The following is a 71525-nucleotide window of genomic DNA, read 5'->3' on the forward strand; positions in this document are numbered from 1 at the left end:
AACTGGTTCAGAGAGAATCCAAAGACCAGACACTGATGGACCCGGATTTAAAGGGACAAGGACAGGGCTTCCCTGGTGGCGCAGTGGTTGAGAGTCTGCCTGCCAATGCAGGGGACACGGGTTCGAGCCCTGGTCTGGGAAGATCCCACATGCCACGGAGCAACTAGGCCCGTGAGCCACAACTACTGAGCCTGCGCGTCTGGAGCTTGTGCTCCGCAGCAAGAGAGGCCGTGATAGTGAGAGGCCCGCGCACCGCGATGAAGAGTGGCCCCCGCTTGCCACAACTAGAGAAAGCCCTCGCACAGAAACGAAGACCGAACACAGCCAAAAATAAATAAATTTAAAAAAAAACTTATCAAAATTGGTGAATTAAAAAAAAAAAAAAAAGAGACAAGGACACTGTGCGAGGAGGTACTGGTTAGCGTCCACGGGTGGCGCAGGGCTTGCCCGTCTATAAGGAGTATTGTGTGCTCATCAGTCACCCACGCCCCACAGAGCTGGAAAACAGCCCAAACCCCACGACAGACAGTAACCTTGACCGTGTTCTCTAGACAACGTACAGTTTAATGTTGAAGTGGGAACGTTCTCCACACCTGCGGGGTTGTCCTCACAGCGCTGCCTGAGTGTCCGTCCCTGTAGAAGGTACGACACCACCGAATCCCACAGGGCAGTTAGGGATGACCAGCCAGGTGCACACGGCATCAAGATGGATCTTTAAGACATAGCGGTGGGCAAAACATACAAGCCGCAGAAGGAGCTGTAGATCCCATAGACATGCGTGTGCATTAAAATGCATGCACACAAAACAACACATCAGGCAAGAACACACACAAACAGCACAGATGTACTAAGCACAGGAGCCCCGCTGCCTCTGTCAGGGGCGAGACGGGGGACGTAAACACATCAGCAAACGAACGAGGAGGGGCTGCTGTTGCCCAATTATGACGACGCGCCAGGAACTGAGAGCCTGGTCATCTCAATCCTTGGTGTCAGATGTCCCTCCATGCCATCTACACAACAAAAACACATAAGGAAGGAGGAAAACAGGCCAAGGTTTTCTCTTCAGCAAAACCACCATTAACATAAGTGAACATGATACTTTCAAGTGCGTACAAATAGAAGGATAGCTACACTTTTATAAAATGGAATCTTGCTATAGGTGCTACCTCAAAGTATATTTAATTTCATTTAATGTTAGGTTTAACATAATAGAAGTAAAACTAGTGCATTTTCTAAACTTGAAATATTTCTGCACCACAACAGTCTGTACCTTTGATTTTAAAAATCCCTTGAAATGAAAAAAAAAACAAAACCACGAAAACTGGTTTTGCATTTTGAAAGATCACATCATGTACACACACATGTACACATGTGTGCACACACACCCACACGTGTACACCCCATATGTGTACATATACCCCACTACACATGTGTACACAGGCATACACACACATAACACATATGTGCACTCCACACATACACACACACATACCCCCATAGGCACACCTTTTCAGTTCCTTTTGCTGGAAGCTCCACTTCAAGAGCACCAATTATCCTTATGTTGGATTGTCTTGTCTATTCTTAATGTGAATTAGGTTTACAAAGTTCTTAATAAAAACCTATTTAACTTACTTCATTTACTGGGTCATCTAAACCAGGCTGGGTGACCCCCTGCACCTGGAGCTTCTGAGTCAATATGGTCTGCCTGAGAATCTGCATTTATAACAGAGTTGCTGGCACCGTTGGTCCAGGGACCACACTCTGAGAACACTGCTTTTCGTCCACCGCTTGATTTCAGCCTTGTCTGTTTTGCTCCTTGCTCTCTGTAATTCATTTATGGGTTCTTTATTGATACTGTTTGGTTTTCAAGTTGTTTTCTGAGGTCTGGAACCTTATTTTCATTTCTTAGCCTTTTGTATATTTTTGATGCTTATCTTATGAGTCCGTGTTCTTATCAAACTATTCTCTCAGCCAGAGCATGGAAGGAGGCTTCGTTCTGTTCCCTAGCTATGTGTTTCCTAAGTTGGGTGTGTAGTCATCTTTGCAGGCTATGACCCTGTCCTGTGCACTGAGTCACTTATTTTCCCATGGTTGTCTGCACACAGCCTGGTCACCCCACCCCTTTCCATCTTGATCAAGCCTGAGCGACTGTGTCCAAGTGTCCCACTGCATCTTTAACCCTTGTCCCTCCAAGCCTGGCAATGATTTGTTTTCCCATCGGAGGCACAGATGTTTGTGTTCTGGACGGCTTGGGACGCTTGAGGGGTTGGTGGCGGAAGGAAGGTCTCCACGACCTGGGAGGGGTGTTGTTAGAAGCCCGGCCTTGCTTCCTCCTGAAATCCCGTGAAATGTCCTGGACTCACAGTGGGAGGGCAGCGCGGCCAGTCCCAGGTCCCAGGCCACTCCCATGGCCGGTGTGCCTGGAGCCTCCCCTTCCCCCAGGGAGGGTCAGCCCACAGCCTCCCCCATTTCTGCTATGCCACAACCTCCTAGAGTCCGTACGCACAGACGATCCAGGGTCCCCAGCCCCCGGTCACCAGCCGGCGTGGCTCCCAGGCAGGACGGCGGGCCCGGGCGCCAACTGGTCTGCGCCTCGGCTCTGCTGTGAACCGCCCCCCTCCTTCCTCAGCGCCCTGTGTCTGAAGTTTACGGCCTTGCTTGTTTTTTGCTGGGATTCTTTTTCTAATTTGTCGTAATTGTTTCCTTTCTATTCGTTCAGGGCCTGGGGGCAGGAGCCTCTGCCTCATCTGCTATCTTTGACCTTTTTTTTGAACGTTCACAAGCAGGGACAAGTCTTAGCCCCATAAGAGCATATCTGACTTGGGGATGCTGGGAATGTCCCCGAGAAGGGAAAACTTAGTGCTTTAGGGCCACGACTGGAGCGCAATTCAGGTCAAAAGAGCAAAAAGTAATATCAAGACCGAGAAGGGAGACGTCCCCCAGGCAGGTTCCGCATCTGACGATGTCCTCCCAGGCGGGACTCGGGCTCCTTAGAAAGCGAGGCGCTTCCCAGACGCCCCGCGGCTGTCGAAGCCTGAGGTGGGCGGGCTGTGCGACCAGGGTGCCAGGCCGGGCCTCAGACACCGCGGGTGCCCGCCGCCCCTGCACGGCCGCCCCGCTCCTACCCCGCCCTCCTCTTGCGCTCCTGCCCCCTCGGGACCTCACCACCCACTCCCTGCAGCCGCGCTGACTTTCCAGACGCAGGACCGGTCGCTCCCCGCTCCTGGGTACTGACTCCAGAGCTCCCCTGCTCGCCCGCCCTCCCCACCTCGGCCCACTTCCGGGACCCTGGCCCATCTGTACACGGCCCCCCACCCCTCGCTGCTCCGGCCTCTCAAGAGTGATTGTCAGGGCTCTGTGTGCGACCTTCCACTCGGGCCCCTTCCCCCCCTGCCCTGTCACATCCTCATCCCCCGCAGGCGGCCAGGGGGCCTTCCCACCTCCCTCAGTGCTGACCCCTCCTGCAGAGTGCCTGGCACCCACTGGAGCTTTATAAAGGTGGGTGAGCGAGTGGGGGCAGGTGAGCGTGGGAGCCTGGAGCTCCCGCCTCCTCACGTCAGGGCCGGACCTCAGCACGCAAGTGCTCGGGGCAAAGCGCTGAGGTCAGCCCTAGCCGGCCACCGCCGCCGGGGGACCTCAGACTCAGGTGCCCTGCTCCTGCGTCCCTGTGCATTGCGGGTCCTCCCCCGGCATCCTGAGGGTCTGCGGCCACCCAGACTGGTCCTCCCGAGGACACAGAGCACGGATCCAGACCCAGGCTGCTGATACAGGCTGGACAACCCCTGCCTGGCACTGCGGTCCTCCTACTAGGAGCCCCAGGCCAGACCTGAAAGGACCCATGGACGCTGAGGCCTTTCCCATCACTCGACGTAGCGGGAGAGCACCCCACGGGGTGGCGGGGTGGGCCTCTGCCCCCCGCTGGGGACCCCTGAGTGCAGTCCCAGAGGGTGGAGACTCCGAAGCCCCAGGCTGTCAGACTTGCTGTCGGCGAGCCCACGGGGATGGGTTTTCTCTCCTGTGTTAATTCAGCCCTGGCCTAGACAAGCCAGGGAGGTGGGGCTCCCGCCACGCTGGTTTGGGAGGTTTGGGAGTGTTTTTCTTCACGGGAAGTAGCAGCCTGGATCAAAAAAATGATTTGCAATTCAATAGAAGCTGGGGTCTTCCTGGGAAACAAGATCAAACTCCGGGAGCGTGGCTCCAAGGCCCCCTGGCAGCGCTCGCGATGGTGTCCCTGGTCTGGGCTGAGCCCCATCCCGGCCTCCCACCCGCCAGCCTGCTCCCCAGGCCCACGGGCCGCACTGAGCTTGGAGGGAAATGGTCTGCCGGCTGCTACTGACTCCAGGAGCCGACAGTAAAACGAGGCCGGGGTCTCTGGCGCACCCACCCCCAGCCCTCCACCCACCCAGAGCCTTGTCAGAGCACAGGCGTGGCCGTGAGACCCCGGGAACCTGCCGACAGCTGAAGCCCGCGGAGCCCTCGAGGCGCCTTCCCCTTGGAGATCAGGAGGGTGGCCAGGCCCTGCCCTGCCCTTGAAGACGCTGACTCGGGAATCTGACTGGTGCAGGAATCAGAAGCACAGACCCCCTCTCCCACGCCCATCCGAAGCTGCAGGCACTGGGCTTGGGCCTGCACGGAACCAGAGACACCCCAAAGCGGGCCCACGGCCCTCACCGGGGTCAGGGGTAGCACCCATGACACCCCGCTTCTTCATCCTGATGTCCGGGGGCCCCTCGCGCTCCGCCGTGTCCTTACAACAGGCAGACATTTGAAGGCTACTGTCCCATATTTCACAGGGAACCCGTTCTCACGACTCCCGCACCTGCTGCAGGAAGGTGTGCTGTCAGCGTCCAGCTGGCCACATGCCGGCCGAGGCTTCTGTACCTGTCCACTCCAGCCCGGCTCCCACGGCAGGTAGTTGATCTTGGGAGCCTGGCTCGCCGACAGCAAGTCTGACAGCCTGGGGCTTCGGAGTCTCCACCCTCTGGGACTGCACTCAGGGGTCCCCAGCGGGGAAACTCGGGATTTAACAGGACCCTGGCCTCTGCTCCCAGCTGTCCCCGCCTGGTCCCCACCCACCAGGCTCTCCGTCCACCTCCGGACGCAGCTCTTGCCGGGGGTCACAGCCCCGGCCATCTTCCCGGCCCAGATCCTCCCAGGACCTCGGCCCAGCCACCTCCCAAGGCCACACTGTCCCCCGTCCTCAGCTCCCGAGTCCGCGCTGGGGTGCCCCGGGGGCCGGCCTGGACCTCCTCGGCCGACATGCTCGCACCGCTGGTCACCGAGCCTCACGGCGTCCGGCGCTTCTCCGCACGAGGGACCCCCCATCTGGAGCCGCGGTTGGTGTCTGTTTCTTCTCTGCCCTCCGTCCAGGGCCGCAAACGGTGCCTGGGACCCAGGAGGCTCCACACACCCGCGTATTAAAGAACCCACCACCACGCAAACCATGCCGAGGAAAAGGCCTTTGTAAAAATGAAAAGCCGGGATTTTATTACAGTCACTAGCATAGCCTCGTGATTAAAAAAAAGTTAATTCCATGAAACTACATGGTACCAACCTGAGTACTTTCCAAATTACAAGCAGCAGCTGGGTCTAAGCATGGAGCTTCAGAACCTCAGCTAGGAAGCAGCACTTGTGAAACGCACGTCATTATTCTTATTACAATTTTTCGTTAGGAATTTCAAGACTATAAGTCAACAGTATAGATGTGGAATTTATTTACGTGTTTGAAGATGAAGTCTGACCACGTTTCACTGCTTCCTGCGGGGGGAATCCTAACAGCAACTTGAGCCAAACTGCGAGCCCGGTGACCACGCTGCGTGGGAAGCGTCACCTCTTCCTGCAGCCCCCAGGGTCCCAACACCCCAGCTTCATCCTGGCCAAGCCCCCAGCACCTCCCCGAGGAAACCTCTGGTTCAAGTCCTGGATGTGGACTTCAAAGCACACTTTCCTCGGCAAAATTCAAAAAAGTATCCGGTGGTCCCTGCAGCGGGGTGGCACCGGAGCCGCTGCCCTTGCGTTTTCCCCATGTTCCTGAAGGAAGCCTCAGGTTCCCGGCCTTCATCTCCAGCCAGATGAAAGCCCCGAATCCCTCGGGGGCACGCTTCCACTCACCCAGTCCTGCCCAGCCAGGGGCTGCTGCCCACACAGGCTTCTCTTCAAAAGCCCAACGTGACAGTAATTGCAGCTTTCCCTCCACCCCCGCTCTGCCCATCCCCGAATCTCACTCATCTGCACCCAGTGTGAGCACGGACCGTGCCTTCTTACAAAAGAGCAGCTGAAGGCTTGCTGCTTTGTTTTGACACGTACACCGCTAAGAACGACCAAGCCAGAAATGGGTAACTGGTAAGGAAACAGGACACAGAAAGGCCCCAAGCCAAGTTGGTGACTGATGGGCTTTTTGGCGGCGGGGCGGGGAGGCTTTTGACAAACAAAAGGGGTTTTGGCAGGCAAGGCAGGCGCGCCTTTCATTCCTGTTGTAGCACAGACCCCGCCCCCGAGATTAGGTGACAACGACGTAAGCAGAGAGAGTCCTCGGCACACCTGCCCTCTCGGGAGCCTCGTCACCTGCCCTCGCCGGGCCACACGCCTTGTCGGCACGAGGCCACGAGCCCCGGCGGCCGGCTGCTGAAAGGCCACGGCCAGCGGGGGGACAGTGAGGCCGGGGCGACCCGCCGGCTGGGGCGGACGGAAGGAACCGTCTGTCGTTTCCCTCTGGGCAGCCGACGTTCTCACCCTTCTGCTTACAAAACCTGATAGAACAAAAAAGGTACCTTAGGGAAAGAATGAGCATTTTTTCGTCAATACAGAGTCTCCCGCCTGGAAACACACACCTGCCAGACACACAACCGCGTCGTTCCGACGACACGTTTACTTCCTGATCCTCGAGCAGGAAATACTCAGAACGCAGTCTGACCGCCACCCTGGGTTTTCTCAGGGCTGCGCGCATTCTCGTGAGGCGAAGACACGGCAGCGCTGGGGGAAGAGGCGGCGTCGGCCGGGCCCCTCGGGGCTTCAGGGTGCAGAGACTTGGGCGCCATCCACTTGCTCTTCTGCCCAACCTCACGGGAAAGGAAACACCGAACGTGACACCATTCGCCTTCTCAGCCCCACCAACCACAAAGCCACACCCCGTCGGGGCTGCAGGCTGCCCCCTAAGCCTGTCTGCCACCAAAGCCCTCTGGCCACACGCACGGCGACCCCGGCGGGAGGGACGCTGCAGGGCGGCGGCGAGAGAAGGGACGCGCTGGCCCGTTACAGCCAAGACGCCAGAGCAGCCAAGACAATTGAACGTGGTCCCCTCTTCCGTCCTGCCCTCTCTAAGGGCCTGTGAGGCGCCTGGGCCGCGAGACTGCAGGACTGGCCCCACGCCTGGCGCGCTTTCAGTCAGCGGTGAAAGCGCTTCGTGTTTTAGTGAAATGCAAAATGTCGCCCACTTAAATCCGGACTCCAACTCGGAAACTGCTGGGAAGCTTTACGTTCAGTTCTTAAAATCCAAAGAGAGAGAGAGGGAGAGACGGGCGAGGGGAGGGAGGGAGGGAAAGGAAGGATGGCGCAGGGCCAGGGGGGGCTCTAACACAGCCGCACCCGAGGGCACCTTCCACGGTGAGGGCGCCGTCTCGCCTGCGCCGTCCGGGACGGAAGCCACTGGCCACGTGGCTTCCGAGCACCTGCGCTGTGGCCAGTGCAACTGAGGAAGTGAATTTTAATTCATTTACATTTAAATGGACACGTGCGGCTCGGAGTGACCATGCTGAACACAGTGGGGTTCCACGGTAGAAAACCCAATTTAACAGGATTCACAACCTACAGCTTAACTCCGGAACTAAAACGCGGACCTCAACAATTGGCCTTCAGGAAATCTTACTTTTGTTTCCTAAGTTTCAACTGAGGTGAATAAACAAGTGTGATTTTCTCTCACGTGACTCGTTTTTGATCGACAGCTTGATTTTTAGGTAATAAAGAGAGTATATTGTTTTGCTTTTGTTTTATCCCATTGACATTCTGTGCTTGAATCTCCCCTCAGAGGAAGGGGTCACAAGACCAGCTGATGATGGTCATCACAGGAGACTTCCAAAATCTCTTTCACAACAAATACTCTGCTCTATAAATCTAGGGTAATTGCTTCCTCTTTTTGGTATTTCCTCTTTGCTTTTTTCCTTTTTCTCTAATGTAGTAGTTACATTCTAAAACAAAAAGAAGAAATGCTTCAGAAAAACTCTTCAATCCTAATATATGTCTTGATCAAACCAAACCACATCAAAGCAAACTGTTGGCTAACGGTAAGCGTGTGTGCATACACACGTATGTGACACGTATGCGTGTGTGTGGGCAGATGTATAATGGAGAGAAGTGCCATAGAAACGGTTTTATTTCTTGAAGTCTGAACACACAATGTACAAAACCTGCCTGACACAGAGCACGACTGTGATGAAATGAGATTCTCCAAGTGATACCTGCTCTTTCACAGCAGACTGTTTCTCCCCAGTGATCATTATCCCAGAATAAAGCTGGAGGGCCCCCCCTTAAATGGGGGTGCCTCCTTCCACCCCCGTAACTACACTGCAGGGCAGACTGCTGTTTGCTGGGCCGTCTCTTCCACTGCGCAACTTCAGGATCATTCGCTCCCACCCCCGATTTTAAGCTACGTGGCATCCAGGGGGGTCAGGCGGCCTGGGTGCAGCTTCATCCTCGCGAGGCAGCTTCCACGGAGGCGGCCGTCACTTCAGCCAGATCCACTTGTCCCCCACGTCCTTGTTGTACCCGGGGCTGTACCTGCGGCCCGGCAGCTGCGGGAGGGAAAGCCGTGGTCACCAGCAGTTTACAGCGTACGTCCGTCCCCCCAGCTCACCTAACGGCTTCCTCCGCTCCATCCCTCACCTCCCCGCGCCGGCGGGGCCTGCTTCTCGTGGTCCTGCTCTAAGGGTGAGGGGTCCTGCGGAATGAAGCACAACACGACCCTGCCCTCGGGAGCTTCCATGCTGCTGGGGGTGCTACAAATGCCAGTGGCCAACCCAAGTGTCCACGCTGCTGTCGGGAGGGTGGCCATGGAGCCGTGGGCAGAAGTGGCACTGACCTAGGGGAGATGTCTCAGCCCCTCTCTCTGCCCCACCTGCCCGTCTCCTGCCAGCACCTCCTGCCATGGACCCCACCACAAATCGGGGGCAGGGGCCCCAGGGGCGCAGGGCAGACACAGGGTGGACCTGGAGGGGCACAGAGGCTCCCTCACACGGCCAGGAGGGCTCCCAGGGGAAGGGAGCCTGCGGCGAGGGTGAGGGGCCCACAGGCTGGGATGGAGCGTCACGGGGCCGGCCTCCACCGTGGAGCGTGGAAGCCTGGCTCTGAAGGCCAGGCTAGGAGGAGTCTTGCGTAGGCCGGGCGGGGAACAGGCAAGCACGATGAGATTCATCCAGTTACACAGTGGGCACAAAACACGGAGTTTTCTTTTTCCTACTTTCCAGTTAACGTGGTCCAACAGTAGATACGTACACACTACATACTACACACAAAAATCTTCCACACTTTGCCCTTAAGAACAAGTACTAAGCAGTTTAAAAAAGAAATCAGCCTTTCCTTGATTCTCATCGGCAGAGGGCCTTCATTACCAGCCACGCCGAGGTGGAGGCAGAGGCTGCAGTGCAAGGAGGGGGGTCACAGTCACCCCCGAGGCCAGACACGGCCCCGCCTGGACACTCCCCGCGGCCACACTACCCATCCCGGCGCTGAGCCTGCGTCCCCTCTGGCCGGCGCACAGGCCTGCAGTGGGCGTGCGCAGCTGCAGGGCGCTGAGAGAAGCGGGGACCTGTACGTGGGGAGGACAGAAGTGCAGGCTGACCGCAGCTTCCTGCCCTGGGAGCCTCTGGGCACAAGGTCTCGTCCAGGTGCCAGGAACATCCTGGGTACACAACAGGGGAAAAAAGAAAACACCCGGCTCCCCCAGGAGTCATCCTCTTGGGCGGAGACTGGGAAGGGAGCCAGTGGCGCACGACAGTCCAGGGTGCCCGCCAAGGGGGAGCCGGTGGGGAGCGCACACGGAGCAGCAGAGTCCGGGGGTGGGGAGGGTGGGGACGCCTGGTGTGGCCACTGCAGGAGCAGGAGACAGGAGTGGCAGGAGGACCCCGGGAGTGAGATCGGCACCCCTGCTCTCCACCTCCGACAGGCTCTCCGGCAGAAGGTGGTCGTTGGGCCAGAAGAGCTGCAGGTGCCGCCCTGCGCTAGGGTCTCAGTGACCTCCACGGGCCTTAAGGGCTCAGGAGAGCCTGGTAACACAGCGGAGCAGGAGCAGGGCAGAGGCGGGTGGCTCCCCCGGGAGGCGAGCACCCAGGTCGGCTCCGAAGCAGAGTGGGAGCCGCGCGTGGGCCGCTGCGGGGAGACCACCAGCGGGCAGCAGGGACCTGGGCCGGTGGCCGAGAGGGCAGGGCTGTGCTGGAGACCCGGGTGCACAACCACCGCCCAGCAGCTCGAGGGAGGGGCCGCCATCGCAGCGAGGACGGCGCCGGGGAGAACCGAGGAGAGGAGACGCCCGGAGCCTGTGAGCAGGGGGCGCTGTGTGCGGAGACGGGGTGTGAGCAGAGCCTCTGTGCCCAGGGGGCACTGAGATCGCAAAGTCCCCCCACAGACTCCCACGCCCTCACCCCCAGACCCTGTGCCTGTGCAGACATGAGTAAGCCGGGACCTCGAGGCGGGGAGACCGCCCTGGACTGACAGGTGGGCCCAGGGTCATCATGAGGGTCCTGGGAGAGGGTCAGATCAGGAGATGCGGCGGCAGAAGCAGAGGTCAGCCTGACCGGGGACGGGAGCCAAGGCACGAGGGGCCTCCAGAAGCTGGAAAGGAAAGAAGCAGAGGCTCCCCAGAGCCCCAGTGGGAGCACAGCGCCACGCCTGGGTTTGTGCTCTGACCCCCAGACTGGAAAATGACACGGGCACCTTCTCACCCACTCAGCCTGTGGCCGTTCGTTACAGCTGCTACAGAAAACTCATGCAGCATGTTCTGCGTTTTATGACGGAGACACTGGGAGTGTCTGTACAACGAGAGAGAGGCCGCGCTGAGGCCGTGGGAGAGCGGCCACCCTCTGAGAACGAGAACCAGGATCGGGGCAGAGTGGCCACAAAGCAGGAGCCGCGGGTGCATCTCCCCGTGTGGTCTCTCCCTGTCCACAAAGACGTTCCCAGCCAACTGCTATGAATACACAACTGCTGTAGCAAGAAAAGAGCAATCTTAATTTTTATCACTCCGTAATTTTTATCACACCAGAAAGTGATTTCTTTTCATCGGAAAGGTTTTCAAGCTTCACCGACACCAGCAAACCGGCACCGGGCCAGCCCCCAGCACCTGCTGAGGAAGGGCCGGGGAGGCCACAGTTTGGCTCTGCTGTCTTCTTTGCAAACCAAATTTTAAACCATAGAGCAGAGAATAAAAACCCGCAGAATGTGGAACCGCTGAGTGCAGCGAGCGTCTATCAACTGCATCACAAAATCTGCTCTCTGGACCTCTTGGGGCAGCACCTAACTGGCCTTTGATACCCAGACAAGGGTCCCCAGACCCTCAGGGTTCCCTTTCAGTGCAGTTAAGCCAACAGAGAACCCCAGGAGGGTTCCCATTTGGGATTTTTCACAATGAGAATGCAAAAAAAAGCTTCTTCCTTTTCATCTCTTCATATCTGCATCTGCTCCTTTAAGTCAACCTTCCAACCTCCCAACCCCAATCCACCACATTCATCACTTGAGAAAACACGCTCTGTGGCCCTGTGGGGACGGAGTGGCCCAGGACCTCCTGGCGGAAGCACCTCTCAGAAGCCGACGCGGGCACCTTGTCCGACCGTCAGCACAAGAGCGTGACTCCTGGACGCGGGCCCGCAGTCAGTTTTGTCCTGGGTCAGGCCAGGGAGCCGCAGGCACGGTAGGTCTGAGCTCAGCATGGTGCGGCTGAAACAAAGTGATGCTGCTGAGTTTGACTGTGAGGACATTTTAAACCCTGGGTGAGTTCTGATTTTAGAAAAAGGCGCCCATCTCTACGCACTACAGGCATGGGTGCCGTGAAGTGGCTCAAGAGGTCCGAGCTCACAGAGGCCGCTCCTCCCAGGCACTGCTGTCACACGCAGCTCAGAGATGCCGGCACAGGCTTAAACTGCCAGCTGCTTGGACAAAAGCCAGTTGAGAAGAGAAATATATAGGCACTCATCCTCCTGGAGGAAACTGTGAATTCCTTCTACATTTGATACACTGTGTCCTGGCTGCTTTGAGACATGAACAAAAGTCCCTTCTTCTCTAACCTTATAAACTACACAGAATGTATAAACCAGTTGGGAAGTGGGATGGTAGCAGGTGGAAAGTGCTGGAGGAGTGGCGGGGATGGAGAAGTCCTCCCTGACCGACCCGGTCAGCGGGGAAGAGGACACGGTCAGGAGGAAGGGGGAGCAAGGGTGACAAGATGGGGTGGAACCCGTCCCGCTGGAGCCGCCGTGCGTGGAAAGCTGCTCCCTGACGCCCGCGACTTCAGTCACCTTGGCCTCCAGCGGCGCCTCAGCTGGCCTCCGGTTCCACCACTAGGGACGGCCCAGGTGAGAGGCCAACCCATGCCAGGTAACGTCTGCAGCTTCCCGCCACGAGGGAGTAATAGGGCCTGGACTCAACCCCTGGCCACACGCCTCTGGAAACTGGACAAACTGAGTGTGCTGGTGGCACTGGGCAGACATGGGCTGAGTGCTAGGGGGAAGGACCTGGGCAGAAAAGAGCCCCGTCAGTCCAGCGCGTTCGGTCTCTGGCTGAGCAGCGGGCAGGGTGCGTGGGGCGGTGTGCCCGAGGCGGGTGGAGAGCACCCCAGGCACAGGACGTCCCGGGGTGTCGCCGGGTGAGCAGTCCAAGAGCTGCCCTGGGGCTGCGTCAGCCAGAGCAGAGGGGCCGCTCACTGCACACACGGGCACTGAGACCCCCGGGACACACCAGGGGCCGGGCTAACCCTTCCCGAGAAGACAGGCCGCTCTAGACCCACCAAAACGGCTAAACATCCAGCCCCCAAAGCTTAAACTGACTTGCAAGGATCTTAACTGCCTGCCAGAAAGGATCCTAACACTCTTCAAAAGAATGAAACAAAACCTAGCGCTCATAAACATAAAAATTCATGATTTATGGCAACCAATGGAAATTTTCTAGACACCTGAAAGAGAAAAATGTAACTTGTAACCAGGGGGAAAAAAAACAAGCAGACTAAGGAAATGACAAAGATGATGGATTAGGAAACAAGGACATTAAAACAGCTATAAAAATATTCAACGTAATCAAGAAATTAAATGGAAAAGGAAAATAATGAAAGAACTGGAAAATATAAAAAGAACTTCTAGAGTTTAAAAAAACCCAGGATTCCCGAAATAAAAATTCCACTGGGTAGGTGTGGCAGCCACGCAAACGTGCTGCTCAGATGTCCTGCTGCGAGGAGGCCCAAGTGGCCGAGGGCCCAGGTGCTGGCCCTCTGGGCCCACTACCCTGTTCACGCCGAGGCCACACTTCCCACGTAAGGGGCTCAGCCCACGACCAAGAGCAGCAGAGGTTCCATGGCAGCCTATCCGTGGGCCGTGGGCCTCTTTCAGCAGGAGCCTTTGGCTCTAGGACGCCCCGTTGGCCTGGCCAGACCCTTCCTGGACTGTTCCTCCCCAGTCTCCTCCCCTGCCCTCCCCTGTCACAGGGCCAGACCCCTTCCACCTCGGGTCTTGTCCCTGCATCCTTCACAGGGGCTTCCCTCCAAAACCTCAGCAGTGCTTAACCCCATCTTGGCTTCTGTTTCTCGGGGGACCCAAACTAACACAATGAATTAATAGCGTATTACATGTAACCGCAGAAGAAAACAGCAGTGAACTTGAAGACGGAGCAACAGAAACTATCCCAAACAAAACACAGAGAGAAAAAGGCCAAAGACAAATGGACAGACTCTTAGTGACCTGTGGGACAGGATCAAGTCATCCAGCATGTGTGTCCTCAGAGTCCTCGATGGGGGAGGAAAACAATCTGAAGAAATAACGACCAAACATTTTGCAAATGATAGGCAAACTAGAAACCCTCACATCCAAGAAACTCAATAAACCCCAAGCAGGACAAACAGAGAGAAAACCACAGAAGCACATAATAATTAAATTACTGAAAACCAGTGATAAAGAGAGTAAAGGAAAGTCTTAAAAGCAGCCAGAGAAAAAAGTTCTATTAGGTACAAGGGCCAAAGATAAGAATAACTTCAGATTTCTCATCAGAAACTGTGCAAGCCAGGTATCTATGGAGTATCTTCAGTGTTGGCAGAAAACAACTGTCAACCCAGAATTCTATGATGAATGAAAAATCTATCAAAATGAAATGGAAATAAATATATTTCTAAACAACAGCTAATAGAAGTCATCACTAGCAGGCCTGTGCTATGACGTCAGCTATTAAAGGGGGCTACTCAGCCAGATGAAACCTGGACCTACACGAAGGAACGGAGCACAGCAGGAACGACAGCTGCAGGAGGAAGGGCAGGAAGGAGGAAAGACTGAAGAAAAAGCTCTAATGAACTGTTTAAACCCATAGTAGTAACAGTATATCCTGAGGCTCCTAACGTGTGGAAGTGAAACACACAAGCGTAACAGCACAGAGGACAGAAGGGGGGAGAGAAGCCCACTGCGAGGGGCTCACATCACGTGTGACGTGGCCCGATGATGGCTTTCTGGGGGACCGTGACAAGGTAAAGGTGTGCACTGCACACCTCACAGCAGTCACTAACGATGAGATAAAGAGGTGCAGCTGATAGGTCGACGGAGGGAATAAAACGGAACCACGGAAAACAACCGACTAACCCACAGAAGCCAGGGACAGAGGGAGTAAGACGCTGCCGCAGGGCTGAAATGTGAGCGAGGCAGGCGCAGCAGGTCCCTCAGCTGGAGCGCCTCGCCCTGACCCGGCAGACAGCACACACGTCACGGGCGCGCCCCCTTCGATGGATGACCGCCTCTGTGCCGCTACTTCGCTTTCTGCCCAGACAATGTCTCACTCTCCCAGCCCCAGCTGCTACCCCACGCAGTTATCTACCAGTTAGAGAATCACTCCCAGGAAAGAAGTCCCGTAAGAAGACTGCCGCTTTATGAAAACTCACAATTCGGTAGGAAAGAACATTCAGTGAGTCTGATGACTCGACGCCCTTGGAAACACCGTTCGGGAGAAAGCCGACCAGACCTACCCTGCTCAGCCCCCATCAGACAAATCGAGGGTCCTCACGGGCCCACAAGCGACCCCCCTGGACCTGCGGCTGAGCCGCTACCCCCGGCACTCGCTGCCCGAGCTGGCTGCCCTTCCTGGAGTGCCCTCCTGAGCACCTACCTCTTCCTCCTGAACGTCTGCCCTAAACGAGGCCCGCTCCTCCACGACACCTCTGCTCAAGCTGAGGGAGCCAGCACCACTCCTGGGAACTCCCGAGTCCACCGTCCCATCCTCTGGGCACCCACCTTGGTGACGCCCGCCGCCATCAAGATGGACCTGGATCCTAGAGGGCGGCCTGCCTACCAGTCCCATTCCCAGCACCGCCTTGGGATCGGACACGTGAGGTCAGCAGGCAGGCACTGTCTCCGAGGTAGAAGATGTTAAGTGATGCGCTCGAGGTCAGCGGGAGAGAAGGGGCAGGCTGACACCCGAGCCCAGATGCTCTGACCCTCGAATCCAGGAACGTCTTGCCCACCACCCCCTGCAGATATCCGCTGCGTTAAATGGCACGTCTCCGTGCGCCGTTAACGTGTGAAGTCCCTGCACCGTGCGGAGCTTTCCCCTCCTGTCCGCCGGTACACACTGAGCTCCGCCGCTGTGAGACTGCAGGACGCATGTCAGGGTCCAGTCCACAACCACCCTGCCCGGGGAAGGCCGGCTGCCCCGCTTTTCCTGCCCTTTTACGTGTGCCTCAAAGAACTACCCGGGGAGCGGGGGGCACTGTCATTTCTTAGCATCACCTCAGGGACAGTCAATGATGCTCGGGGTTTCCTGGTTGAAAGAGTTTTCCTGGAGGATTAAATATATGTAGTAATTCTAGCATCAAATCCTGTGTTGTATTACTGTAAAAAGGTGAATTTTTTTAAAAAGGATGGAATAACGCCTTGCCTCTTCTGGATCTGCTTCACTCCGCTGGAGCAATAAATGGTAATATTAGGTACTATTGACTCTGCTCCCTCTAGACGCACCAAGGAGCTGAAAACTACTAAATAATTGTGGGGTGGCGCGGGGATTCCAATTTCCCACCCCTGTTACTCATTATTACACACAAATGCTGATGAGCCCTGCTAAGAATTTCTCATTAATTTTAAAGAAGAGCACCAGAGAAATTATTTATTAAAGTCACTTCTTTGATATACAATTTCCCCAATTTTCCATTACCATTAAACATAAATCAAGTATAAAAAAATGAAATCAACTTCCAAAAAATCTTATTTTATCAAAGTCCATTTTCAAAAACAATCTTTTTATTTTAAAAATAAGTGCCTCCTATTTTTAGCACACGAACACCACAGCCTATTACAAATACATCCACACTGAGGTCCTGTCTTCACGCCACAAGCGTCATAACATCATATACTTTAAATGTCTTAATCCCATTTAACTCATATTAACTGTGAAAAAGAAAAGCTCCTAACTCAAGCGCTCGTTCAAATACCTGAAAGCAGGATGTATCCTAAAAATTCTAAAACCAAAGTAATGACTGGACACACGCAAAGTCCAGGCACCCCTGGTGGGTCAGGGTGCGTGTGAAACGCTACCCTATCATTTCGCACCAGCAGGTCCCTGTGAAAACCTGCAACTGCACACAAATCGGTGCACCTGGTAAAAAGTCTACCTTTATATACTAACTTTCTTCTCCAAGGGACATACATTATTTTCTGTACGCAGAAATATAAATAATGGGACATGGAGATGAACACTGAACTTCAACCATGAGCTTTCCATGGAGCACGCAGTGAGGGCAGAGGGGTGCATGCCTCTTCCAGCCACAACTAATGAAGGACAGACTGAAGACATTTAGCACCTACTTTCACGTTAAACGACTTCTAAACTGAGAATTTGTATGTTAACATAAAAGACAGACACCAAATTAAGTTCTAACTAAGGGTTGAACATCGAGAGGAAACATGAAACGACCAAGTCTGTACCTTTCTTCTTCGGCAGGTTTAGATACATTGATCCGAAGGCTTTTCTGTTTATTGCAAGTTTGTCTTTATTAAGGTGAACTTCGTAAAGGCAAGAACATACAGTGTTAACATATTAAAGTTATTAAACATCTCTATTTTAAAAAATGGTAAAGAAGAACTTGATACGGAAAATGAAAATAGTAACCTGAGATAGTAAAGAAATAAAAATAGCAGGAGAGAAAACCGAAGATCCTGTTGTCCTAGCAACTAACTGTCTTGGACAAGATCGGATTCATGGAAGGAACACAGTATCTTAATAGCATCTGGCCTCCTTAAATTGGAAAGAGATGGAGTCGGTAAAGTGGAGACTGAGTCACAGTTTGTCTACCCCGAGGGAGGGCTGCACAGTAATAAAAAGTGACCTGGCACAGTGCCTGAAAAATGACTTAAAAAAATTAGCAGGCGCTCATGCACACATTCGGTATTTATATGAATCTGTCTATAGGGTCACTTCCAAATACAAAATCGGAGGGGCTGTGTGATTGGAAAATGCATTGACAAATGCTTCTCAGGTTCCAGGTACTCAGGCCCCTCTGAGATCCCCGGGCAGTCCCTGGAGACCAGATGGGAGGCTGAAGGCCAGCAGGACCCCAGCCAGTCCAGCCACAGGACTGAGCCAAACGCCCAGGCCACCGGATCAACCAAACAAAACCAAACCGACGTTAAAAGTCCTTCTGTTCCTATGAAAACCCGAGATCCTTTCTCTCCTGAAAAGGTCGCTCCACACTAGTGGAGGCCCCAGGGCCACAACACAGCTGAAGGGGCAGCGCTGACACGTGAGCTATGCCGCGAGCCCGGTCTGCACGGGAGGCCCCGCACCCCGCCCGGGAGCTGGGCGTGAAGGGCTGCCTGCCATGGACAGACGCCGTGGCCTCACCTGCCCTCCCGGAGCCGCGGAGCCTTGCCTACAAGCGGCGACGAGAAGCGTTGTGCCGTCCTGTGGGCACAGCGCGGGGCCCGCCCACACGGGCACAGTGGGGAGACGCCTTCCCGACCCGCCCTCCAGCCTGCTTCCGCCCGCACAGCGCCTCCTACCAGCGTCGCCCTGAGCTGGCCCCGAGCCTCACCCCCTTGCCTCGCCTCTCAGGTTCTCCCCACAGGGCTGCTTGCGGCCAGTGATTCCGAACAAAGCCCGCAGCTCACCCCAGGGGGCCCCCCAAAGCCCTCTCCCTGCAGCGAGATTCTGCATCCCCGAGCGCCCGGAGCCCCCGGGACCGGCCTCGGTTCTCAGTCCTCAGCGCTCCCCCTTCCCTTCACGAACACGCGCCCCGGAGCCACCACACCAGCCGCTCCGCCCGCGGCAGCCCCGTCCCGGCGGCCTCAGCCTTCACGACGCTGCTCCTCTCGGAGGAGACCCAGGCCCCCAGGCCCCCGGCGACTCGGCTCATCCCTCGTCCTGTAATCCCAACGCCCGGGCCACCGCCGTGAAGCCCTCTCCCCCGTCGGCCCCCAGCAGGAACCGCGTCGCATCCTGTGTCCACGTGTCTGTCGCTCCCGCTGGTCGGTGACTCTCCAGAGCTCTGTGTCCTTAGAGCAGCGTCTGGCACTGAGAGTGCAACAAATGGGCACCGGACGAATACACAGGACAGGGGAGCGCCCAGGGCCTCTTCCTGGCTCTGCGGTGTGACAAGTGTGGCCACCATGGAAACATATCACGCTGCACGCTGCAGAGCCAGAAACCAGGCGCCCAACTCCGGGGCTGTAAGAGCTGAGAGGCCCCATGAAGAAGTTCCGGAGAAACAGGCCCCTTCCCAGGATATGGGCCACCTGTCGGGGCATAAGTGATGCAGACCGCGTGCCCAAATGTCAGCGTGGCCCTAAAAACTACACAAGGGCAAGCCAAAGAAAAAATTACAAAAGCCCAAGAAGCAAAATGAGTTGTCTGGACCCTGTGACCTGGACACTTCCCAGCTCAGGCCCCGGTGCCCCTGAGTCTGTCCAGCCTCTAAAGGAAAGATATCCATAAACCAGTATGCCTGACGGTCTGCAACGAAAGGCCACTGTTGCCACAAGCAACTCCCCCTCTTAGGAATCCCCTGCGCCCCCATATCGCCCCCACTGCCACCAGCATCCAGTTCAGAGCACACCCAGGTGTGGTCTACACTGCTCCCCACTCTCTTCCTAGGACCATACATGTGAGTCTGAAAGTCGTAAGACCAACACCCACGTCCATCGCAGGGACCTCAGGTGCCCGCTCTCCTGTCCCGCAGTCACAGCCCTTCCCCTGTGGACCCTCTTTCGTTTGAATCCTTCAACAATAGTTTAGTTTTGAAAACCTAGGGAGTAAGAACAAATCTGGCTGCACAGGGAACGGCGAGGTTGCCCCGGGAGACAGCAGCTGCGAGGAAGGAAGGCGAGCTTGTCCTGGTCACAGCCATGCCCCCGTCGCCTCTCACCCACAGCCTGAAGCTCTGCTTCCCCGCCTCCACCTGTGCCCCAGTCAACATCCAACACGGCACACAGCGCCATCCTCCTAACACGAGCTTCGGATTCTATCACTCAGAGCACGCCAACGGGCCACAGCTTCCCTGCGACTTCAACCAAAGTCCTCACACCACGGCCCACGGGCCCTCGCTGCGCGTGCCCTGCTACCTTCTCAGCTCACCTGCGCTCTGCCTGCCCCTCCACTTCACCACGTGCACTCTTCTTTTCCTAGAACGTGCCAAGCCTGCCTCTACCTCCCAACCCCGCCGCCTCCCCGCACGTGCAGCCGGGACACCCACGCCTTCTGGTACCCAAGGCCTCTCTCTACAAAACAGCTCCCACCCGAGACGGCTTTACTTCCGCCCCACAGCGCTCCGGGGCCCCCCACGTATCTGGTGATCACTGGCTCATTCCTCCCCCTGCTCTGTCTTATTCCCCAATATCCCCAGCGCTCAGGACAGCGCCTGCAACAGAACGCAAGCACTTGCTGAGTGGCAAGTGACTCGATGCAGAACGCGGCCTGAGGCGACCCCGCTGGGGCGTGTCTGCAACGCCAGGCTCAGCAGCACGTGTGCGGGGGGAGCCGCCATCCCTCGTACCACTCAGTGCTCTCCAGACGCCCGAATAGCTCTCCCGGACAGAACCCTCCCACCACCGCACAAGCCTTTTATCCTCTGCGTTTCCCTCCTACACCTTCAACGCTGGGGACTGAAAGATTTCTCCACCCCGGGGGTTCACTGAGCAAATACATACTGAGCGAAGGGAGACACAGGGCTCCCCACTTGGACCCTCTGTGGAAGGGACATGAGAAGAACCAGCACCAAATCAGCTTTCAGATCATACAGAGAAACAGACGCCTTCCATTTCCAGCAAAACAACAGCCTGATACCCTGCAACACCTCTTGATATAAAACCTCTAGAAATGCTTTTAAATGCACTGATGGGCTCTGCGAGAAATCACAAGGGGCTGAAATGAAGAGCGAGCTGGAAACCAGAGGGAGAGCTGCAGCCTCCGCTGCCCCGGGGCATCTGCAGAGCCGCTGGGAGGCACGGCAAAGCGGCGCCCGTGCAGGGGGACACCTGTGACGCCCCTCTGCACGTAGGCGCAGCTCCGAGGGCGCACCCTCAGGGGAAGGCGGGAGGGAAGAAAGCGCCCTGACGGCAAGGGGGTCTCAGCGGGCGTCTTAAGAATTCACACCCTCAGCCTGTCCTCACACAAGTGGGGGGTTCCAATCCTCACCATCCGGGGCCTGGACTCCCACAGGCAGCAAAGGAAGCTGAAATCCCGGCTCCTCCTGAATCTCAGGGCCTGGAGGCGGCAACAGTCCTTCCAGGAGCAAGGCTGTCAGCGTCAGCAAACAACACAGGATGCCCCGCGAACGAAATATTTGGGGCGTGCTTACACCGAGAGAGTCTGGGTTCACCTGAAATCAAACGTCCCTGGGCATCCTGTACTGAGGAGGGGCCCAGGGATAAATACCCACGAAGCATGAACTCAGTGTCCAGTCTCCAAAATGCAGAAGGAAATAAGCGACCATGGGTAAGAATCAGAGGAAACAATAAACAACAGAGTCAGACAGGCCTCCAGCCCTGAGATCACACATAGCAGATAGTGACTACATTTAAGACGTTTAAAGCAAGAGAAGAAACTGAAAACAGAAGCAAGGAATAAGATCCTACCAACAAATCTGAAAGTACCCACATAACAAAAAAGAAATTTAAATCTAGACCTATCTTGGTTAAACTCTAAAACACCAAAGACAGAAAGAGTAGAAAGTTCCTGAAAGAGAAAAGGAGACCATAATATTTCATTAAAAAAAACAAAAGGAAGCAGACACTTCTGGGGAAGAAACTGTCATAAAGGGACTTCCCTGGTGGCGCAGTGGTTAAGAATCCACCTGCCAATGCATGGGACACAGGTTCGAGCCCTGGTCCGGAAGGATCCCACATGCCGCGGAGCAACTAAGCCCGTGCATCACAACTACTGAGCCTGCGCTCTAGGGCCCACAAGCCACAGCTACAGAGCCCGAGTGCTGCAACTACTGAAGCCCGCACACCTAGAGCCTGTGCTCCACAACAAGAAGCCCACGCACCACAACAAAGAGTAGCCCCTGCTCGCCACAACTAGAGAAAGCCCGTGCGCAGCAACAAAGACCCAATACAGCCATAAATTAATTAATTAATTAATTAATTAATTAATTTTAAAAAAGAAGAAACTGTCATAAATTCTTATTGCTGGGGTGTTTATGGCCATGAACATATGGAAAATACCACTTGCACCTGCATAAACAATTAGTGTCACAAATTTTCTTACCTCCCGTTTGTTCCCCTAGAAACAAAATTGTTCTTCTGATGCAAGCTTCTTGTTGCCCCTCCCTTTCCCTTCTGAAGTTAACCATGTAAGCGTCTAATTTTAGCCATTTACCACCTACTTATTTTGTAATTCCCCATATGCATATGAATAAGTTTTGGTTTACTTTTTCTGTGTTTAAAGAAAAAAAAAAACACAAAAGGTCATTGCATGACTTCTTTTTCCAAGAATTAGAAGTGTTAGCCAATAATTTCCAGCCACAAAGTATCAACAAGTTCCATATCCACTATAAAATATGCATGCGATACAATGGATGTATTATGAGAACACCACCCTCCTCAAGCTTCCCAAGCATCTCCGTAAGCACAGGGCAAGTGCACTTCGAGCTTCTTATGAAATCATGAAGTGTGTTTCTACTAAGTTTATTACCCTTATTATATTAATCAGGGTGATACAGTTGACCCCTGAACAACGTGGGTTGAACTCTGTGGGTCCACTTATCTGTGGATATTTTTCGATAGTGAACACTACCGTACTACCCAGGCCCTGGGTGGCTGAATCCACGGACACAGGGGAACAACAGACCGCGGATACGGAGGCCCGCCTGTAAGTTATATGCCCCCACGTTGTTCAAGGGTCAACTGTATAAACTTTTCATGTCGTCAGTGGAGTTTGGCTAAAACATACTTAACATTAAAATTTTTTTTCCTAGAAAATGAGGAACCAGGGAAACGGATTTCTACAGACCACTGCCATAAAAACGCACCCCATCAAGCCCTTATTCCAGGAAATAAATGGCACAAAACACCCTCTGCTCTGATACTGAACCAGTCCTTCTCTAAAAGAAACAGTTCCTTAAGATGTTCCCAAACCGCTCGCTCCCTCCCTGTGGGGAACCAACCGGCGACTTGGTGTCTGAGAGACACACCAGCCTCCCTGCCTCACCGGCTGCTCGCCTGGGCGTTTCTAGAAATACGCTCTGCAGCCTGGCCAGGGAACCTTCTCTGAGGAGTAACAAACCTTTCCAGATACAAACAGCTGCAACAGACACTCACAGAAGGGCTTTATTCATTCGTCTTTATCCCTCACAACACACTTTCTAGAGGGAAATTTGGTAATAACTGTTGCTCATGTCTTTAACATTCAAGAGAAATTCTGTGAATGAAGAAATATAGCCACTATTATTTACATTCTAATTTCAATTTATCATTTTTTAAAATATCAAGCAACTAAATTTCCTTTCAAAAAACAGCATTCCTCTAAATAGTCACACAATTTTTACCCCACAGACAAATATAAACGCTATGGCAGGCATGGTGACTTCTGGAAAGGGGGAAAGAGCAAACACACAGTGGAGAGACCTGACAGACACACCTCAGCCAGGTGTCAACGTCAACACCAGCAGTGATGCGTCACATTGATGGTACTTCAACCCTGTGGTCTTTCTCCCCCAAACGCACACATCCAGGCTAATTGTAAGAAAAACACCAGACAAACTCCAACTGATGGACATTCTATAAAACACCTGACCAGGACTCCTCAAAACTGTCAGAATCACTAAAAACAAGGGAAGTCTGAGAAGTCGTCACAGCCAAGAGGGGCTGATGGAGACGTGACAATTGAAAGTCACGTGCTGTTCTGCATGGGATCCTGGGACAGAAAAACGACATTAGGGAAAAACGATGGAAATCTGAATAAGGTATGGACTTTAGTTAGTAATATGTATCAATATTGTTTAGTATTGGTAACAAATATACCACACTAATATAAGATGTTAATATGGGAAACTGGGGTATATGAGAACTCTCCAGTACCTTCATTTTTCTGTAACTCTAAAACCGTTCTAAAAAATGAAGTTATTTTTTAAAAACACTTATGCATTTTAAAAATTAGATTTCCCCCATCATTTAAATATTGATTAAAAATTTCAACATTTCTAAACATTAAAATTGTAAGTCCAATATAGTCTTAATAGATTCCCTTTAATGCTCACAGATTAAAAATAAGACAAAACTTAACAACAATGAAAAACTGCCAAATAGCCTCCCCGTGTCACTGGGTAAAATGACTAATATGTCCAGCTTCTGGTGGACTAGTGCAGATCAAGTCCCCTCCCAAGCCACCAAGAAAAACGGACAACATATGAAAAAAAATCTGTGCCGAGACTTCAAAGGCAGGGCGGTTCCAAGGCCCCAGGAGAGGAAAGCGAAAAGGGTGGCTGCAAGGTGACTGCCTCCCCCCAGGGCCCCGCCCACTCTCACTGGCAGGACCCTGAGGGGCTGAGCCCGCCCTCAGCAGGGAGGGGGCCGTGGGGACAAAACTGCAGGTCAGGACCCACCAAAGAGAAGGGACTCTAGTAAAAGTGCTCCATCAGGAAGGGCAAACAGGAAATACAGCAGACCTCACAAACCTAAGCGCAGTGTCCCCTGGCTCGGCTCCTGACGGACTCGGGAGTCGGCCCTACTAAAACGCTGCCAGAAGACAGCAAGGACAGCAACAGCAGCCTCACGCTATCTTTACAGTTCTTCCAAAATAATGACTGGCATTTTAAAAAATACCAGCATACCAAAAAAGATTAAATGTCCCCAAACGGAAAGGACAGAGGGAGAATCAGTTTAAACAGATGGAACAGAGGTCCAGATATTACAGTTACCAGATAACTTTGTGATTAATATGTCAAAGAATTTAGATAACAAAATAATTTCAACAGACAACTCAAAATTATAAAAAAAATGGAAATCCTAAAATCAAAAAGGACTACAATTAAAGTTAAAACTTCAAATATAGAAAATACATGTCTAGGAGCAGATTGGGAAGAGCTGAAAAGAGTAGTAACTTAGAAGACAGAGTGAAGAACATATCCGGGCTGAAGGTCATAGAGAAAACAGAATGAAAGATACAGAAAGGAGGGACACAGAACATGGTGAAAAGGTCCAACATGTGGTCAAGTGGAGCCCAAGAAGAGCAGAGAAAACGGGGTGCAAGCAATACTGAAGAGGTACTAGCAAGACTCTTCTAAAACTGACAACGAATATCAGCCAAAGAATGTTCTGAACTACAAGCAAAGTACACACAAAAGTACAGACGCACACACCCCAAGACAGTGTAAATGCTCAAAACCAAGTCAGAAACACCACCTAAAAACAAAACAAAACAAAACAAAACCTTGCCAGAAACGTAGGAAAACGATCTTCAAAAGAGGTTTGCGCCTACATGGGTGGGCAGCAGGACACAGCAGAGGGTGGGGAAACACCAGTGGAAACTGTGGAAGGGAGCAGTGGTAGCAGTGGTGGGAACCTGGTGATACACTGGGGGGACTGATCCAGGAAGCAGATGCACTGACCTGAGGGAAGCCAGGCTTCTCACTATCTGAGAAGGACGTGGGCTGGGGGACCGTGAGAACGAGCCTTGTTGTGTCACTCTGGAATTGAAGGTACTGATGTGAATTCACAGCTGTCAGTATACTGAGAGACAGAAATGAATATAGATGTATATGGATAAAACAGAAATCTGTGAGTCCATAGTGATATAAATAAATAAATGAATAAACAGAGAAGAGAGAGCATTTCTTTATAGCAGAATAGGAACTAATAATGTAGAAGGAATGATAGAATTAGGAAAATTACAATAATCATTAATTTAGCCAAGAAAATCAACAGATGCTATCTACTGGGTCAAGGCTTGATGAGAAAATGGATAGTTACATAGTTTCAAAGCACTTCCCCTGAAAACACTTATTAATTACAAGGAGTAAAAGAATAACTTTACAGGAGGACACTATCTCAGTCAAGTGATCAAAGTTAATAGAAACAGTGATGGGACAAATAGGAATCACCTGCTACCTGATAAGATGTAATGAGTTCTGTGACCTTCCTACAAAAAACACATGAAAACTAAATCTAATCATGGGAAAACATCAAACAAATCCAAATTGAAGGATATTAAAAAGTAACCATCCTGTAATCTTCAGAAGTGTCAAGGTCTTGAATATCAAGGAAAGCCTGAAGAACTGATCAGATTCAAAGATTCTAAAGAGACAAGATAATTAAATGCAACACATTTTCCTGGATTAGATCTTTTTGCTTTGAAGAACATTACTGGGACAAGTGATTAGCCTTGAACAAGGTCTGTAGATTAGAGGTAGCAATGTATGAATGTTAGTTTCCTGATTTTGATAGCTATATTGTGGTCATGTAGGAGAATGTCCTTGTTTATAAGAATTACACATTAAAGCAGTGGTTCCCAAACCTTAGTGCATATCAGAATTGGCTGGAGGACTCCTTAAAATAGATTCCTGGGCCCCATCCCCAGAGAACCTCATCCAGTAGGCCCCGGCTGGGGCCTGAGAACTTGCATTCCTCATGAGTGCCCAGGTGATGCCGATATGGGGACCACACTCTGAGAATCTCTGCATTAAGATGTTTGAAGACAATGGGGTATAATGATGACCACTTACAAAGGTTCAGAAGTTATTTTTCTATTCTTGCTATTTTTGTAAGTTTGAAAAATTCCAAAATAAAAACTAGAACAAATTAAAGACCATTTTAAACAATAAGGGTGAGAATCTGTTGTCAGCAAAGCTTCCTCAGACAGCAGAACTATGATCCTACGTGAAGGTATGGAGACCAGGGAGGGTAAGAGCAGCAGCAGGGCAGCCATGGGTCAATCTGCATGAACTGACCACATAAACAATAACCACAATGTCCCGAGGGCTTAAAATACACGAAGAATTACGACATATGACAAAAACAACACAAAACACAAGAGTTGGTTAAACGGAGTTAGAAGTGTTATGAGGTCCTTACAGTGTTCTGGAACTAGAGAGCTACTAACTTATAACAGAAGTTAATAAATCAAGGATGAATATTGTAATTACCAGGTTAGCCACTAAAAACTATTAAAAGAATGATAACTAGTAAGCAAATAGAGGGGGAAATGGAATAAAAATGTTAAAAAAAAAAAGCCTCTTAATCCAAAAGAAGGCAAGAAAAAAAAGACAACAAATACAAAGAACAGGTAAGAAAAATATAAAACATGTAGTAAGATAAGCTATTTAAACACAAATGTATCAGTAATTACACTAAATGTGAATGGACAAATATTCCCAATATTTAGACTGGACAAAAATTAAAGACATAACTGTTTTCCAGTTAAAAGGTGTCCACTGAAAATACAAAGATACAGAAAGAATGAAATTAAAAGATGCAGAAAAAGCAATACCATGCAAATGCTAACCAAAGGAAAGTTGTAGACACTACATAAGTTTCAAATAAAGTAACCTTTAAGGTAAGAACCATGACTAAAGTTAACTGGGAAAATTTCATAACATATAAAAGGGTGACTCTATTAGGAATGTAGAGCAAGTCTAAATTTGTGCATGTCTAATAATACGACCTCAAGACACACACAAAGCAGAACTTGACAGAAATAAAGGAGGCAGAAACCCACACAGAGTGACAGATTTCCAGACGCCTCTCACAGCAAACTGACAGAAGAAGGAAACAAAAATCAGTGAGGATAGAGACAATCTGAAGAATGTGATCAAGAGACTTCCTTTCAATGACGCTACAAGAACCTTGCACACAACGGGGCAGAGTAGGTCTTCTTCTCAAGGACCGTGAAACATCACCAAAATGACCAATGCTCAGCCAAAAAGTCAGTCTCAGCCACGTTCCAAGAACAGAAATCATAAGACTGTTTCTGACTAGAGTGAAATTAAGCAAGAAATCAGTAACAAAAAGACAATTAGAAAGATTCCAACTGCTTTTAAATGATCCAATATAATTTGAATTCGCACACTGGTCAAAAAAGAAATCAGATTAAAATAGAAAATATTTTGAATTGAAGGATAATGAAAACATAATATCAAGAATTATGAGATCAGGACTTCCCTGGTGGCGCAGTGGTTAAGAATCCGCCTGCCAACGCAGGGGACACGGGCTCGAGCCCTGGTCCGGGAAGATCCCACATGCCGTGGAGCAACGAAGCCCGTGCGCCACAACTACTGAGCCTGCACTCTAGGGCCTGCGAGCTACAACTACTGAGCCCGCGTGCCACAACTACTGAAGCCCGCACGCCTAGAGCCCATGCTCCGCAACAAGAGAAGCCACCGCCATCAGAAGCCCGCGCACGCAACGAAGAGTGGCCCCCGCTCGCCACAACTAGAGAAAGCCAGCGTGCAGCAACGAAGACCCAATGCGGCCAAAAATAAATAAAATTTTTGAAAAATTAAAAAAAAAAGAAAGAATTATGAGATCAAGTTAATTAAGACAAATTTGGAGGGCAATGTGACCAGCTTTACACGCATATATTCAAAAGCAAGACAGGCTGAAAATCAATGATCCACCCACTCATACTAAGAAGACAGAAAAATAGCAAATGAAAAGGAAAAAATAAGGAGCAATAATCAGTGAATTCGAATGTACAACAAACAATACCAAGCAAGAAGCTAGTTCCCTAAATGACAAACTTCTTTCAAGAGTAGGAGAAGGGGACAGCCGTCACCATCAGATGTGATCTAATTAAAAACATTAAAAAAGGACACTTTAAACAACTTAGTGAAAGAAATTAGAAAATTAGAAATGAGGGCAACTTCCTCAACAAACACAACTTTCAAAACCTTCTTAAAGTAACAGAACTTCTTAAAGTAACAGAATATTGAACATTCTGCATCTATTAAACAAATTTATAATTTAAAATATTTCAACATAGCTCCATCAGTCAATCCTTCTAAACACTGAAAGCAGCAGTAATAACAATCTTAGGCAAACGCTTCCAGAGGATAAAATGTGAGGGTCCCACCTCAACTTAGTGTTTGATAGCAGCATGATCCTGATAATAAATCTGACAAGGATATTACAAGAAAGAAAAATTACCATCCAATATAAATACAAAAGTCCTAAACTAAATATGTGAATTAGGTTCAGCTACACATGAAGAGGATAAAGCACACAAGTGGGACTGATCCAGGAAATCAAGGTTGGCCTCACATTAGAAAATCAATCACTATAATTTTTATGACCATATTAACATAAAGAAGAGAAAAATCACCCGTGACAGACAAACGTGATAAAACGCAACACCCGTACTCGATAGAAGGTCCTTGGAAACTACTAATAAAATGGAACTTCCCTAATCTGAGAAAGAGTATCTACACCTAACCCAGGGCAAACATAATATTTGGTGAATTACTGAAAACTTTCTCCACGAGATCAGACAGAAGAGAAGGACGACCACTGTTACAATTTCTATCCAACCATGAACTAGAGACACACCCAGTGAATTAAGGCAAGGAAGAAAAACAGGTATAAAGATTAGAAAGAAACAAAACTGTCATTATTTGCTGGCATGCATTTTCCTTTTTATATGGGACTTTCAAATGCCCATTTTCCATACAGATTTAATTTTTGAAACTTGTAGTGTCTCCCGTAATTGTCGTGACGATGGCCTGGGCTGTTGGTTCGCTGGAATTTATTTGCTCTGAGAAGCGTCTCCTCCCAGCAGTGAGCAGGGCCACCTGGGGCCCTCACCCACTCCACGAGGGACAACGTCGGTGCAACTGGGTCTCCTCCACGACACGTCAGGCCACTCCGTCCCCAGGAGCCCTGCTGGACCTCCGGAGCCCCTCATCCGCCCACCCATGCTCAGCCGCGGTGCACGCCCCCCCTACCTGGCTACCACGAGGGTCCCGCCTGTTCTGGGTACCATTCAACTTCTCTGGGGTCATTTGGCTCAATCTTCCTTGCTTACAGAGATAGAGATAAACACAAGCTGTTTATAAAGAGACATACAGCAACAGAAAAGACGAAATTCCTATGAACAGTCCCCCACTTGTAAAGATAACTGACGAAGTAATAAACACACTGAAGCGTGAGCTCCCTGAAGACGGTGACTTTGGCCCCCTCCGTCTCCCGCCCCCTGAACCTCGTGCTCCCCTTCTCTCCTCACCGCAAAGCCACCTCAACTTCACACAACAGTCACACGCTGACGGCTTCCAGACCCCAAACCCATTACGGGCAGGCCTTGGAGGCAGGTTCAGGTCCAGACAACACAATAAAGCAAGTCACGTGAATTTCTGGCTTCCCAGCGCGTATAAAAGTTATGTTTATGCTATACTGTAGTCGGTTAGGTGTGCAGTAGCATTATGTCTGAAAAAACCACTGTGCACACTTACCGCAAACCTTCCGTCGGTGAGAAGCACAGCATGCGCACAGCGCGATGAAACGAGGGCGACCACCCACCTAGCACCTCCTCTGGGGAATAATGATCATCTCGACCTTGCCATGGCCAATGAAAAATCCTCAGTCTTTCCTGGAAACCTGTACCTCTGCGCCTTCCCAAAGTCTGCCGGTTCCAACTCCAGAGTTCTAGTTCCGGAGGCCAGAAACCTAGAAATCAGCTTCCTTTTCTCACTTCCCGATACAAAAGTTCAACAGCCTCTGTGGGTTCTATCCACAACCTGACCACCGTCCAAAATGCCTACAAGGACCACCCTGGTCCCAGCTGACGTGCCTCTCAGCCCATATGCCGTTACCAGCCTCCTAGCTAATCTCCCTGCTTCTGCCTGTGCCCCTACTCAATCCATCCTTTAATCAGAAACCAGAACGTTCCCACTACCAAGTGCATCACACAAATCCTTCTTCTTCCCCGTATCCTGCAGAGGACAAGCCAGAGCCCTCACACCAGCCCGGGGGGCCTCCGCAACCTCTTACTGCTTGTCCCTGCCCGCCCTCCCTCCCGCCCCCTCCACGCTCCAGCCCCAGTGGCCTCCTTCCTGCGTCTTTGATGTCCCAGCGGCTGAGCTTCGCCGCTGCCTCGGTTCTCCTCCCCGTGTGGCCACCTCCCCCAGCATCCCCACCCACTGCCCTCACCCCCTGCAGCCTCTGCTCAGCCATCAGCTTCTCAGTGAGGCCTTCTTGGAGCACGACCAAGACTTTAAATCCAACTCCCCCAGCTCACAACAGCTCGGCCTTGCCCTCTTCTGGGAATTTAATTTTCTCCACAGCACTTGCCACCGTCACTTAACGAACTCTTTGCTTCACCTTTTGTTTATTTTCTGTTTCCTCCCACTCTGATGTAAGTGCCTGGGAGGTCAGGGATTCTTCTCCGGGTCACGCGCTGCTTTGTTCCCAGGGCCTAGGACAGGTCTGGCGCCTAGTACGCACTCGATAAATATTTAGTGGAATAAATAACTGAACTAATGAACAAACGGAGTAAATGCATGAAAGAACAAGATGAAAGCACCTGACGCCTGAAGAACCTGAAATGAGCAGAGGCGGCTACTCAAGTCATCCGAGGGCACCTTGCCCATCAGGTCACAGCTGCATATCAAGTGCACTGCCGCTTACATTAAAAAATGCAATGCCTTTTTTTATTACATAAATTCATTTTAAAAGGAAACTTTATATCAGTAATACAAGAGAAAAGCCAGTACCACTCAACACAAACAGTAGCAAGCATAGGAAAAACTACCAAAACAAAGCCCTAAATCCCACTCACATGTGGGTGAGTGCACAATCTCTGAACCCGCCGCCGGTTGCTTCCTTGCTTAAAAGTGAGATCACAGAACGTGACAGAGGCGTTAAAGACACATTATCAGTAAATCACTACTCTGGTGTAATCAGGAGAATTTACAAGTTAAAAGGGCAATTTATTTATCTGTTTCACAATTCTCTGTGTACCACCTCCGAGCCCCCAGGGCCCGTATAAGGACTAAGGGACACCACCAGTGAGACGAGGGGCGTCGCAGGGCTGAGATGAGGGAGGAGGCTCCGCAGGAGCCAGGGCACCCACCCTGCAGGGCCGGATTCATCAGAGGTCACGGAAGGGCTGCAGGCATGGGACAGACTCTGCCGCTTTGGCATTTCAGCTCAGGCGCTTCTGCGTTGCAGAGGAGGGCTGCAGGGAGAGACCCGACGCGGAGGAGACCAGACAGGAAGCTGCAGGACACATTTAAGCAGGACGATGGGGGCCAGCACAAGGCAGTAGCCCTGAGGACAGGACAAAGCCGCCTGCCTGTGAGACGGCCTCGTCAAGGCCCGGTGGGTCACTACGTGTAGGTGGGGACAGTTACCGGGGGCGGGTCTCCCGGCCTCGGCACCAGCGGCAGCGAGGAGCCCTCTCAGCCTCCGGCCTGCCAGCTCCGCTCAGAGAGAGAAAGAGACACCACGCACGCACTCACACACCCGCAAACATCAGCAAGAACGAAACGCGCCAAAGTACTAACTGTAGGTACCTCCGAGCGATACCTTCACAGTTTTATGTACTTCCCCAAATGTCTACATTTAATAAAACCACTTCCAAGGCCACCAAAAGAACTTACTTAAAAGAAAATGCCAAGTATCTCAGGTAAGAAAGAGAGCAACGGGGTATCCCTGGACATTCGATCAGCGCAGCTGCAAGCAATGTGCAAGCATCAAAGCAGAGAATCACAGTCATGCAAAAATATCTAACTAAGATTTCAACTCACCTAAGTACTGACTGCTCAGCTTGAAGTTCTGATCTAAGTACAATCATGTCACGCCTTTGCCGATAACCAAACACAACCACCACTGACGGGGAAACGGGGCACGTTCTCACGACCCCACTGAGGCCACGATTCTCAGAGGAGGCGCTCACTCACCGGCCAGGTTCCAAGGCAGAACTTGCAATGTTCTCTAAGTTCACCATTCACCATGCTGCAAACAGGTAATTCACTAAAAAGCTACGGAAATTAGAAACACTCGGCCCCGCCCAGCTCCCGCCTCACGCCTGCCCCTCGCCCTCCCGAGGGCTCCCGTCCACCCGAGGACCTTCTGCAGAAACACACACCTTCCCTCCTTATGGAGGATGTACCGTGAAGGGGAAGGCGACGCCAGAAGTGAAATCTGACATGAAAGGACGTAGAGGAAAGCTGAGGAAGAGAGAAGGTTCCCACGTCAAGACAACACGCTGACCCGGAAGGCTGCCCGCGGCACCCACGGCCCAGAGGGGCAGCGCCCTGCGAGCGGCCCTGCCTTCCGAGGACCTGCGTCAATACACTGATGAAGGGGAAAGGAGAACTACCGCACTGACAACGGAGCTCTCTCGCTAAGACGCACAAACAGAAAGCAGTCTTCAGAGACGTGACTTTGTGCCAGTCGTCTGAGCCGGCACTCGAGGGCCTCACCTCCGTGAACTCATGGAAGACCCGGTCACTCTGGTGAGCGCCGACGGTGATCTCTGGGAGATAGACAGGGATGGTTGTGTAATTCAGCACCTCCAACTTGTTCTGAACCCTAGAAGATAAGGCAGATATAGTCACACTAAACATCAAAGTGAATATAATAAAATAAGCTATCAGGCTGATTTTTTAAAACGTCCATATTAAAAAATTCATCCATGCATTCCCGAGCAGTCATCTCAGAAGCCAAACCTTCCCCCAAAGACCATCTGGGCTGTGGGAGCTGCTCTTCTGAAACCACTTCCAGAGCCGGAGATGGGGTCTTTCAAGAGTCTCATGGCCACAGGTGACTCCCTTTGGGGACGGACACAGTTTTGAAAAATAAAAAAGGAGCCGCAGTGTGCTTTAAACATAGGACTACCAGGAATACAAAGCTAAACACAAACACCACATGTCACAGTGCCGCGCGCGTGGTCTGCTCTCATGAAAAATGTGCACATTTAATGACTCTTGGGGGAAAGAGAGACGAGCAACTCTCCTGCATCTCCACCCCCCCAACTCGCCGCCCCGCGCGATGCCCACGCCGCCTGGGGGGCCGATTCCAGGAGCGGAGGCTGATGAGGCCTCCGTGGAACCGGACGGCGGGGCTGGGGTGAACGGCCCCGCAGGATGGCCTGCTGCACCCCTGCTTATAAACGTCTGCTTCCCTGCTTTTCTTGGCACCGAGAAACACACAGGAGAGGACACACTCCTTGCTTCACCATTTTATTTTGAATGCTAAAATATTTATACTTTGTTATAACTTGCTTATTTTAAATTAAATTTAGTCTGAATATAACCACTACACTTGACGATAAAAAGCATTTTGAGTGCTATTAGGAAAAAATGTTAAAATAAAGTTTCCTTTCTTAAGGGCTCAAAACAAAGAAAATGATTATTTTAAATGGCCCCTTTCCCATTAATGACTTATAATGGCAGAATACGTTTCTGTCTGTAATGGCCCAAACGGAAGCTCTTTAAATGGATCTGGCTCTCAGCCGCGTTGTGAGGACACGCCCAGGCCTGTCCCCTGCACCCTGGGCAGACTCGGCCGCAGTCAGAGCCGCCTGGCCCCAGCCCAAGCCCGGGACGCTCGGCCCTCTCCCATAGAGGACCAGAGCACTGAGAACCTGCGACAGGGTGGATGTGACTGAACAGGAGGCACAGGCACATCCCAGGGCCACCGTAAACGCTGTGTCTGTGTCACTCGTATGACAACTAGTAACCCAATAACTAAACATCACTCCAAGCAAGCACTGCTGCGACATCCTGCATACGGCTATAACGTACACGCTCAGACATGAGAATTTTTTCTCAGTTTTAACCGTAAGTAGGTTATAGAATACCTTTCATCAGCATGTATCAATAAAGTAAAGTACATATTTATTTTTAACACAAATAGAATTATTCTATACTTACTACAGCAAGGATAATTTTTAAAGTGATCTCACCACAAACAATTTCAACTAAAAATGAAGTTTATATTTTTAAATGTTAATAAATATCAAAGTGGGGTATGATTTGATTTTCTCTGTGGTTTGAAAAACCTGAAACCACCCTGAGGAACTGGAAAGCACAGACTGGCCCAGGGGCTTGTGTGTAATATACACAGCAACAGTGCCATCTATGCGTAATTTGGCAGAATTACAGTTTACATACAACCCCCGCCCCTTTCAAAATGGGTGTATCTTTGAACAAACGTCTTCAAACTGCTTTTGAAGATTAAAAAAATAATCTACAGTGACTGTTCTACCGCTTACTCAAACTTGGATAAACTGCTCCTTCACTTTCTGACTACCAGCTTAAACGATGACCAAGAAGAGCCCGTGTGTCCCGTGTCCAGTAAACCCCAAATCTCAGCCTCCAGAAACTACAGACACATTCCAGATTGAAGATAAGGGAGGAACGAAGACAACAGGAAGCCTTTTATGACTCAGGAGCAAGCAGCGGTGAAAGGAAACATTCTGTTCACAGAGCACTTAGTTTAATTAAGGAGATTCCAAACCCGAGCACACGCTCTTCACATCACAGGCCAAAGAGCCCCCGTAAGAAGACAGAGCGCCCTACAGTGTGGTCCACAAAACGAGGTGCTCTGCCACATAATTCCAAAACAAAAGGGTGAGGCCAAGAAGAGAAAGAAAAAAAAATAGTAAACTATGACTTATGACTCGAACTGTTTCCCAATTAACAGAATGCTTATACTTTCTCCTAAAACATGTCCAAAGCATATTCTTTAGTTTCTCCTGAATTGCAAAGTTCTGCTTGAAACCCTATACTTCTGATACCAAACTCATACCCTGCAGTTTTTGTAGCACTGGAATTTCCTGTTAGAAAGCCATCCTCCAGGAGTCTTAGAAACACAAGTCGCAGTGATGAAGCAGCAAGGGCGAGAGGGGAGCCCAGGCTCTGGAGGGCGGGAGGAAGGTGGGCGCAGTGGAGGCCTGACTGGTAACAAGTCTCCAGCACGAGGATGAAACCACCAGGGCGGCACCGGTCAGTTATGGATTACGGATACGAACACAAAATGCCATCAAGGTTGGGAAATAAGCACTCACACGCACATAATTATACACCACACACGTTCGGAGATGGTACAAAAATGTCCTAAACCAATAATTTGGTCAGGTTCTAGACAAAATGAGAATAACTGGTAAATGGCATGTTTACCATAATTATCTTAGAAAATGGTCATAATTTTCACCTGAGTCTCCCAAATTAAGAAATGGTACTTAAATGAAAATAAACACAATTACCATTGTAAACCATTATGAAATATCCTTGGGAGGCAGAGGAGCAAAAATCTGGGAGAAGGAAAGAACAATACCATTTATTTCAAAAATAATTAAAACAATTGAATGCTGTAATTTGTAAACTGTGAGGGAATGAGAGGCTCCTTCTCCATGCTCTGATATCAACGTAACCGAATAACTAATAAGATTATGATCTTAAGACGTGAACTTTGGACATGGTCTAGCATCTAACTAATACACATTCCGGAGTACCTTTAGAAATTACACTGTACTTACTACCCGTGGAAGGAGTGGAAAAGTCATCCCACATTGCCCAGTCTCAGCAAGATGTCAGGGTGCCAGGACAGTCACCTTTTTGTATGTTTTTCACGTACTCTGCCCCGCAGTAGCTAATACTAACAAGAATCACAAATAAATCCACATAAAATGACAGCCGGAAAAGTTAAGAGAAGGGTTCAAGTAGAAAAGAAGGTGAACAGAGCGAGGCTTAGGAGAATGCTCAGATCTTTGGGTAATTACCGGGCAGAGGGGGAGGTAACGGATTCAGGAGATGTCTGTATCCTGATGGAAGAGGTAGAACCAGATGATTAGGACTCTGAATTATTTCTAGGAAATGAAACTTGGGTTTATGCCTAAACCAAGATATGCCACTGAAGGATTCTGAGTAAAGAAAGAACAGGGTCACTGTGACATTTTATGAAAATTAACCTGGCGGGCGTAGGCACAGGGGGCAGGTGGGATGAAGAAATAACTAACCAAGGAGCGGAGATCAAACCCCAAAGAAGAAGAGTCACCGGAGACCAGCACCACCCTGAGGGCGGGACCCAGGGGAAGGTGAGGGGGCAGTAGGGAAAAGGAGGGTTCAAGCAGATGACCCCAGGGGAGGAAGCAACGACCCCACCCGGACTCCAGCCGAGGCCGAGATAGGAGGGAGGGCACAACGGAGACCGCAGGAGGGCGCGGCGAGCTGCGGGCTGCGTGGCCCGCCACGGCTCCAGGACCTCCGCGGGGCAGTGCTCTTGGAGGCCCGGTCCCCCACCTGCAAGAGGACGGGAGCCTCCACCAGGCGGAGTGCTGTGGACTCAGGAAACGTTTCTCAGACACCTCCCAGACACGGTGTCGACGTGACGGTGTGCCTGTGATCGGGCTGACACCTCGGGCTCTCAGCAGAGGGAGAACACCGCGCAGCAGTGCAGGCAGACCTCACCTCGCGTGCTCTGCTCTACCGCACTGTGCGGACGCTGCGTCTCTTACAAGCTGGAGGTATGTGGCAACCCTGCGTTGTCAGATGGTGGTTACCATTTTTTAGCAATGAAGTATTTTTTAATTAAGGTATGTACATTTTTTTAGACATAATGCTACTGCACACCTAATAGACTACGGTTTGGTGTAAACATAACTTTTATATGCGCTGGGAAACCAAAAAGTTCATGTGACTTGCTTTACTGTGAGACTTGCTTTACTGTGGTGGTCTGGAACCAACCTGCGTTATCTCCCAAGTCTGCCTGTAAAGATTTTTTTTTCTAAATAAGGTTCAGAATGAAATAGTACATAATATCATTTAGGTAAATTTACAAACACATACACATATGTAAGTATCTGACAAAAAACAAAGTCAGCCACTAAGCTTTAAAAAACAAAGAGGGACTCCAGGTTCAGCTCCAACAAGGAAATAGCCTGGAAACCATCTCTCTAGTCCTTACAACAAAGGAAGCTGAGAAAAATGAAAATCAATTGCTTGTCCTGGAATAACAGTAACAACAACATATGGGTGATTAGAGCACACAGAGAGTGGAATGAATGACAGCAACGCCATAAGGGATGGAGGAAAGAATCTGCCCCAGCCGTGAAGTGGTATCGCCACCTGAAAGCAGGCAGACGTGAACTGGAAACTACAACAACGGTAACAAATTTTTACAGAGTACAACAGATGTGCTAAGAGAAAAGATAAAATGGAATCATACAGAATGCCCAATTAAAACCAAAAAAGGTAGAAAAAAGGGGCAGGGGAAGAAAACAAAGAACAAATGCAACAAATAGAAAATGATAACAAACATGGTAAAAATTAATCCAAATATATCAACAGCCACTTTAAATGTGAACTATCCAAATATACCAATTAAAAGATGGAGACTGACAGAGTTGATTAAAAAAATAAGACCAACTATATGCCATCTATAAGAAACCCACCTGAAATCAATCCAAAGACTCAGGCTAAAAGTAAAGGGATGGAAAAAGATACACCATTCCTAGACTAAGTGAAAGCTGGAACAGATACATTAATTTCAGACAAAGCAGACTTCAGAACAAGAAAAGGATCAGGAATAAAGAGGGGCACTGTGTAAGGATAAAGAGATCAGCTGTCCAAGAAGACTTAACAATCCTAAACACGTATGCAACTTACAGAGCACCAAAATACAACGAGGCAAAAACGAGTAAAACTCAAAGGAGAAAGAGACAAATCTGCCATTGTAGTTAAAGATTTCAACACTCTCCTTCAGGAACGGACAGATCCAGCAAACAGAAAAGCAGTAAGGACATGGATGACCTGAACATCAGCACCAATCAGCGCAATCTCACTGACATTCGTAGAACACGCCATTTGACGACAGCAGAGTACACACTCTTCTCACGCTCAGCCAGAACACCATTCAAGACGGAAAACATTGCTGACCATATGAAACGTCTTAACAAAGGTAAAAGAGCAGAAAATCATACAAAGTATGTTCTATGACCACTATGGAATTAAACTAGAGGGAAATTTATAGCATCGAATGCATATATTAGAAAAGAAGAAAGTTCCAAAATCAATCATCTAAGCTTCTACCTTAGGAAACTAGAAAGAAGAGCAATTGAAGCCTAAAGGAAACAGGTTAAAAAAAGTAGCAATAAAAATTGGAGTCGATGTCAATGAAACTGAAAGTAAGAAAACAACAGAGAAAATCAATAAAACAAAGAGCTGGTGCTTTAAAAAGATCAATAAACATGAAGAAAAAATTCACAAAGGACAAATAAATAGCCAATAAAAATACACCTGTTTGAAGTTCAGAGTTTATGAAATGCAAAAATAAAGCAAATGCTTTTCTTTGATATCAAAATCACAAGTTTTTGTTTGCTTCTTGTTTTAACTATTCTGTCTTAATAAGGGCTTTCAGAAGACCAGTTCAAGTGTGCAAGCTGGTACACATCTTCTGGAGAACAATTTCACAACATACCAATAGTTGCAAAATGTGTTCATATAATCTGACCCGGTAATTCCACTTTTATACCTTAAGAAAGTAACCTGAAATGGAACAAAAATAAGTACACTATGCTCATTACTGTTATTACGATTATGAAGAAATGGAAATAACCCAAAAGACTGATATTAAAGAAACTGTAAATGGATTATGCCCGTATCTCAGAGGTCAACAACTTTTTCTGTAAAGGGCCAGATAGCAAATATTTCAGCCTGAGAGGGCTACGTACGGCTTCACATATGTACCTTTTCCTACAGCCTCTTAAAAAGGTAAGGAGAGTTCTTAGCAGCTGAGGCCTGGGCGGGCCCACAGAGCACGGCTTGCCAGCCCCTGACTGGCATCAGTCAGCGGTTTACGCAGCACGAGCAGCCATTAAACACCGAGCTCCAGACGTTTAACGAGGACGGGACCGGCTCACGGGAGAAGTTACAGTGCGAAGACACAAGGCAAGGTAATTTTTATTTAGAAATACGTGAACACACCAACACTTTACAAAAGGCTGGAGGAGGCTGCATTAAACTCTGACACCGGCTCCTGTGGTGGCAGAACCGTAGGTGATCTGGCTCCGCCCTGGACTTCGGCTTCCTAACTCTCTTCTACGAGTGGCTGTGACTCTGGCCTCCAGCCCTCTTGACCCCAGTCTCTTTTCAGTGCTCCTCCCCAGGTTAAACTCTCCATCATCACACTCACTCTCAGCTCTCCTGCCCGCTCACACTCACTGGGCAAACCCCGACCTCGTTCGCACGCAGAGCTCTGCCTCACCCCCACTGTACCTCCACGACCATGTCCCCCCGTCCCCGGCCGCCGCCCACAGCTCCTTCCCCGACCGGTCCTCCCCACGGGCCTGGGCAGCGTTCTGGACCCTCTCCTCCCTCCTCAAACCTGCAGCACGGCCCCTCCCGCCCTCAAGGCCGCTCTGGGCTGATGACCCGTCTCTCACTTCACCATGAAGACAGAAGCCAGCTGAAGAGAAGCTCCAGGCGCGCGTGGCTCAGACCCACCTCCCTAAGCCCCGCCCTGTCCCCCGGCCACCAGTGCACCAGCCCACGCCCTCCTCCGGGGCCTCTCCTGTCCTCTCGGCATCCATACCCCCAGCCCAGCCACAGGACCTCTCTCATTGGTACAAAACATGCGATTTTTTCCACCTTAAAACACACAACAAAAACCGTGAAAAATGAATAAAATTTTAAGTCTTAGTTTTAACAACTAAATCAATAGGTTCAAAAGGAAAAATTATTCGCTTTCAAGCACAGGATATGGAAAACTAATGGCAGTCCATTTTCCATACATGCTCATATTAGGATGCGTCCAAGTGGAAAAAAACAAGTGCGTTCGCTATTGAGAGAGAAACTGACCTAGCAAAGTGCCCTGCACCGCGGAAGGCCAGCGGACCAGCTCCGCGGCGCTCACCCGATGGGCTGACTGCAGAGCGGTCACCCAGGCAGAAGGCCACGCGAGGGTCACACAGACGTCTGTTCGCCAACACTGACCCAGCCCCGCCGCCGCCTGAGCCCGGGTGCCAGCAGCGCAGGCCAATGCGAGCCTCCGCCAGGCCCCCGCCCCGGGGCACAACGGGGGTCGGCTCCCCGGGTCCCTCCAGCACAGGGACAGTCACCTATGCTCACAGCAAAGTGACGTTTCCTGGGTCGGAGCTGACTTCTCTGCCTGGAACGCTTCTGCAGAAGCACAGCTCGTAGGCCTACAGAACTTGCCCATTGCTGCGAGCAGAGCAGGCCTGCACCGCCGTCTCCCTGGGCTGGAGCACCAAGCCCCACGCACCAGGGACAGTGTGACCACGGTGAGCACCTGCCTCTGTGCTGGGAGGCTGGGACCCGAGTAGGTACTAAAGCAGAGGGCGCTGTGGGACCAGCACCCAGCACAAGTTCTGCGCACTGAGTGTCTAATGGGCTTTCTGGGCAAAATACTGCCCACGTGTTACTGCATCTCTCATGAACAAAGTAGCTCACTCAGCATGTCCCCTTCTGCCGTGGCCTCCCCTCCGTGGCCTCCCCCACCTCCACGTTCACCACGGCCTCCCCCACCTCCACGTTCACCACGGCCTCCCCTCCCCTCCACGTTCACCACGGCCTCCCTGGCTCCAGCCACAGCGGCACCTGTCTCAGGACCTCTCCACCCGCCGGCATCCCTGCCCCGTGCTCACCCGAGACACTGCGGGGCCCAGTCCTCGCACACTCGGGGCTCCTCAGAAGAGAGGCCTCCAAGCCTTCCCCAGAGCGCCCTCTGTCACTCACCCCAGCCACCCGCTGCCCCATTCCTCAGGGCTACCTTTCTCCCCGGCCTTTAGCACCCATATGGCTCTACTGATTCAGTGACAGCAGGACTTTTATTAGACACTATATTCCCTAAATCTGGAACACTGCCTGGCACAGGGTGCAAGCAAAATATTTGTTGAATTAATAATGGCAATCAATCAATTCATTGTCAGATCAGAGAAAGCCAGAGCCTGTTTGGAAGGGAATAGGAAATACGCCTCAGTATCTGGCAACCTGCAACACAGTTACTCCAAAATTCTGTAAGTTCCTACAGCAGGCAACGCACCACACTGGAACCAGCCCCACCCCATCCCGGCAACGCCCAGCTCCGGCAGACTCACCGCATCCTCAGACTGTGGAAAGTGCGGTCGTCCTGGTCCAGCCACGGGCCTTTCTCGTACTTCAGATACTCAATATCCTCGATCACCTGGACAGAGGAATTTAATGAGACAACATTCAGTGCATGACAAACCACAAATACCTGGCAGGGAGAATCGCACCGTGAAAGTCAAAAAGAAAGGAAGTTGGGCAGACAGCCTTCTGTGAAGTGGGGGCCGAGTGACGACGCCCAGTGTGGGCACCTGGCCCAGCTGACACCGGGGTGCTGTGGAAACCACCTGGCAGGCTGGGAGAAAAGGAGCAGGTGCAGAAGAATCAAGATGAGGGAAGAAAATCATCATTCCTCACAGACTCCCCATTTCCTCCCATGTAACTTTATTCCAGAAGGCAAGATTCAGCCACTCAAAACAACAACAGGACAAGACAATAAATACATTTCCTAGAGAGCTCCAATAATCCAAGTTCCTCAGCCCCAAAGCCTGCGGTCTGTACAGCCTGACCTCCCAGCAGGGTAGCCTTTCCAGATGCATTCTCCCCCAAAACACACCAAACTTGGGGACCTCTCTTCAGCTTTCAAGAATTGGAGCACATTCAGTTATGAACACAAATAATAACCCAGTCTCAGAGAAAATGTATTACTCTTCTGCTCAGGCACATGCCATGGAAACAGTCTGTCAAAGGAATAAAAATTACCTAAAGACAAACAAAAATCAACATCGCAGAAAAAGAAGGCTGGAAGGAAATGAAATGCAACTCAATTGGTCCAAGTAGAAAGAACCAAGCCTAGAAGAACTGCCAGGGCTGGGCCCAGAGCCGGACTTGACTGCGGGTCTCCCGTCCTGGAGCAGAGAGGCCTATCCCCTCCCCCTCTCTCCCCCTCTCTCCCCAAAGCCAGGAGGCAGCTGAGGGCTGTGCTGTCATTCAAGCAGCCGACCGCTTTGCAAAGCTTTCTGTCTGCTGTCTGTCTGCTGTCACCACCTACACCCCAACCCCAGGTCATAAAACCTGCATTTTCTTCTAGATTTTTTACACCTTTTGTTTTGTGTTTTTAGTAATTTATGCTTAATACATAAAATACGGGCCTTTCTTCTTTAACCTAACGGATGGTCATTTGCCTCAATACCGTTTAAGAAATAATCTATTTTCCTCTACTTTGTTTTCTATCATCCTTTAAGGCACTGACTTTTCCAAGCTAAAGTCACAAACGCACATGAGCACACGTGTGCACCTGTTTCTGGACGCTGTTCTGTTCCATTAAGCTATTTATTAATCCTTGTATTAATACCACAGTGCCTTAATTAACATACTTCTGTACTATGTTTTCATACTTGGGCAGGAAAATGTTATTCTTTCTCAGAACTTTTGGTTATCGCTCACTAAGTTCTCCTGAGAGTCGCAGAGGCTGCCCTGACTTTCACAAACGCGCCCACGAGTGTGGGGAAAGCCGGCGTCTTTACACAGCTGGCTGCTGAACAACATGCCCCACGCGGTCAAAAGCCCGAGTGCAACTTGCAGGCGGCCCTCCTCGTGCGTGGATAGTGGCCCCTGCACATCCGCGGTGCCCTGTAGCACCAGGGTGCTTATTACTGAAAACTGAAGACCGTGCAGTGCTGTAGGGTTTACTACTGAAAAAAATCCACGTATGAGCGGACACGCATGGTTCAAACCCATGTAGTTCAAGGGTCAACAGTCTTAATAAGTCTTTGCTGTTAACTAATCCAACTTTCAATTTTACCAGCTGTTTAACAAAAATGTTAGTGCAGATAAACTAAGGTTCTTTGTATCTTCACCATTCCATAATTTTAAGATTCTAGAAGCTGAATAATTTAAAAGAAAATCAAAATCTCATGACCAGGAGAATGTGAAGGGTTGGCTCAGTACTCCTTTTAGATTATAAAACACAGACGCCTCTAAGACCAGTAGAAGCTGAACTCATTACCTGATTTGTAAAAACCTTATACATGAATTAAATTTAAGAATAATTATAAATTTTTCAGCTGTTTTCTTACCTTTTCTGCATCTTGAGCTTCCCTTGCACTGTACTGTAAAACCTCGCATTTTTCACTGTAAGAGAAAACAAGATGACATTCATGTAAATTTTCCCCGTGGACATTACTGTACAAATGAATACACGACATCAAGGCTCCCACTCTAAATATCAACACTCTACACTCTATGAACTGGCTCACAGGGCATGACCAGCTAAGGAGGGAAAGTCAGAAGCAGGGACATGCTCGAGGCTGGACGGTGACGGCTGCAGGTCTGTTTCCTGACTCCCCCTCTGACTGGACCGCCCCCCACTGCATGGGCGTGAGGCCAGCGTCTACAGGGGGCAGGGACACGAGTCATCTCTGCTGCTGCACAAACCATCTCCAGCTGCAGCACTCGCTACAGGAAGGTCCAGGGGAGCCCGGGCCTGAGTGGGACGGACGCACAGAGAGCAGCTAAGTGGTGTTTGGGGGGTGGGGGTCGCGGAGCCAGAGGGGGGACGGGAGGGGCACGTTACTTGAGCTGCCGGAATTTCGGAGACAAATGCAACCCTCAAAGTAACCTGTTTCAACCAAACTACCCAATAGGACAGCAGCAACGCGGTTCCCTTCGTCCAGGTCCCTAGTCTGGACACTGAAAAGTCACGCTGGGTCCCAAAAAGGGGGACAGTGGCGTGAGCTTCCTGCACTTCTGCCCATGTCCTCACCACATCTACTGCTGTCTGGAGACCTGGCTGCCCACCAGGCGAAGCCTGAAACCCGCCTCCTAGTCAGTGTGGCCCTGCCTCCGCCACCGCCTCCAGACCAACCCAAGGGCCGCTTCGGAGAGGCCCGCTGGAGAGCCTGTCTCTGCGGAAATGTTCGACCCCCCCCCCCCCGCGCCCGCTTCCAGGAAGGTACAGCAGAAAGGCGAGGCTGGACCACCGCTCCCGTGAACTGGGGGCATCTTCTCATTCAGGCGTCTTTACACCAGAGTGCCCCCTACTGACGGGAGCTGCACCCACACCAGGGTCAACGCTCCAAGAACACACGGCCCCGCCCCACCCGTGCATGTGCCCACATCCAGCCCCTACGACACGAACTGCTGGAAGCAGGGCTCCACGCAACCTTCTTGCAAAGCGGTTCCAGGCGGGCAGCCCGGCGCCTGTGCAGTGTCGGGCAGCAGTGCACAGGACGGCCCGTAACGCCGTCATGAACAGCGTGGAGCTTCCTCTTTCCAGGTGCATAAACGCATCACCTCAAAATAAACGTGTTCTGAAGTCACAGTCCCGCGCTCCATGTGTCGCGTGAGAAGCAAACAAACATCAACAAAAAGCCCCTCTTCCTTATTTCCTCTGGTTTGCTCACTGCTTATCAAAGTAGAAGCCAGCGTTCGGGCCTGAGGGGCCCGACTGGGGGTGAGTCTGCCAGGAGAGAGACGGACACAGAAGGACAGCAGCGCCGCCTCTCAGGGTGGAGGCCTGACTCCATGGCCCAAGGTTCGGCTCCACACACAGGGCCAGACCCTTGGCTGCACTTTCCCCTTTCAGGTGGCTGAGGCTGGGGACAAAGAGAGAAAGAAGCCAACCTGGGAATCTGGGAAGTCCACACGGCAGAAACAGAGGTCCGTTTCACAACGCACAGTAGGTCTAACACTCCCGAGCGACTCTGACCTAACTAAGCCCGTGGCACTTAAAAACATCCAGACTCAGCCCAACCTGCGAAGACGCCAGAGAAGCCTCTCCCTCCAAAGTGCGATCTGCTTCTTAGGTGAGGGGCCCTGACACGAGGAACCAGCAGAGGCTGCAAAGGCCCCGGTGTAAACGACCGGCGCACCTCACGTCCTCAGGGGCGCCTCCCAACGAGGGCCCCGCACACCACAACGCAGGAAGCTCACCCCACCCGCGAGGTTTCTCAGAATGAGGTGCAGGTAATGACGCTGCCGAGAAAGCTGCCGTTCCAAGCCCGGGAATCAGCTGGAAGGCACAACATCTGCGCTGTTACGGTGAAACCACCAAGCTCCCCAGACTGACCCCGGCGGGGTGACCCAGCATGCGGCACCACCGTCCAGCGGAGACCGAGAGCCAGTAAAAACCCACCCTTAGGAAATACCAGTCCATCACCAGCGAGCCACGGCTTCCAAACCGCGCGGCGACCCACAAGGCCCGCACCCGACCACCGAGGCAGGGATGTGAAAACAGAGCTGAACGTCCGACCGTCTGCCCTGATCGGTGAGGGTGTGAAAAACCGTTCGCTCCACGCTGGGATTCAGCAGTCACCAGAGGGCAACGTGCTGGGCTGGGTTCAGCAGCTGAGGAGGAAGCTGTCTGATCTCCAGTATGACGGAGAGCGGCCCCTCGGGAGCACTGAACCTTGCAGACACCACAAGCTGACTCCCAACGCAGCTCAGACGGAGCGCCCAATGAAGCAATGGATACTTAGAATCGCTGCTAAACCTTTCATGATCAGGAAGCCCTGAGGGTAAGTTCTGGAAAATAACTGCCAGATACAAGAAAAATCCCATCCATCTGCAAGTTCAATGTAGCCTTTACTCTCCTGATGTTACAGCTCAAAGTCCTGTTTGAGAACTTGCCGGGCAGCCTTGTCTCGGTGGTGGTTTTGTAGCCAGAAGATCTCCAAGAGGAATCTTTGCAACTGAAATCCTAGGGTCAACTATCTCTGTTTATTCTCATAGCTCTATATGTTCCCCTTGACAAGATTTACAAAACTGACTTTTTTCCTGCACTTCTGGCCTTGAAAATAGAGCAGTACGACCTACAGTCCGCCCTGCTGTTTCCACTGCCTATGAGAGAAACGCTTATCACGAGCAAGCAGGGATACTATAAGCCTCAATGCTCACAGCTAAAAAAATTACATTCCAATTTAAAATCAAACTTTTCTTCCAAAACTGCTAGACATTACTTTGTGTTTATTCACAATTTTATAGTTACTTTGAAATTTTAAACAACAAGAGCATAATATTTTAAGGTATCAAAAGAGGCTTACAGGGCTTCCCTGGTGGCGCAGTGGTTGAGAATCTGCCTGCTAATGCAGGGGACACGGGTTCGTGCCCTGGTCTGGGAGGATCCCACATGCCGCGGAGCAACTAGGCCCGTGAGCCACAACTACTGAGCCTGCGCGTCTGGAGCCTGTGCTCCACAACAAGAGAGGCCGCGATAGTGAGAGGCCCGCGCACCGCAATGAAGAGTGGCCCCCGCTTGCCGCAACTGGAGAAAGCCCTCGCACAGAAACGAAGACCCAACACAGCCAAAAATAAATAAATAAATAAATAAATAAAATTTATAAAAAAAAAAAAAAAAAAAAAAAGAGGCTTACATTTTCTAAAAATCTGAGAAATACCACTAGAGACCTTCAGTAACAGCATTATTCAAACATCCTAATTTTAGTTGGACTTGAGTGACAGTAGAAAATGACCCCTTCCACATGACACACACGCAGACCACAGAATGACCATCTAGAGAGAGTGGATGAAACCACGAATCCCTCGGTGCTTTCAATAAAGAAAGAAGGAGGGAGAGAAGAAACCAAATGGGAAAAAGGTCTGGCGGTGTTTTCATTTAACCCAGACCCCACTTAAGAACACCGTTCACAAGTATGTACAGACGCGGCTGACCTTTCCCCAATTTTGTGGGGACTCACTGAGCACCTCCAGGCAAGCCTTCCAGGTGATGAACATGACCGTTCAGCTGCCACCTAGCGTGAATACATGAGTTCCCTAACCCTAAAACCTGTCACAGAATACAGCTGCAGCTCACTTCCAGCATCAAAATATTCTAAAAACACAACAAAAAAATGTCTTGGCAAAATAAGCAAACCAAAAAACACAAATCAACCCCAAACCTACTAACTCAAACTGAAATATCTGCTGTCATTGTTGCTTATAAACGTCAGACTAAAACTCCCCAGACGACATCCACTGAAATCAACAAGAGTGCGCCCCTGGGCTGGTGGGGCCTAAGGAACTGCACGTGTGGAGTTCTGTCGGATAAATCCTTGCGACTTCCCTGGCGGCCCAGTGGTTAAGACCTCCTCTACCAATGCAGGGGGTGCAGGTTTGACTCCTGGTCAGGGAGCTAAGGTCCCACATGCCTCGAGGCCAAAAAACCAAATCATAAAACAGAAGCAATACTGTAACAAATTTAATAAAGACTTTAAAAATGGTCCACATCAAAAACATCTAAAAAAATTAAATTAAATTAAATTAAATCCATCAATCAATCCACCGTGCCCTGGGCTCACCTCATCTCGGGAAGGAAGGTCCTCTTATAGGCATTCTCGATGTCCTGAAGGTAGGCGGAGGTGATCTTCATCTCATGTGGCTAAACAAAAGCAGAGAATGCGATACGTTTGGACTTTTCTTTTTCCCGTGCTTATGGAAAACGTGAGACAATCAACGAACAGCTTTCCTAGAACGAGTCAGGCTGGGCGCTCTAGGAACCATGGGGTGATGGGAGGGGCTTCGGTACTGGTTAGAACCGTTCTCATTCCGCCGCAGAGAGCACAGAAGCTTGCCCAGGTGAACGTACGGCATGACCTTTCTTTCACAGACTCTAAGAGGTGGACTTAGAACAGGAACAGGAAGAACCCCCTTTACAGTTACGGCCCCCGCCTCCCGTCTGGGCCGTGCCCGAGTGCGGGCGATGCAAGATGACACACCGCACAAGGGGACTGGCCCACTCCCCCCACCGACCCACACTACCCGCCTCCGTTGACAACTCTCTGCCCACCCCGCTTTTCTACCACTCACCCCCACCTCTCCCGCTTTTTCCATCTCCACTTCCCTTTCATAAGACATTTGCCAATTTCAGAAACGTAAAACTCCAATTATGAGTGGCAAGTTTCCATACTGCAAACATCTCGCGGTTTAGCAACGCTAAAGGCTAAGTTATCTGTCACCCTGTTTGATTTTCTTCATGGCATTTGCCTTTATTTCCCGTACTTCTTATTTATTTCCTTGTTTACTATTAGTCTCCCCACTAGAATATAAGAACACACATCTATTAATGACATAATGTTCCTTTGATAAAATGTCTCCTTTACTTAAACACAGCGGTAATTTTACCTGGTGACAGTATTCATCGAATACTGGAAAAATAAAAATGTTCACAGCTCTAAGTTGTTCCTCAAGATGGTTTCTAAAATATTGCTATCCAGATATCAAAAGAGTTATCTAGAGAATTCTAAGTATATATCTTCATATTTCTCAATAAACGTCACTCTAATAAGCAAAAGTGTTCAAAATTATTCCACTGAATGATAATACTTTTGACTTGTAGTTCCCTCCTTCCGCCGCTTGATGGAATATTCTCCAAAGTCTACATTACACATCACACTTAGGAGTAAACTCTTATACAGGTGCAGACTGGTAATCAACAGGGAGACACGGGTGTCACGTGTGTTCACTGCCAAATGAGCGAGGAGGGTGACCCACAGCCTCTTTCAGTTGCAGCGAAGACGCCCGGAGCGTCTCTGCCACCCTGGCAAGGACCTGCCATCAGAGAGGCACTCACGGAGCACCCACGGGACTCCCAGCGCTGAGGACGGGCCCTGGGACGACAGATATACAGGCAAGCCTACCTTTTCATCACAATGTCAAAAAGAGCATTTCCTGCCAGGAAAAAATACTCTAAGTAGGAGGGATCTTTCCAAATAAGAACTAGTCAAAAGGGCAAAGACGGGCCTTGTTAACCTGCATCCTGCATCACGCCTGCAGAGCCAACTTCAAATCGCAGGGTTTCGAGGCACCTGACTGTCTCAACGCCCCTAAGAGTAAATGAACGTGTGTGGAGATCATCGCTCTACCGTTTTAGGGTCACTGAGTAGGAAAAAGAGGAAGACAGGCCCGACATATGGGAGTGGTAAACCGAAAGGGTATTAGAAATTATTTTCAACTTGTAGGAAACAACAGGGCATGAAAAGCCCGTTAGAAAACAAAAAGGGAAGTCCTGTCAGGAGATGCACCCATCCTCAGAGTGGTTGAGGTGACCCAGGGCCAGGGGACAATGGCAGGATGGCACCAGGGACGGAGAGCACTGGAGGAGAGCTGTGAGTGACCGGGGCCTCCTTCAGTCGTCCATCGCACAAGTGCCCGCTCTCCCGGGGGGACCCATGTGCGTGCCCCCGTCCCTGTAGGGGCCATCAGGAACTCACAGCACCCCACTATAAGTATCGGTGTGAAGCACTGATCTATTTTAAACGTAACGAGGACACATAAAGAGACAGTGGTCTCGGACTTAAAGGCTGAGTTACGTTTCCCTTCTTCTGGATCCGGCTCTGGATCTCGGGAACGGGCACGTCGACGTAGATGACCACGTGAGGGGGCAGGTACTCGCAAATGGTGACCTTCTTCACCTCGTTGTAGTGGTCCACACCTGGCACGAGAGAGGCACCATCTGTCAGCCGACGGTCCACGGACAGCCCTCAGATGCACACTTCTCTTCAAATAAGAGGGCAAAGGTACACGCGGTTCTCAGAGCCACGTGTCAACCTGCGAACCACGTAACAGTCACGGCCGTTACCGCCAGCTGCACACGCGTGAGGCTGGCACACGGTGACCGCAGCACTCACAGCCACCCTGCAGGGCGGTGCTTCTCATGTCTACAGACCAAAAGAGTCAGGCCAGAGAAATGAGGCAACTTACACCAACAGTGGGATTTAAGCCCCAGCCTAAGAGCTTTCTCAAGGCCAGATCTGAAGTGTGCCTGGCCACATGTGAGGGTGCACCTTTACCTCTTCTCGGCCCGCTGCCCCTCCAGGTCCTCCTCACTGGTGGCCCCATCGGCCCAGTTGGGTCCGCCCTTCCTCTCCCCCAGAGCTGACCCGCCGGCTTGCCAAGTGCACGCCCCGTGCCCAGGTCCACCCAGCCCAGCAGGCTGCTCCACTGCCCGCCACGTGCCTCCCTCCCGCGGTGCTCCCTCCAACCCCGACTTCCTCCCAAGGGTCTCCTTTTCCTTGACTTGCCTTCCCCGAACGCACCCTTCAGATAAACAAATTCAAACCGAACCACATGCCTCCCGGACCTAAAACCCCTCAGGGGCTGCGCAGTACTTTCAGGAGAAACCTAAGCGCCCCGGCCAAGGTGCCCGGCCTGCCCCTCCGCCAGCACCGCCCCCTCCAGGCCGCGCCAGCCCCTGCTGCCCACAGAGCTCCTGTGGCGGCACCACCAACGGCTCGGCCAGGGCTCACTCCTCAGGGACGCTGCCCCCAACACCCCGTCTCCCGACTGGTCAGACGCTCTCGACACGCTCCCTCCGCACCCGGGGACCACGCCGCGCAGCCAGCAAGCGCGCTCACCGCAACCACGCATCCAGGCTGCTTTCCCACCCCTGCCCCCAGGATGGCGGGGGCCTGGTCTCACCGATCCTCACATCCCTCTCACCTAAGGCAGAGCCCGGCACACAGCGCGCACCCCGGCAAGGCTGGCTGGCTGGCCCTGAGGCTGTCCGAGTGTCTGCGTGACTCAGCGCCTGGCTCAGAAGCACGGGCTCCAGCTGCTCTCCGCACAGGCACCAGGACTGCGCAGACAGCAGGATGGGCCCGCAGACCAAGGGCGGCCCCCTCGCCGGTCAGCCTTGGCTGGCTTCGGTCTCCCCATTCAGGAACTGACCGCTCGTACTCTGCGCTCCAGATCTAGCCGCCTGCTGGATCCAGGCGACCAAGTTCGCCGTGAACATGCCCACAGGCTGAACGACCACACGGCCTTTCCACAGCCCTGTCCGGCACACGCCTAGCTCCAGACACCCCGGCCCCAACCAGACGGGCTCCCTCGCTCCTCGTGGCCAGGCTACTTTAGCCAGGAGCCTTTATTCTTGTCACTGGCCACTTGCCAGACTTTCAACAATCCCCCAACCCAGTGCTAGTGTCCCTAAAAGCACTAGACCAGCACGTGCAGGAGAGAAGGAAAGGACGAAAATGCTGCAGTCACAGGGGCCAGCAAAGAGGAGTGAGGGAGGCACGGGAACAGGACCGCTCCGTGAAGCTAGCCACAGGTCACAGAGCCACGTAGCTGTGCCACAAGGTGGCTGGAGAGCCAGGGAAGTTTCCTGGGAGGCTGTATGGAGACTCGGCTTAAGCTATGCGTTCAGGATCCTGGACACCACTGTGCTTTCACAGGGAGAGACGAATTTAGGAAGGAAAGAGGGTGGAAGGAACTGGTTTTTCCTGTGGAATGGCATTATTCATCTATTTAACACTTGTTCACAAAACACATACTAACTGCAGGGTGAGTCTAGCAGGGCCTTTACCAGGTTACCCCACGCGCCCGGGAAGGCCAGCCCGCCGGCCGGACTCACACTGCTTCCGGATGAAGCCTTGTCGGTACATCGCCTCCAAGAAGACAAAGTCACTGTAGATGGAGCGTTCCAACACCACACCTTGCCCTGTTTAAAAACATGGAAACAAAACTCAAAACTCAGGGCTTCCCTGGTGGCGCAGTGGTTGAGAGTCTGCCTGCCAATGCAGGGGATACGGGTTCGAGCCCTGGTCTGGGAAGATCCCACATGCCGCGGAGCAACTAGGCCCGTGAGCCACAATCACTGAGCCTGCGCGTCTGGAGCCTGTGCCCTGCAACAAGAGAGGCCGCGACAGTGGGGGGCCCTCGCACCGCGATGAACAGTGGCCCCGCTTGCCGCAACTAGAGAAAGCCCTCACACGAAACGAAGACCCAACACAGCCAAAAATAAATAAATAAATAAATAAATAAAATCCTTCCCTCTACTTTAAAAAAAAAAAAAAATCAAAACTCAGATAGTAATTAAAGCAATGAAAACTAGCCCTTTCATTTTAGAAAGGGAAAAAATTATTTACAATTCCATTTCCAAACCAAATATTTTCAAAAGAACATACATGCACTTCTAAGTGGGAAATCATTTTCAAAACTACAATACTTTTTTGGTTTTGGCGATACAATGTTCTGTTTCATTCTTTCAGCCCTGACGAAAGCATCCAGCTACTAGAGAAAGGGATTTCGTTTTTGAACCATAGGTCCTGCCCCGCCCCCCCCCCATGTCCACTGCAACCCTGCCCCCATCCCAGCTGCTCAGTAAGACCCCGGGGCGTCCGCCCCACGCCCACCACCATGGATCTCAGAGAATCCATGATCTTACTGGAAAGCCAGAGCTTGCCTCATCAAATACCCTTTAAAAAAAGCTCTAATGAGTGGCAACCTAAAACGACTGCATTTCAGAAAAGGGTTCAAGTGCAGCACACGCCCGACAGCTACCCGACCACAGATACTGCACCTGTGCTCAGCACGTGCTCCAAGGCGTCCGCGTACTGCAGGAGGCGACTGGCGTACAACCAGGACTGCAGGCGGTAGCTGTTGCCGTCGTTACTTTTCGGGTCATCGTAGAACTTCTCCAAACTGCAGTTGCTGCTGAGCTGTATGTCCAGGGGTTTCCCATCCCCGGTGGTGCTGGCTGCGTAGTGGATCCCCGCCTCGGGAAAGTGCTTCAGGCCTGAGGAGAGAAACAACCGGACAAAACGTGCTATGGGCACGGCGCATCCCACCAGCGAGCGGCGGAGGTGCACCTGCACACCATCGCTGAGGCCGGTCGGCGAAGACCTGGGGAAAGTTGCCCTGACACCTGTGTTCTTGGTGCGTGAAAGGGAGCACACGAGACACGGAAGACGACATGTCTGAAGCACGCGTGTAAGGGCAGCATGAAGCTCCAGGGCTGCATGGCAGCATTTCCCACTGTACCGTCGTACGAACTCCTCCTGAGGAGAGCTGCCCCTGAGCGTGGGTGCCCGCTGCACGCAACTGGGCTTCGGCTTGTCAAATACCAGAGAAAGGCACGGGGACGACACGGGCTCCAGAGTTGGGAAACGGGGTGGACGCCTGGCCCTGCACTAAGCAGCCTGTGACCCAGCTTCTTACTGAGGTTGCCCGTCCGTAAGTGAGAGCAGAATGTCAGCTCTGTTTCACGGGCTGTTACACAGTTCAAATGAGACTGCTCCTGGGAAAGTGCTCTGCTTACATGGTCAAGATAAAGTCCCAATTCAAACTGACAACCAGCATGGACTTCTAAAATTTTCCAAATCTGAAAGACTAATGACAGCTTTTTCAGTAAATATTTCAAAAGTGTAAAATACCTACCTTAGGCGCAATTCTACCTACTCAATATTAAAGTAAAATCCAACTCAGATAAGTAACTGTATATCTGAGAAAATCGTGTTACTCTGCAGGACACAAGTTCATACCTAGCTTCTCTGCTATTTCTTTTGCAAGCTCGCCTTTCCCCGAACATATGTTGCCATCTACAGTTATCACTTTGCTCTTTTCTGTCAGCTTTTTGGTCGTTCTTTCACCAAGCAGGTATGCCAGCGGGCCGTACTGCAGCTTGCACTGGACACTTGTATGAATTCCTCCCTGAAAAACACACATCATACAACAGCACAACGTGAGCATTCTGGTCACTGCAGGCATCAGCAGCTATTAGGTAAATATAAATGCCAAGAAGACCCTTGGTGACAAAACAGCCAACATGGACATCTGTATAACCTATTTGTTGAATTACTGCCTCTCAGCCCCACCCCCAACGTAAGTTCGCAAAGGCAGGGGATTGCCTGTTTTGATCACTGCTAAATCCTCAGGGCCTGGAACAGGACACACTTACCACGTTCAGTAAAAATTGGATGGATGGATGGATGGATGGATGGATGGATGGATGGATGGATGGATGGATGGATGGGTGGATGGATGGATGGGTGGGTGGATGGATGGGTGGGTGGATGGATGGATGGATGGGTGGGTGGGTGGGTGGGTGGGTGGATGGATGGGTGGGTGGGTGGATGGATGGATGGGTGGATGGATGGATGGGTGGGTGGATGGATGGGTGGGTGGATGGATGGGTGGGTGGATGGATGGATGGATGGATGGATGGATGACAGAAAGGCAGGGGGGAGGGGGAGGGGGAGACAGGGCGGAAGGGGATAAAGAACATTTCTCTAGTGCAGGCTCCTGTCCTGAGCTCGGGAACGGGTTAGCTCATGCCTTTAAACAGCTCCTGATGTCTTAGATGTCCTGAAAGTACCTGAAAGCTAACAGACCTAAAACTGAAATTCAGCATCCACACCCCAAACCCCAATCTGCTCCCCTCACAAGCTCCCCATCCACCATCCACCAAGCAGAACAGAGCAAAGACAAGAGTCACCTTTGATACCCTCCTCCTTCCTCCAACTCCATAATCACTCACAAAACCCTATTGATCCTAATCTTAAGTCTCTCTGGCCAGCGGCCCCTCCCTCCCCCTCCCTCCCCCCGGTGCACCGATTCTGCGGACATCCTCACATCTCTCGTCTGCAACGCAAATGCCTGCTCCGTCTCCTGTCTCCAGTGTCCCAATCTACTCTCCACACTAAAACTCGAACAACCCCCTGAAAAACAAAACAAAAAAACCCCACCGATCAGCCAGGGGAGGAGCTGGAATGACCCACGCAGTACTGGATCAGAGCTACAGACGTCGGTCTGAGCGCACGTTTAGTTGACTGCAGATGCAGAGAGTCACGCAGAGAAATACTTATAGATATGGGTGTACACACAGGTTAGTATAGTACATTTCCTTGCTCTGTCTGCTGAGAGGACCTAGAAGCAACAACACTCCAAGATCAATTACACGGAGTACCTAGGTCTTGGTTTCTAATGTCATTCTCCAGTAAAAGGCACAAGGGCACCTCAGAGAAACGGCTGATTCTATCACTACCACCTTGCCGGGCCAGGTAGTAAGGAAGTGCTCCAACACACACCATGAGGGGCAGGTTACAGGGATACAGGAGCCACCTGAAAGAGCTCCCAATGGCCACAGCTGGAACAGTCTGAGTAACAAAGTAGAGCTTACTGAATTTTACCCCAAAATATAAAATAAATATACACAAGTCCATACTGGTATAAATAAATAAATGTGGAGAAGAGACAAACCTCCCATAAAGAAGAATTCCAAACAATTTATGTGGCTACTCTGCCTTCCAGGAAGGGCGCATAATCCCCCACTCCCTGTGTGCACGCAGTGACCCCCCTCCAAAGAGGACACACTGGAAACGGGGAAGAAAGAGTAACTTCACAGCAGAGACACTACCGCTACCTCAGCCAGGTGATTAAGGTCATCAGTGGTAAGTCATGCTCACAGTGTACCTTTCATATCATGTGATGAGAACAGCACTTTACCTCTGTGCTCTTCCTCCTAAGAACACACAGCCCCAGGCAAGTCATGAGAAAATATCAGACGAGTCCCACGGAGGGACAAACTACCCACCCAGTACTGCTCAAAACTGCCAAGGTCATCAGAAACAAGGAGAATCTGAGAAACCACCGCAACCAAGAGAAGCAAACAGGGGGAATGATACATATCAAAATGCTCATAGAAGTAACACCTGCAACAACAGACAACTGGAACCACCCAAAGGTCCATCGACAGGAGACGAGGATAGTAAATGGCAGGATATTCTCTATATATTCCAAAACTCTCAAATCCCAACAACTGTGAATACCTAAGTTACTCAGCAGCAACTGTGTGTCATTCACTCATTCATTTATTCATTCAGCAACTGTTTATTAGATTCCCATACTATGCTGTCTTTTTTCTACACAATGGGGATACAGCAGTGAGCCAAAAAAATTCCATAGGATAACAAAACAAGTAATTACACAGCATATTAAGTAAGTGCCGTGAAGGGGAGGACAGTTTACAGGATGGGATGTACATCAAAACGGGTGGTCACGGAACCCTCGCAGAAAGAGTGACAACTGAACGAAGACTGGACGGCAGTGAGGGAACTGGCCACGTGGCTACCTGGAAGAGCGTCTCCCTCTCAGGTGGGGGGAACAGTAAGTGCCAACGCCCTGAGGCAAGAGTACTGCAAGGATGAGCAAGGCCAGTGTAGCTGGTGCCAAGTGGACCGGATGGGGCAAGAGTAGCAGATGAGATAAGTGACGGGGTGTTAATCATATGGGTATCCTGCACCCCAGAAATTAATCACTCTCTCCTCCAGGCTACCTCTGAGCCATGTGCAAACTGTTTCCCATCTGTATCCCCAACTTGAATATACCTCAGATGTGGCATACAGCAGGGGCACAGTGACATGTGAATAAAGCAATCAACTATTCCCTGACTTCAAATCTTTGGAAAGTGCTTTTTTATGGTTATGATAGTCTTTCTATTATTTCCCACCCTCAGTCCCATTTTTCTGCTCTCTGGAATCACAGGGAATAAGTGATCTTTCATGACACATTTCCAACTCTTTCAATTATTCCAAGTAACAAGCTGTATACCCTTTTCATCTTATTCATTTTTCTCTGGACCTACTGAAGTCCATCTACATCCCCTGTAGGCAGTAGCGTCCAGAGGTGAACACAGTTACAGGTGGGTCCATCTAGTGTGTGCCCGGCAGCCCCCTCTACTCTGGGGCCCTCACGTTCACTAATGCAGGGAAGTACGCTGGGTGTTATAAAGACAATCACCTTTCCCTCTTTCATTCTTTCTCTCTTTCTTCTATTTTGCAGCCCGAGTTATCTCCTGAAAGCATTTATACGACTTTTTAATAAGACTATTGCACTGTTCTGTTCAAAATCCTTGCTCATCAAAATCCTGAGCACAGAGGTCAAGTCCCTTCACAGTTCGACACCAACGCTGCTCCAGCCACTAGTACCCAAAGGAGTTATGATACAGTCACTGTCATAAAATAGTCTTCCTAAGGTTTCCAGCCACAGTTCATTTGCTTGTCTTGTTGGCTCCGCGTACAATGTCATTCCACTGTCTCGACCATGGTAAGTTCTCCTAATCCTTCCAGATCTAACCTGAATGCCTTCTGTCGTTTCTGCTCAACGTCACATCGCCCCTTACCTGGCCCTTGACAGCGCTGCCACATGAATGAATGAATGAATGAGCGCCCCCAGGCTCTCGGGGCTCGCCCACACCAGCTCATTCGTCTATCGCACAACCGCACTGGGTAATGATATCTGCAACCTGGCCTCCCCAAGCAGGGCGGCCAGGCCGCCCATTCCCCTCCGGGCCCCACGTCTGCTCGGAGCTGAGAGAAAACGGCCTGGAGAAGCTCGCGGCGGCCCTTCCGAGGCCTGCCCTCGCGACTCAGGACCAAACACTCCAGGGGACAGTGGGATCCCCCCGAGAATGACCCCGGGAGGCCCCGGGAGGTGAGGAAGGGGCGACGCCAGGAGGACAAGCCAGGTCCCACCCGCGGCCCCCGCCCGCCGCCGCCTCACCACGCGCTGGACGACCGCCGCGAGGCCCCGAGAGGTCGCGGACACGGGGACCAGTCTCAGCAGCCTCAAGGCCATGGCTCCGCGGTCAGCACCGGCTCAAGGACCCGAGGGGACACAGTCGCGACGGGGCCCCTCCCGCGACCGGCGCGCCACAGTGACGTCACGGCCGGGATGCCCGCGCCGCGCCTGTCGGGAACTTCCGGGCGGCGGACGCAGGCGCGCAGAGCGCAGTCGGAGCTGATTTACCTCGGGTCTGCCTTGGCGTCCGCCTCCTCTGGACCTTGTCGTGCCAGCCCGCCGCCCGGGCTCCAAGGGGAGGGCCTCCCGCCGCCCGGGCTCCAGGGGGAGGCCTGCCCACTGCCCGGTTTTGAGGGCGCGCAGTGCGGGGAGCCGAGGCCGCCCCAGACCTCGTAGTTACTGCTGCAGCACATCCCGCGTCCAGGACGCTCGCCACCCTCCCGAACTCCCTAGACCGGCAGGTGCGGACTTCAAAACCACTTCCTTGAAAGTGTCTCCATAGCGCACAAACCACCCGAGGCTAGGAAGGCGGCCTGGGGCTGGGGCGGGGGGTGAAAGGAGGGCCGGTTGTGAGAGCGACCCAGGACGAGCGCGGGCGTCCGAGAGGCTCTGAAGAAGGACCGTAGACGGACCTTCCCGCCCCACGGCGCTCGTCCAGCAGGGCCGGCCTGGCTGAGATCCGCGCGTCCTCCACCTCCCCAGGGCCCATCTCCCCGCCTGGCTCACGGCTCCAAGTCTAAGAGGTCTCACACCCCTTGGCGCGCCTGGTGGTGTTGACACCTTGAGTAACGTGCAAACAAAAGCTGTCCTCATTCCCCCGTTAAAACCGCGATCGACCCAATGACCTGGGGCCTCAGTTCCTCTCAGGTTAGTAGGTGACTTTAACGTGAGATTTCTCACCTACTACGCCTGCCATTTGAAAAGGTTTTATAATCTTCACTCTCCTCCTCGGGCTTATTGTTTTTAACACCCTAACTTTTCTTTTGTTTAAATTTCATTTGGTTTTCAACTTTTCAGAATGATCATGGAGTTGTAAAAACGAAGGTCCTTTCAATGGATGTTTCTCTAATAAGAGAATCCCTGCTTGTCCAGAATACAGATTGCTAGTCCCCAATGCCAGAGGGTCTGACTTAGAAGATCTGGGATGGGCCCTGAAATGTGTTTAACAAGCTTCCAGCTAATTCTGATGTAGATGAGCCACACTGAGAGAATAGTGTTCTACACCCTGCGTTGTCCGAGAGCGTGGGCCACCTCCAGACCCTACACCACTGTGCCCCAGCCCCAAGCAAAGCTCCTAACGCATCACAGGTGCACCTCAAATACAGCTGGATGAGCAGGTGTGACCAGGTAGCCCTAAGTCATCCGGCCCGGTGCAGTCACCGCTTATTACCCAAGGCTTGGCTCCACATTCCGATATGTCTGAGACGCTCCGTGTCCTTGCCAGCACATCTGAGAAGTCCGGGGGGTTGAGGGTGGGGACACCTCCCTGTCGGATTCTCTGGCCTTGCGCCACTGTCCACCCCGTTCGCATCTTCCCTCCAGCACTCCGGTTGTCTTTCCTGCTTCACCCCAAGCAAACACACATCCTTCATCTCACTTCCCAAGACAAAGTTCTGTGCTTAACAACTTTTACTGATGGCCTAACGAAAAAGGGAGAGTGATCCCCGTAGGAAACAAAATAACCTTAAATTAAATATCGGACATCACTGTCCTAGGACTAGGGAAAGAATTCTTCGGCTTGACACCAAGTGCATAATACAAAAAAGGAAATATTGGTATATTGGACCTCATCAAAATTTTTAAAAAGTTTTGCTCTGGGCTTCCCTGGTGGCGCAGTGGTTAAGAGTCCGCCTGCCAATGCAGGGGACATGGGTTCGTGCCCCGGTCCGGAAAGATCCCACATGCCGCGGAGCGGCTAGGCCTGTGAGCCACAACTGCTGAGCCTGCGTGTCTGGAGCCTGTGCTCTGCGACGGGAGAGGCCACGACAGTGAGAGGCCCACGCACTGTGATGAAGAGTGGCCCCCGCTCGCCGCAACTGGAGAAAGCCCTCGCACAGAAACGAAGACCCACCACAGCCTAAATAAATTAATTAATTAATTAAAAAAAAAAAGTTTTGCTCTGTGAGAAACCCTTAGAGGATGAAAAGGCAACTCTGGGGATGGGGCTGGGGGTGGACACCTGCAGACCACAGGTGTGACCAGGCACTCGCATCTAGAACACATAAAGAAATCTCAAAACTGAACAGTAAGAAACACGTAATCCAATTAAAAAGTGGGCAAAAGACATGAACAGACATTTCATTGAACAGGTTATACAGATAGCCAATAAGCACATGAAGAGATGTTCAACGTCATCAGCCATTAGAAAAATGTAAATTAAATCCACAATGAGATACCACTTCACACTTATCAGAAAGGCCAAATTAAAAAAATAGTGATAACACCAAATGGTGGAGAAGATGAAGAGAAGCTAGTTCACTCATACACTGCTAGTAAGAATGTAAAAAGGTACAGCCACTCTGCTAAAGAGCAGTTTGGCAGTTTCCAAATTGGAAAAGTTGTAAAACTAAAAATGAACTGTAATACAACCTAGCAATTATAGTCTTAAACATTAACCCCAGAGAAATGAAAATTTAGGTTCACAGAGAAACTCGAATGAAAGTTCGTAGCAGCTTCATTCCTAGCAGCTAAAAACTGGGAACCACCCACCTGTTCTTCAAAGGTGAACAGCTAAACAAAGTGTGGTACATCCATACCATGGAACACTGCTCGACTAGAAAAACCAATGGACTGTTGATACAGGCAACAGCCTGGATCCCTGGAGAGAATTATGTTGAGTAAAGAAAGTCCATCTCAGAAGATTACATACAGTATAATTCTGCTTATATAACATCCCTGAAATAACAAAATTATATAGAGATAGAGAACAGATTAGTGGTCACCAGAGGCTAGGGAATGGGGGTGTGTGATGGAAACGTTCCGTATCTTGATGGTGGTGGTCCACAAAGCTACACAGCTGACAAAATAGCATAGAGCTACAAGCGTATCTGCATATGCACGCTCACACACACACACACAGGTGCACGCTCACAGGTGAATGCATGTATAACTGGTAGAATCTAAGTTCCGTGGATTGCATCAAAGTCAGTGTCCCAATGTGGAGGCTACCATCATGTAGGACAGTGTCATCGGGGAAGACAGGGTGAAGGGTGCACAGAACCTCCCTCCATCTTTCTTTGAAACTTCCTGTAAATCTGTAATTGTTTCAAGAAGAAAGTTTAAAACATTGTGTTCTATGTACCAGCAACAAGGAAAGAGAGAGAAAAATTTTGAATTTTAACTTTAAAAATTTAAAAGAAAGGATGCCATTTGTGTTAGAATTTTTTTTTAAAAAAACGCAAAAAACTCAAATCCCCAGAAACATGTGAAACAGCCCTACACTGAAAACCACAAAAGTGTATTGAGAAATTGAAGGACTTGTAAATGAAGAGAGGATTTGCCTTATTCTTGGATTAAAAGTCTCAAAATTGTAAAGAGGACAGTTACCTCCAAATTGATCTATAGATTTAATACAATCCCAATAAAAAGCCCCCCAAGTTTTCTTTTGTTGAAATTGACAAGCTGATTCTAAAATGTATCTCCCCCAACCCCCATTTGGGAAGGACTAAGAATAACCAAGGCGATCTTGAAGAAAAAGAACAAGGACAGAGGATTTACTACCAGGTATCAAGATATATGAAAAAGCTGTAGTAATTACAACAGCATGGTATTAGTGCAGGAATAGACAGACCAATGGGACAGAACGAGGAGTCCAAAAAGAGATGAGGGTAGACAGGTAGATAGATAGATAGATAGATAGATAGATGGATATTTGGTTTATGAAAAGGGTGACATTGCATAGGGGAAAGCATGGTCTTTTCAATAAATAGTGGGTTCTTGTCAATTTCATATCCCTATAGAAAAGAATTAATGTTGACCCATATCTCATACCATAAATAAAAATCAGTTTCAGATGGACTGAATCTAAACATGAAAGGTAAAACAATAAAGCTTCTGGAATTAAACAGGAGAATATCTGCATGATCTTGGAATAAGCAAACAAATGGAACGTAAAGAACTAACTCTAAAGGGGGAAAATGAACAAATTGGACATAAAAATAAAGAACTTCTCTTCATCAAAAGACACCGTTAAGAGAATGAAAGGCAAGCCCAGACACTAGGGCATTTTTGCAGTAAATATAACCAACAGAGGGCATGGACCCACAATATGTAAGAACTCCTGCATGTTAAGAAAAAGTGACTCAATATAAAAATAGGCAAAAGACTTGATTGCAAGGGCCCTTCAGAAAGGGCATGTCCAGAAGGACATTAAACCACTAAACTTACAAAAGTGCCCAGCAGCCTTGGTCATTGGAAATGTGAGTTAAGGTTGCAGTGAGAACTTCTTCTGCAACCCCAGAAGAATGGCAAATAGAGAATGCTTAGAATACCAAGTGTTGGTAAGGATATGGAGCTACTGGAATTCTCATGCACCCACTTGGGAAAACAGTCTTGCTGTTTCTATGAAGCCTGATCATACATGAATCTTTTGTTGCAGGAACTGTAGGCATAGCCTTTATGTACGTAGGTCTGGCCTAGCACACAGCTCACAAAACTGTATGTACATTCACGAAAAGACACAAACCAGTTATTTACAGCAGCACTACCCATAATAGGCAGTATCCATAATTCTATCCCCAACAGTAAAATGCATAAATGTATTGTGATGTATTTGTACTGTGGGATATTACACATTATATGCGTGTATTATTGCTACATGCAGAAACATTGAGGATTCACTCAAGCATCATAATGAATGCAAGAGGTCAAATGTAAAATCATCCTTCATGGTTTTATTCATAAAACCCTCAAAAACGTCAAAAGTAGTATCTGGTGATAGAAGTCCGGATAGTGGAAATCTTGGGGCCGGGGGCGTGAGGGTAGCTTCTGACTCTTGATCTGGGTGCTGGTGACATAAGTGTGGTTCTTTTGTGAAAACAAATCCAGATGAAGACTTATTATTTATTCACAGTTCTGTAGGTTTGCTAAATTTCATTTAAAAATTTACTTTAAAAAACGTAAAGTGGGAATTCCCTGGTGGTCCAGTGGTTAGGACTCTGCGCTTCCACTGCTGAGGGCGTGGGTTCGATTCCTGGTGGGTGAACTAAGATCCTGCAAGCTGAGTGGCACAGCCAAAACTAAATTAATTAATTAATTAATTAAATTTAATTACATAAATTGTCACTATTAAAGAAAGTAAAGTGTCCTGTAAGAGGTTGTTTTTATTGTCACCACAGGTTAGATTGTAGGACATTTAATTGCGCTACTGTGAAAGTTGACCTAAGTCCAGAGCCTTTTTCAGAACATCCTTGAATTCTTTGTTCCTCAGACAGTAGATCAAGGGGTTGATGATTGGGGTGAGGACAGTGTAAACAGCAGAGATGAGATTGTTGGAGCTCCGGGAATCAATGGCCTGGGGCCAGACGTACATGAAGATCAAGGCCATGTAGAAGATGGTGACCATGGTGAGGTAGGAGGCGCAGGTGGAGAAGGCTCGCCGACAGCCCGTTGCCGAGGGGATGCGCAGGGCAGCCAGGGGGATGTGTCCGTAAGAAAGCATGGTGGCCACGAGCGGGAACACCAGGATGATGAAGGCCAGGACGAAGTCGACCAGCTTGGTGGTCGAGAATTCTGTGCAGGCCAGTTTGAGGATGGGGGAGATGTCACAGAAGATGTGCTTCAGGACATTGGAGCCACAGAACGTGGCGCTGGAGATAGAGTAGACCTTGATCACGGAGGTGGTGAAGCCACTCACGAAGGAGAAGGCCACCAGCTGGACGCACAGCCCCATGGTCATGATGGCTTGGCAGCAGTCGCAGGCCATGGAGGCCAGGCACACACTCGGTGCACATCAGGAAGCTGAAGAAGTAGAGCTGAGTCATGCAGCCAATGAAGGAGACGCGTCCCCGCTGCGTGAGGAAGCCGTCCAGCGTCTTAGGGACGATGTCAGACACGTACCAGATCTCCAGGGACGACATGATACCCAGAAAGTAGTACATGGGCCTGTGGAGGGAGGAGCTGCCCCAGAAGGTGAGGATGACGGCCAGGTGCTCCACCAGCACGAAGACGGAGGTGAGCAGGAAGAGGAGGGAGAGCAGGTGTTGCAGCCGGAGGGGAGGATGCGGGGCCGGAGGGCAGGTGGCAGGGGTAGCTCTCCCCCAAATCAGGGGTCCCTTGCACTGAGGCTCAGGGCACCCCCGATAGGGGACGTGAGCAAAGTGGAGACAGCACCAGCCTGCACCCCCTTCTCCCACCAACACCCGCTCTGGCTTTGCAGCAAACGGGGAATAGACACAAAGAGTGTTCCTGTATGAAAACGTCCCTCCATGTCCAGGTTCAGCAGCCTCCTTGTGAGGGCGGGAGGGAACGGGAGGGGGACAGGACAGGCAGGCCTGGGTCGGGGAGAGAGGGGAGAGCCTCCTATAAGTAGCTTGGGGTGGAGGGCAGGGACAAGCAGACCTTGGGCAGGGGTTCCCCCATGTTCCGAGAGTGGGGGGCGTCTCCTGGGGGGCGGACAAAGTGGGCGGTGGCAAGAGCGCCCCTCGGTGGAGAACTTCAGAGCTCGGGGGGAGGATGCTGGAGATGCGGGGTGCAGGGGGGTGGAGCACGCGGGGAGGAAGCCCCCACCTTGTGAGATCAGGGCCGGGGGCCGCTGGTGGTGAGGGACCTCTCAAGCCTGGCCCCGCCCCAAACACTTCCCCCCGAGGGACCAGGTCCAGAGGCAGCCAGGCCAGCCACTTCACCGAGGGGCAGGACCCCGCGGAAACCTACCTGGAGAGCCGCAGGTGTCCCTGGCCTCCCCCAGCCCAGCGCAGGCCGGGCGTCTCTCCTCTCTGCCCACTGACCCCTGAGCGGGCGGCTCCCAGCGTGGCCTGGCCCGTCCTGAGGCGCCGGCCTGGCTCTGAGCATCTGCCAGTTCAAAGGCGGCGCCGGGAAGAACGGCTGTTGGCCTCCTCTCCATCCCGCATAGATGTGGGGCTCCAGGGTCCAATTACCCCTCCGCAGAGATGTAACTGCCCACAGTACCAATTAGCATGGAATCTCCCATCCCGGGCCTCCGGCCCCTGCTGGTGACGTCTGCTGGGGGCACAGCCCTACTGGGCTTCACTGCTGACACCCCTGTGCCCTGTCCAGGTGTCCAGGCCCTTGACTGAGCTTCCCCTCCCCCCCCCGTCCACTCAGTCTCCAGCCACACAGCACTGTCCTTACCAAGACCTCTGCTACCCCTTCCTTTGGGGCTGGGGAGGGGTATGACTCCTGCTTGGGGACAGGGGCTGCTCCATGTGCCATGACCGTGGCGTGGTCCAGGGCGATGGACTTGGTGGGGACCCTGCCCTATCTCAGGGTTCATGGATGTTATTACTCACAAAGGGGCAGGGAAATTTGAGTTTCTGGCATAAGAACTTTTCCCCCATCTATGTAATCAACACACACACACCATTGTATTAGTCTCAGCCAAAACAGGCCCGTCTTGCAAACATTTCCAAAAGATGGTTTTGTGTTGGCAGGAGAAACGGGAGTGACCTAGAGACCTGTGCTTGCCCAGGGAGTCTGGGCCTGCCCTTGTTGGAGAATCACTGAGCTTGGACCTGGGGAGGAGGATGCAGAGGGGAGGTTGTCATTCTTATGAATACCCCAATTTGCCAGTGACTTTCCTGCTCTCGGGAAAGCCAATGGAATGAAAAAATGATGGCCGATTACAAAATGGGCAGACAGACGCTTCATCAAAGAGGATAAAAGGACGGCCAAAAGCACAGGAAAAAGTGTGCACCACCACTAGCCACAACCTCACTGCTGGCCAGGAGGCAGGGAGACGGGAACTCCCAGACACTGCTGGCGCAGCTGCAACTCTGGTCGTACCACCACCCTGGGAAACAGCTCAGCAGTTTCTTGTAAAGCCAAGTGTATATTCACACGAAACCCTGTGCACGAATGTTTACAGCAGCTCTTTTCATAATCGTTAAAAGCTGGAAATAACTCAGATGTCCTTTAACAAGCAAACTGTACTACGTCCACGCAATAAAAACAAACCAACTAATGAAGAGTGTGGATGGAGCTCACATTTTTATACGTTTTTGTCCATTTGGATATCTTCTTACATTTTCAATGTGCAGTTCCCTAGCTGCTGATAAAATTGGGCCCCTGCTCATATATTTAGCGTCCAGTTGGCTCTCTTTCTTGAGAAACAACTACTTAAGTCTTTTACTTTAGTAAAAGTAAAAAAGTAAAAAAAAGTACTTTTAATTTTTATTGGAATATAGTTGATTTACAATGTTGTGTTAGTTTCAGGTACACAGCAAAGTGAATCAGTTATACATATACATATATCCACTCTTTTTTAGGTTCTTTTCCCATATAGGTTATTACAGAGTATTGAGTAGAGTTCCCTGTGCTACACAGTAGGTCCTTATTAGTTATCTATTTTATATATAGTAGTGTGTATGTGTCAATGCCAGTCTCCCAATTAATCCCTCCCCTCCTTACCCCTTATCCTCTTACCCCCTGGTAAAAGACTTAGTCTTTTACTTGTTTTTAATTGAACTCACTGTATTTCTTTCATTGATTTGAATTCTGTATTCATAACTTCAGGTGTTTTTGGTAATTTATTTGTATTACAAGTATATTCTCCACTCTGTATATTGGTATAGTCTCCATTCTTCATCCTCTCACTAATTTCTTCTGATGAACAGAAGTCCTGGGCACCAGTCTCTCTGGGTGCCCATCCCTTCCCTACTGAGTCCGTGGGACTTGGGGCAAGACCACCTGTTCCTAACTCCTGGGAGAGTATTAATTAGTCTAAGCCTGTATACTAAGCGTGGTTGTTACATCCATTTGCCCTCAATAGATCCACAAGAACCCAGAATTCAGAAAACCAGCTCACAGTGTTGCCTTGGAAAGAGTTCAGCTTCAGGTAGACGTGTGACCTAAGTTGGCCCATGGTGCTGATAGAGGGAAGTTACTCCTTATTAATGGAGAGATGCCTTCTCCGTTATCAGTCTCATTGGTTCACGTTTTCTTTTAGGTTGGCACTGTTCAAGAAATGTTTGTTCTCTCAAAGTCACAGGGGGTCTCCCGTGTCCTATTTGGGAAGCTGTCTGGATTTCCCTCCTTGCAGACCACATTTCTGCATTCCTTTGCCCTCAGGTGTTATCTTTCTTTCTCTCCATTTGTCATTGATTTTAGCCCAAACTTTTCCACCTTTGCAAGGGACATTAGTTTCAGCCCCTGTGCTAGTCCAGAATCCTGGCAGCAAGGCCAGTCCAGCAAGGGCCTCCCCCTCAGCCTGCTCCCCCCACATGGGGGGGCACCCAAGGGCAGAGTCCATGGGCCTCCTCAACCACCGACCACACCGCTGCATTCCCCGCCCGCTCCAATGTTTCCAGAGAGAATGGGGCACAAGTCACCTCAGCTCCCTCGGAAATTCTGGCCTAAAGGTTTAAGCATCCTTATAGTTTCTTGCTGAGGGGACTTCCCTGCTTCCAGCACCTGCGGTGGCAGCCCTGGTCCCAGGACCGCTGCACAGGAAGAGGAGAGTTGAGAACTGCATGTCCCCTCCCCCTCCCCCAGCAAAGGAGGGGCTACTGCGTAGGGACCCTCTCCCGGCCCCCCTCGTGATGAGAGGGAGCCAGTCCTACGTATCCTCTACACAAGCGTTTCGATGACCCTTTCCAACTCCCTATCAAACCACTACTCTGAGGATGAAATGCTACATGATGTATCCACCGGATACGGTGTCTCTTTGCCCACTGTTGGACACCGTGGGCTGTAAAGCGTGTTCCCGGGTTTGAAGAAATGTAGCTCCGTGGTCCAAATCGGTACAGTATCTTATTTCCAGTCTTTTTACAGTATTTCAGCATTTTCATCTACCATCGGGTATGCAAAGCCTTGTCCGGAGCGTCTCTTCCCATCAGGACCCGTTTACAGCCTCCTGGAGTGCCCGGACAGGACGCTGTCCGTCCACGCTGAGCTGCCCTTCCTAAACCAAGACTCTTATGGTTGGTCAATCAAGAGACGGTCCTAGGACGTTGTCCATGTGGCAGCGGGATCTGGCCACTCCGCAGGTGGTTCTCGAGCCAGCCATGGGCGAAGAGGCTCCCAGCCCGTGAATACGAGGAACCGGCCCCCCCACTCCCTGGCAGCATGCTCCTGAACGTCCATTGCCATGTCATCGTGGAAGTCCCTCCTCATCGCAGTGTTTCTCTGACATCACCCAAGACGTTATGGGTATCTCCGGCTTCAGGACTATTTTATGTCCTCAGTCTTAGGGACACTCACACTCAATGCCCAACAGCAACTGGTGATTGTCTCTCAGATGGTGCGTGCCATCACCGCTGGGTCTGGAACCGCCCTGGTCAAAATCCCAGTGTTTGCCACTGGGCGGCACTCACGGGCTTTAGCCATGAGCTCCAGTCTGCAAAGTGTGACTTACAGATTCTTCCAGAGTCATAACTGAGTGGGGATCATCAGGGCCAAGGGCATGGTAGAGCTACTGCTTTTTGCGACTCAGATATAACCTGCTGTTGTTCAGTCCCCCATTGAAATATGGCCTTCTTTAGGGCGTGGATTGGAGCGAGCAGTATTCCCCAATGCGGCATTTGCGTCCTCCGAACAACCCAACCAGGCATGGTGTTTCTCCTCAGTTCCAGGGAGAGGCAAGGACTGCAGTTTATTTTCAGTTGCCTGCGGGATGTCAAGAGTGGCTTCTCCCAGGAACTTCACTGTCCGGCCTGGCCCTGCTGTCTTTGCTGGGAATATCAGCCAGCTTCTATCAGTCACACGTGTCAGCATCGCACAGGGCAGTCCCAGCTCGCTCTTCAGCGTCTGATATTATTTTGCCAATACTTGTTCTTTCCAAACAACCCTGGCCATCCTACCCAGACAGTTTTGGTGGGACCCTCTCACTCAGGCTAGTGCCCTCTGGGGGGCTGTTCTTGTCCCTCATCTCTCTGTAGTCATTTGCCCTCCCTCGGTGACCTCCAAGGTCACTATCTCCGTATGAGGTCCTCCAATCTCCTCCATCCCCATCCGTAATGCACAAATACCAAGTGTGCAGCTCAGTGATTCTCATGAAAATCCCCGTGAAACTACCATTTATGTCAAGACTGAAAACACTTTCAGAACCAAAGAAGGCCTGCTTTTTCGTGTTCCTTTCCAATTAATACCTTGCTCTGAGGGTGACGACTATTCTGATCTCTAATAACATAAACTGCTTTTGTCTGCTTTTGAACATTATGAAAATGGAATTACATAATGTATACTCTTTGGTCTGGCTTATTTGTCTCACCACAGTGCCCGTGAAAGTCATCCATGCTGTTGCATGTAGCAGTGCTTCATTCTTTCCCACTGCTGCCCAGTATTCTATCACATAGATATACAAAACTTATTTATCCTCTCTACTGTTGACAGCCATTTGAGTTGTTGCACTTTGGGGGCTATTATAACTCAAGCTGCTATGAGCAATCTTTTGTATATCTTTTGAGGGTTGTAAGTACTGATTTATACTGCAAATATACCAAGTAAACTACAATTGCTGGGTCACAGTTTAACTTTAGTAGATAATGCCAGTTAAGAAGACTTCATGATTGTTTATACAGAAAATTTCAAAGAATCTATAAAATATCTCTTAGGACAATAAATAAGCTCAGCAAAATTTCAGGATACAAAGTAGGCATACAAAATATTTATATACTAGCAATAATATTTATATATACTAGCAATAAACAATTGGAATTGAAATTTTAAAAGTACCATTTACAATAGCACCAAAGAAATGAAATGCTTCAGTGTGAATCTAACAAAATAAGCACAAGATATATTCGCACAAAATTATAAACACTAATTTTAAAATTAAAGAAAGCCTAAATAAATGGAGAGGTAATTTTTGGTCATGAATTGCAATATTCTATACTGTTAAGATATCAATTCACCCAAATTTGATCTATAGATTCAATCAATGCAAACCCAATCAAAATCCTCACAGATTTTCTTTTTTCGGGTACATATTTATGAGCTAATTCTAAAATTTACATGGAAATGCAAAGAAACTAGAAAAGCTCTATTATCTATTACCAATTAATAAATTACCCCAAAATTAGAGGCTAAAAAAACCAAAAACAAACAAAACAAAACAACAAAACATTTATCATCTTACAGTTTCTATGGGTCAGGAATGTGGAAGCAGCTTAGCAGGGTTGTTCTGGCTCAAGGTCTCTCTTGAGGCAGAAATCAAATGTCATTCTGGGCTGTGGTCATCTAAAGGCTCAACTGGGGGAGTGTCCACTCCCAAGATCACTCCTATGTCCACAGACAAGACTCAAAAGTTCTACTTCCAAGCTCATTTATGCATCTTTTCTACAGCACTGACTAATGACATTGCAGTTGACTTCCTCCAGAATAAGCAATAAGAGACAGAAACAGAGAGAAAGAGAGAGAGAGAGAGCGGGAGATGGGAAGAAGAAAACCCCAAGATGGAAGCCAGAGTTGTTTCATAATCTAATCTCAGAAATACATCCCATATTTTTGTGTATTCTATTCATTTGATTCATTTCTATCCCACATGAATAATACACTCCTCATTCCATCCCAGGGTTCCCAAAATCTCATCCCATTACTGCATCAGCTCAAAGTCTAGAATCTTATCATTTATATTAGGCCCAAGTGTGGATGAGGCTCCTCAGGTGTAGTTGCTTAATTATGGCTCATTGAGGACAGTTTTTCTCCATCTGTAGACTTGTAAAACTAAAGAGAGAAGTTATTTGCATCCCCACACACCAAGACACAATGGTGGGTCAGGAGTAAGATAATGTCTATAGACATTCCTGTACAAAAAGGAAGGAAATGGGAAGCACAAAGGTGTCACTGAACCATAGCAAGTTTGAAATCTAGCTGGGAAATTCTGGAAGCTCCTTAATTATGTCTGGACTGCCTGGGAATAATTCTCTCTGGCTCTTTGCTCTGCCCTCTGGGTTCTCAGTTCTGCTATTTGACCCATCTTTCCTTTTACATGAAAGGTGTAAAATGTGTTTAGCTAAACAGCTCTCTCACCCTGACTTCTGCCCATACACACAATCCCGGGGACCAGAAGGCCTCTCCTCATTCTGATTTATCACTGCCCTCCTCACAGCTAGCTGGTGGTGCTTCTGCATATTTAACTCTTTTAAGAACCTGGAAGGTGTCCTGCAAATCTTGGGGCTCCTTGAGGCAATTCCTTCTATACTTTGGCATTCTGCTGGCAGACAATGTCCTTGTGCCACACAGAGGTACCATCGTGTGAGTAAAGGGGTCTTTGGGGCGTATCCTTATTCTCTTCTGAAAGTGTTTTTATGACTGAGGCACCACTTCAGATCCTTCTAAGGTCTTAACAAAGGATTTCATGGTCACACCCTTGGCTTGATTTCTTTCCCCGTTTTCCTAGCAGTGCCCTGGATTTGAGTTTTTCTTAGAGCTCATCTCTTAATTGAAGCACCGTTTGTCATCTGGAGAAAATGAGAATTTTCAAAAC

At 50.4% G+C, this 71525-nt stretch overlaps 2 protein-coding genes across 7 annotated transcripts; both read right to left on the bottom strand.

Moving 5' to 3' along the window:
* Positions 1-8350: 8350 nt before the first annotated feature.
* NDUFA10 (NADH:ubiquinone oxidoreductase subunit A10) lies at positions 8351-58069 on the bottom strand. Of its 6 annotated transcripts, none has more exons than XM_036857920.1 (13): positions 57908-58069; positions 54306-54320; positions 53890-54058; positions 52929-53144; positions 51981-52067; positions 49939-50060; positions 47929-48008; positions 43711-43765; positions 41704-41789; positions 33068-33176; positions 32731-32786; positions 32543-32597; positions 8351-8786 (listed from the first exon to the last, which is right to left on the bottom strand). In XM_036857920.1, the coding sequence occupies exons 1-13, from the start codon at positions 57980-57982 to the stop codon at positions 8718-8720; spliced, it is 1194 nt and encodes a 397-aa protein (XP_036713815.1). In that variant the 5' UTR covers positions 57983-58069; the 3' UTR covers positions 8351-8717. The 6 variants fall into 6 exon arrangements, with proteins under 6 accessions (XP_036713815.1, XP_036713816.1, XP_036713819.1 ...); XM_036857922.1 differs by lacking the exon at positions 8351-8786 and adding an exon at positions 32390-32422; XM_036857921.1 differs by lacking the exon at positions 54306-54320 and having other exon boundaries at positions 57908-58068.
* Positions 58070-63287: 5218 nt separating this feature from the next.
* LOC118898004 (olfactory receptor 6B2-like) lies at positions 63288-64985 on the bottom strand. Its single transcript, XM_036857683.1, is given in 4 exon segments — positions 63288-63858; positions 63860-64371; positions 64484-64527; positions 64796-64985. Coding segments are annotated over 4 exon segments (1317 nt in total).
* Positions 64986-71525: the final 6540 nt, after the last annotated feature.

This window comes from Balaenoptera musculus, chromosome 7 (assembly GCF_009873245.2).
Source record: "Balaenoptera musculus isolate JJ_BM4_2016_0621 chromosome 7, mBalMus1.pri.v3, whole genome shotgun sequence".
NCBI classification, from domain to species: domain Eukaryota; kingdom Metazoa; phylum Chordata; class Mammalia; order Artiodactyla; family Balaenopteridae; genus Balaenoptera; species Balaenoptera musculus.

Excerpts from the sequence above, each read along its gene's own strand:
- NDUFA10 (XM_036857920.1), bottom strand. The coding sequence starts at position 57,982 with ATGGCCTTGAGGCTGCTGAGACTGGTCCCCGTGTCCGCGACCTCTCGG. Across the intron at positions 52,068-52,928 it reads GGAGCACGTGCTGAGCACAG|GGCAAGGTGTGGTGTTGGAA; the intron begins GTGCAGTATCTG and ends GTTTTTAAACAG. Across the intron at positions 8,787-32,542 it reads TCTGCCTTGGAACCTGGCCG|CTGCCGGGCCGCAGGTACAG; the intron begins GTGAGTGAGCGC and ends TCCCTCCCGCAG.